At 39.0% G+C, this 72,089-nt stretch overlaps 2 protein-coding genes across 2 annotated transcripts; one reads left to right on the forward strand and one right to left on the reverse strand.

The window, feature by feature from the left end:
* Positions 1 to 26,834: 26,834 nt before the first annotated feature.
* LOC147633175 (uncharacterized) lies at positions 26,835 to 46,668 on the forward strand. Its single transcript, XM_086805698.1, has 4 exons — positions 26,835 to 26,937; positions 45,965 to 46,352; positions 46,438 to 46,610; positions 46,661 to 46,668. The coding sequence occupies exons 1-4, from the start codon at positions 26,835 to 26,837 to the stop codon at positions 46,666 to 46,668; spliced, it is 672 nt and encodes a 223-aa protein (XP_086661824.1).
* A 3,893-nt stretch (positions 46,669 to 50,561) lies between these two features.
* Positions 50,562 to 54,067, reverse strand: LOC147633176 (uncharacterized). Its single transcript, XM_086805699.1, has 3 exons — positions 53,711 to 54,067; positions 52,973 to 53,610; positions 50,562 to 50,585 (listed from the first exon to the last, which is right to left on the reverse strand). Exons 1-3 carry the CDS (start codon positions 54,024 to 54,026, stop codon positions 50,562 to 50,564), a joined length of 978 nt encoding a protein of 325 aa, XP_086661825.1. The 5' UTR covers positions 54,027 to 54,067.
* Between the last annotated feature and the right edge of the window lie 18,022 nt (positions 54,068 to 72,089).

The following is a 72,089-nucleotide window of genomic DNA, read 5'->3' on the forward strand; positions in this document are numbered from 1 at the left end:
CCCGGATCAAAAGGAAACTCGGGATTTTCTTCATCAAAACCATCATCATGAGAACCTCCACCCTCATGAGGATCTCCCCATCCTAAGGCATCATTGCATTCAAGGAATTCCTCCTCCTCATGATTAGCATTGTCCTCAGTGATAATGTAGCTTATGGAAATATCCTTGGATTTGCATACTTTGAAGTGATCCTTGTTCCATTTTTCTCCACATTTGAAACATAGACCTTTGAGCCTCATTTCATGCAAACGGTCCTCCTTGATAACCTTGCTTTTTGAACCCCCATTTGCTGGCTTGGACTCATTGTATGTAGCTTTGTTGGACATAAATGGTGGTTTAAATGGAAGTCTGTTAGACCCTCTACCATACACGGTAGGAAATCTTGGAAGATTAGGTCTTGTGTTTGCATGAGAACCCATTTCAGTCCTTGTGATCACTTCCCCTTTGATATTCCCTTTGCTAGCCCACTTTGTCAAGTACTTCTCTTCATGAATTTCTGCAAGCATCATTGCCTTCTTCAAAGTGGCGGGTTCATGAGACTTGACATCACCACCAATAGGAGCTTTCAAGCCCCTTATATACTTGACAACAAGATAATGCTCATCAAAGTCGTCCAAGTATAATAGAAGCTTTAGAAACTTGTGAGAATATTCCTTCACAGTAGTGATTTGCTCTAGCTTGTCCCATTCCACAATGTGATTGTCCCTTTGCATGCGAGAAGTAAACTCTTCTGCCATGTCATTCTTGAATTCTTCCCAAGTAGTGATGACATAACCATGAGATTGCTTCCTCCTCCACCAAGTGTGAGCAAAACCTTCAAGATGAAGTGAGGCGAAGTAGACTTTGGCAATCTCGCTCCTTGGGCTGATTTCGAAGTAGAGATCCATCTTGTTTGCCCACTCTTCAAAGTCTTCGATAGAATTTGATTCTCCTTTGAACTTATTAAATATGATTTTGTCCTTCACAGCATTGTCAAAATCGCCATGCATTCTTGAACCCCTCTGCCGTGCTCTTGGATCATCAAATCCTCTTCCTTCACCCAAGTGTCTATGCATTTGCTCATCTTCCAATTGCCAATCACCTGCATCTTTAAATCCCTTATGTTCATACCCTCTTCATGCATCTTGCATAAAGGATGAAGTTCTTGGAATACTGGCATTAGATCTCTCATAAGAAGCATCACCCATAGGTCTCTTGCCCTTGTCCATGTAAGAAGAATGTGGCATCATTTGAGGTGGCATCATTTGTCTTACTTTGTTCTCTTCTGGCATAGAAGGCTTTCCATCATGTTTGGCATCATAATGTACACCATCCATTGCATTCATATCGGCTTCTTGGTTGAGCTTGAGAGGAGCCAATTCACTAATGGCTTTCTCCAAGTCTTTTAACCCTCTTTGCATCACGTCATCCAGGTAGTGGTGTCGCTTGTCGAACCGTTCCATGAGGTGTTCACCAAATTGTTGTTGCCAATTTGTTTGGTTATTTTCAATCCTTTGAAACATACTCTCCATAGCCATTAACATCATGTCCACTGTTAGCGGAGTAGTTCGAGGCATTTCCACTGGCTGAGATTCATCTGGAGATGGTGCTTTTATGGTTGAACTTTCTTCATTCCTCGTTGATGAGCTCGTTGCCATCATTGCTTCCGGTTGTCTTTGATCATTTTCATTCCGGGCTCCCTTGTTTTGACCTCCTCTAGTCATTTCCATGCGCGCAATTGATCCCTCCTTGCAAAGACCACTTACTTGATTTTTTTTTCTCTATTCAAACGGTATCCGATTTGAGTGATCTTTATATCGATGCGAAGCTCTCGACGAGACGAATAAGAATCCCCAAAAACAGATCTGAAAAAGTCAACAGCCTTTGACCAGTCCACTATTCTAGTTGAAAGTCAACTCTTGACTTTGACCGCTCAATACTACTCCGATTTGAGTGATCTTTAGCTTGTTTGAAAGAGGTTTTCGGGTAGATTGAAGGGCTTTCAGGATAGATTTGAAAAGCTTTTGAAAAACCCTAGAAATTCAAGGATTTGTCTTGGCTGCAAGTAGGCAAATTTTGTAAAAATTTTGCCATAGTCTCCCCTCTTTTTGCACCAAATCTCAATCAAATCAAAGCATCTCAATCAAGTATTAAAATCCTTATGCATTTGACCACTGTAAGCAAATCAATCCTCAATCATTTTTCCATCTGAGCATGTGACCTTATGGCATCAATTTTGTCCTTTTGCATAAGAAGTCGATGTAAAGGATTTGCTTGTTTGCTCAAGTCGAATGAAGTGGTCGATGAAGCGCGTCGATGCTTGCCGATCTCCCGGCCAAGCACTTCTCACCCCTTCACCAAGGTGAAGGTTGAGGCCATTTCTTTACCACCAAGTACCTAATCCTCTTCCTTACCGCGTTACCCGGCACTAACGGCAAGGAAGATTCAAGACATTCTCCGCTTGGCCTCTCCTCCAAATGCCAAGGTACCCTTACTTCATTCTAGATTCTAGGAATAAAGTGGGGTATAATCGTGAGTGGAATGTGGTTACAAGCTCAAATGAATGAGTAGAGTTGACTTACAATTGATTTATAGCATGACTCATGCTCATTCATATCATAATACATGGTTCATAGTGCTTCCTTCATCACATCCACTCATGGAAATGTCAATACATTTCCACATACATCAACAACATCCAAGTGTCACGGAGCGGTGATCTCGGGTCGCGTTCTGGGCGCGAGTTCCTGCTCGGGACTAGAAAATCCAGTACAAAAGTGAAAACAGAGAGCACTTGCTGAATCCTGCACCTCAAGACCTATGGCTCGTCTCGAAGAGGACGATGAGCCGGTCGTTTTGAGTACTAGAACTCCAAAAGCGGAGTTCGTATGAGAGAGTTATGACCAAAAATGTGCAACCGGCAATGGAAAACGGTGTCACCAAAAAGCAGGCTTCCAACCCAAAACATTTTATTCAATTTCCCAAATGTGCCCAAAGCTATGCTCACTTATGCCAATATGCAAGGCATAGCATTGAATGGCTATGTGTAGCATTCAAGCATTCATAATGCATAAAGAAGAGCATGAATGGCCATGATTAAAGTCCAATTTCTGAAAATGAGGGTTTTGTGTAATAAAACCCTAATTCACTCCATAGCTTGAAAGAATGCTTCAAAATTGTAAGGAAGTGATGGAGCAACTCACCAATGTCACCCGGGAAGCCTTAATGCTTGAATTTGTTGAAGGAGATGAAGATTAGGGTCACTTTGGTGAAAAACGTGGGCAGCTTTGGTAGTGATTTTCAGCCACATTGGGAGCCCATTGCTCATGGAAAATAGGTGAAATACTTCATAAAACATTGCTAGATGCATGAGAGACTCAATGCCCTTTGCTCATGTTGAGATTCCATGGCTAGGGTTTGCAAGAAAGCTCCCAAACAGAAAAACGTTTTTGATTAACAACTGCTAATCAAGATTAGTGAACTTTCCCCAATTTGGTCCACTCATTCAAATAAAACTAGGTCCATGTGCTCAGATTTGAACCACAAACTCTACCTTAGCCATATCCCCTTCCCCCATGAATCAAATGAAGCAGAAATTTCACGAAATGAGAAGAAGAAAAGAAAATTAAAAATCATGGATCAAAAGCCATGCTCTGATACCAATGAAAGAAAGTAACAGGGGTGGGTTAGTCCCTCACCAAGGGAGTGGCTCATGAAGGAGTCACCACTTAGCATCTCACGGGAGAAGCTCACCATTGATTCTTGGAACAAATAACATTATCATGAATCAGCCATAATCCCATTTACATTGGTATTTATACTCCACCCAAGAGTTCACACCTACTTACTAGTTGTCCATGGCCTTGGGCCCATAATGCGCTTTCTTACAGCATTTATTTTTATTTCAAAAGAGTTGTTCTAATTGATTTTGATTTTATGCATAGAAAGATGCATAAAGGATTTTTTTTTATTTCAAAAGAGTTATTCTCATTGATTTTGATTTTATGCATAGAAAGATGCATAAAGGAATTTTTTTTAATTTCAAAAGAATTATTCTCATTGATTTTGATTTTATGCATAGAAAGATGCATAAAGGAATTTATTTTTATTCCAAAAGAGTTATTCTCATTGATTTTGATTTTATGTATAGAAAGATGCATAAAGGAGTTTATTTTCAAAAGAGTTATTTTCATTAAATTTTATTTTATGCATAAAGGAATTTATTTTTTATTTCAAAAGTGCTATTTCCTTAAAATTGAATCTATGCATAAATAGATGTATAAAAGGATTTTTATAAAAGTGTTATTCCCACAGAAGTTGAATTTTATAAAAGAATGAATGGATGGATAGGTGTGATGTGAATCAGATAAATGTGAATGAATGGATGGATAGATGTGATGTGAAGCAAATAAATGTGAATGAATGGATGGATAGATGTGATGTGAATCAAATAAATGTGAATGAATGGATGAATAGATGTGATGTGAATCAGATAAATGTGAATGAATGAATGGATGGATGTGATGTGAATAGATGTGATGAGATGTCATGTGAATTAGGATGTAAATGAGTGATATGGGATGGATGTGGATGTATGTGAAGGATGGATGTGGATGGATGTGAAGAATGGAAGTGGATGTATGTGGATGTATGTGAAGGATGGATGTGGATGTATGTGAAGAATGGATGTGGATGTATGTATGTGAAAGGATTGATGTGGATGTATATATGTGAAAGGATGGATGTGGATGTATGTAAAGGATGGAAGTGGATGTGTGTGAAAGGATGGATGTGGCTGTATGTGAAAGGATGAATGTGGATGTATGTGAAGGATGGATGTGGATGTATGTGAAGAATGGATATGGATGTATGTGAAGAATGGAAGTGTATGTATGTGAAAGAATGGATGTGGATGTGTTTATGTGAAAGAATGGATGTGGATGTATGTATGTGAAAGGATGGATGTGGATGTATGTGAAAAGATAGATGTGGATGTGTATGTGATAAGTACGAATGTGGATGTATGTGAAAGAATAGATGTGGATGTGTATATGATAAGTATGGATGTGGATGTATGTGGAAGAATATATGTGGATGTGAATGTGATGGATATATTTATGAGAATAGAGGCGATGAGATGTGATGTAAATTGGATAGATATGAATGATAAAGGATGTGAATGAATGATATGGGATGTGAATGAATGTCTTAGCATGTGAATCGGGATGTGAATGAATGATATAGGATGTGAATGAATGTGATAGCATGTGAACTGGGATGTGAATGAACGATAAGGGACATGAATGAATGTGTTAGCATGTGAATCGAAATGTGAATGAATGAGATGTGATGTGAAATGGATGTGATAAGATGCGATGTAAACTGGATAGATGTTAAAGTATGTGAAGTGATGAGATGTATGGGTAGATACAAGTGGATGAGATTTGATGAGGATAAATGAGGAAATAAGTGATGAGATAGAAAAAGATGTGGTTAGATGAGAATGGGAATACTTATGAAATGAATGTGGATTGATGTGTGGGTAATGTGGATTGAAGTGGATGGATGAGTGGATAATGTTGGATGATGTGGATGGATGTATGGATGATGTGGATTGATGTGTGGGTAATGTGGATTGACATATATGGATGAATGGATGATGTGGGTTGATGTGATAATGTGGATTGACATGATTGGATGATGTGGATTGATGTGGATGATGTGGATGGTCTATGGATGATGTGGATTGATGTGTGGATGATGTGATTGGATGTGATTTGATGTGAGAATGATGTGATGTAATAGGGATCGATGAAGAAAAAAAAATTGTGGGAAGATGATAAAAGATGGGGACTAATGTGAAAGGATGTGGAGGGATGAGAAAAGATGGAAATATTGTTGGAACTGTATTTGTATGTGAAATCTGTTTTTAAATGACTGTTTTATGTCAAGAATGCTGGGAAGCATTTTGACTGTCTTATGTATAAGGTCGTGGGTGGAGACCTATCTGTTAAAGTTGCAACTGCTGACGGAGAGTCAACGGAGGACGTCTCGTGTAGCAAGGTCAGTCGAGGTCTTGATTTAAATGGTGAGCTTTCGGTACAATGGATGAAGGACCAAGGAAGCGGCCTATGAGTGAAGCGCTAGGTGGCCTGCGAAGGATCCTAGAGGGTGCTCACCATACGGTGCTTGGGCTCTGGATCGCCGACGATACCCACATGTGCATCGTGGAAGATATTGAAACAAGGAGTAAGAGGTGTTGTCTGAATTTGGGCATGGATCTCGTTGATTGACCTTGCTAGTCCTCAACGGTTGAGTCCATGGCTCTTTTATATGGATCCATTGGTTGATCTTGCTGATCTTCAACGAAGATTCCATTTTGATATGCGAATATATTGCCGGTTACTATGAGCTAGGAACTATCGAAAAGGCCCCTGAGTGGACAGGTGGTGAGCGTTCTGGTTGCCAATGATGACACCGATGAAGGAATGATTGGAAATAAGGATTCAACCGGAGATTTTGACGATTATGATCAGTGACACAATGGTTTCATTAAAAGATTTTTTTTAGAAGATACTGATTCTGTGAAAAAGGCAATTTCATATTGGGTGTGTAAGAGGTGTGACTAGTTTTAAGTTTCCATGAATTTTTTGCTAGGGGGCCTAGGAACTCTTTTCCCTAGTACCCGGGACAAAACCTAACCAAATTTCTAATTGGATCCCATCACTACAGTGGTTGGGTGGCTGGCTAACCCATGGGACTACGCTGGACTGATGGATCCCTAAAATGAGACTAAATTTCTGTTGGTATGATAGATGAAGTAAATCCTAGATAAAAAATGTTCTATGGAAAAGAATCAAACGGCTGTGCCTCTCAATGAGGAAAAAAACGTTGGTCTCTATGATCCAAGTGCAATCTTTCCCTTGTCCTGACTATGGGACTTATGGGTTTGGTCAGAACAGTTCAGTTAGTTAAGGCTTTGGACTACGTTAGAGAAAAGTTATCCTGGAGGAATGGCCCATGCTTTCCAGGCAAGAAAAGTTTTTCTGAGTTTGGTTTTGAAAGAATCAATGGATTAGTCTCCTGTCTGGATATCCATGGGCGAGGCCTCGAGTGTGGGACCCTACCCCACACAAGAAGTGCTACTTCCACTGCTAGCACCCTAGAACTTGTTGCGCAGTGGGGTCAGGGATCTTACAAAGAGTAGAGAGAAGAAGAAGAGGAGGAAAGAGGAAGGAGAAGAACAAGAGAGACAAGAAGAGAAAGAAATGGAAAGAAGAAGTAAAAGAGGAGAGAGAACCATAAGAAGAAAATAAATAAAAATTAGAAGAGCGAGAATGAAAGAAATATAAAAAAGAGAGGTGGTTATTGTTATAAGATCCTTTGGATTTAATAGCCATAGATGTGCCAATACCTATGCATAGATTTGCAATCAAGGTAGACTTCTTAGATTATACACCTAGCTCAAGGCCATCAAATGTTATTCTATTATGTGTGATTATTTCTTATGAAGTTTATGAAGATAATAATTGTGAATTTGTACATGAGTGTAGGCATGTTGTTATGTAAGCATGATGTGCAAGTTATTTCGATGATTTCTATCATGGAGTTGCATTGAGCTTCCAATAATTATCAGCTTGACTTACGATAAGTCCTCGTCTTACCAAATAATTACGTTTTTAATTATTTATGAGTTGTTTAAAATTCTCTATTTCTCTTAACCTTTTCATTTTGTAGAGAGACTCGATATTTGTTATGTAAGTTTATTTCACTTGGACTTGATATGATCGACGATGAAGAAGAACAAAACTACCATGATGACCACTCCGACTCTTTGGGTAACATATTCATTTGAATTTCTCTACAACAAATTTTATTGAAGAATTTTTGTAAATTTCAAGGAGACTTCTTATGCATCAAAAGTAGAACTTCTTGGAGGAACTGGCCCTTCCATCTTGAACTATACTTTATGAAATTTTCACTATGAATTAGTGTTGTGGTATGGGTCATGATATTAATCTCATGTGAAGTATTCCGATACATAATTATCTCTAGATTTATGTGGGATATTTTCTGGTGATATGGGACACTAGAATTTATTACACATAGAAGTCCTTGATACAATGTCTTTTATTATAGATTAGAGAAGATACTTAAATTTATATAGTATAAAACAATTGATCTCCTTTGCCTTGCAATAAGCAAACATGCATATGAGGTCAGTTGCTTATCCATGCAGGAGGGATGTTACATAATGCCCACCCTTTAGTTGTACGGGGATGCCCAAACACTAGTGTGCCATCCTATTAAATTGGTATCATGGATGACACCACATTAAATACTGATTACCTAGCGGTATTGGCATTGAGACTATATGTTGTTAAGGTGTAACAAGTAGTACCATGCTAGACAACTGTATTGTGGTCAAAGTGAAACTTGTAAGTGGACTATGCTAAACAACTGCATACGATCAAAGTGTAACAAGTGGTTCATGCAACTGATGTGCCATGCTCATTGGAGTGTAACAAGTGGTAACTCACACCATGCTAGATGATGTGTATAATGATACTCTCATCATACTGAAACAAGTGGTGAATATATGTTGTGTTTTTGCCTATCAATGTTTCATATTGGAATTAATTATAGAGAAGGGAAATTAATCGAGATATGTTTCATACTGGAATTAATTATAGAGAAGGGAAATTAATCGGGATATATGTTTATAGTAATAGGTGATGAACAGCGTGTGTGTCACACATAAGGGACCTTGTCTATATCATATTATTAATTGTGATTTGATGATGAGTGCAAGGGTCACCGAATCAGGTGTCACACAAGTTTTATTCTTACAGTCCATGTTCACCTGAGCCTCTCAGCTATTCCTTGATGCCTCTGAGCCTTTCTTGGTCAATGAATCTCTCAGTTTGTTTATGGTAGTCCATGTCTATAAGAACCTTTGAGCCATGTTCAAACCTCTAAGTTTACCTTGTAGTTTAAGACATCAATAGCAATGAGCCTAATGTTGTTGTTGTAGCATTTTCTCTTACACAACTGAGGACAGTTGTTTTCTCAAAATGGGAGGACTATTACAGGTATATATTTTATCATATTTTTGTTGCTTAATAATCATAAAAAAATATGCTTGATTTAATGTGTGCAGAAATCAGCTTATAATTGTAATGTATAAATGGACACAAGGTTATTTTATGAGTTTTTTTTGTTCGCCATGTAAATGTTTGTACAAATTATTTATGCACACTTATGCTTGGCATTCCTAGCACATATGCTAGAAGAGTTGTAATTATTTACACTGTGTGTGAACAAGCTCTAGTGTTTGAGCTATTTTTGTAAAAATAAAGCTTGTAGAGCACGCTTGGGCTAAAATAGCGATGTAACCTATTTTTCATGAGATTAATGTATCCCATGCATCCTTTTGCGTGTTCCTTAGAGTCAACATGATGAGAATAAGACTAGGGCCTAGATGTAAACCAATAAGTGAGAATGATTGCTTATCTTTTTCACCCCACCCTTCACATTCGTCCCGCACATTTTTGTTAATGATTCTCTACATTTTCTTATTCTTAGAAGCTACTTCATCTGTGTAGCCCATGTGTGGAACCCTTCCCATTGAACTTCTCTACATGCAGAGTGATGCTTCTGAATTTTTCCATGAGGAGGTCGTCTTACCAATGAGCTTATGATGCTTCAATTGGTAGTGCCTATTCTCCTAAAGATGAAATGAAAGTAGTGCATGTGCTTCTAATTTTTAATTTTTTGCTTCTAGAGATTCCTGAGGATATCCCCAATGCAAAGTTAGTACTTCTAATGTGTAAACACACTAAATTCAATCCTACTTTCTCAATTGTATCCCCAATTTCACCTAATATTTACTCCTAATTTATTGTTATTACATGATAAGTACTTAATATAGTGATTAGTACCAACTAATTTTGGAGGATTAAATTGAGCATGGGAGAGACCACATTGATGGGGTTTTTTTACAGGAGGATGTTTCCCTTAATGAGTAGGAAACACACACTTAAAGATTCTAGTTCAAACCATGCAAAAATGTGCAAATCGTCAATAAATAAGCAACTGGTTTTTTTCTTCCTATGCTTCACCCAATTGATGAAATGCTACCAAATTCAAGCTATAGGTAGCTTGTGGCATGTATAGTATATGGCTTAGAGAAATTAGCCCAATTTGGAGCAAGCAACAAGAATGAAGCAAAATACTAGGCTGTAGAGGGCAATGCCAATTTGAGATAGTAGGAAGCGTTTTTGGTTAATTTCTTTACTGGGATTTTGTAGCTATGTGAGGCAAATGTGTAGGTGAAACATCTCACGCAATGGTGCCTTGAGTGAGGAGAGTAAGTAGCTCTCATTGTTTGGCCACAAACAACGAAGAGTAGATATACTGGGATTAGTGATTAATTAACTGAGATTTACTTAATTATGGACTCATACATGCATAAGGCTGAATGTGATATGGCTCTTGAGGAGAGGGGTGGCTTTGATACCATGTTAAAATCCAAGGCACCTTCACTAATGCAAGTGTATTAATCTAATCACATGCTAATGATGAATGATTACACTAAGCTAAGGTGGATGGTGTGTAATTACACCCATGCTGATGTGTATGTGCAATAGACTCAAATCAATCAGGTTCCATGATAGATTAGCTTAGAATCATAGAGAGACTTCTTGAGATGTGTGTAAGTGATTGTACTTTCATTTCTTGAAAATGACCCATTTTATATGGATAGAGTACATCTTTTCTTGTTCCATGCATGTGGGCTAATCCATTTTCCCATATGGCTTCATGCTCACATACTCACTCCCTGTCTCTACATGTAATCTATGGGACCACACTTCTCAATATTATTATGCTGCTCTTTGTGGATCTTTGATCAATCGAGCTAGCTCTTCTATGTGTGCCCAGAGTGCATGTTCTTTTTTTTTCCTTCTTCCAATTACACATGTTTTTGAAGCTCAGTCTTGAGTATTGTGTCCATTGGTGTGCTTGCCTTAAGCACCAAATCCTTTATAGAGGGCTTCTCCTATTGTGTGTAGATGCCTTTTACCTCCTTCTACATTTAAGATTTAAAATTTATCTTTCCATTCTTCTACTTCTCTTTCTAGTTGGTTGTTCTATTTCTTGAGATAATATAGGCAACTTGGCTCGAATATGCACGAGTTTTCATTCTTCTCCTTGGTTGCTTTCTTTTCTTTAGAAATTGTTCGTGATGGTCTTGGTGAATTGTCCTTCACTTTCTTTTTCAGCTCCTTGATGGTATCCTTATCCTTATTGTGTTTCTCTTGGTGGATATTTGACCAATCGGTTTAGCTCTTCTATATGTACTCGGAGTGCATGTTCTTTATTTATTTTTTCCAATTGCTTGAGAGTGGCCATGCCATGCTCCCAACTCTCATCCCCCGAGTATTGTGTCCATTGGCATGCTTGTCTTAAGCACCAACTCCTTTTTTGATGGTTTCTCCTATTGTGTGTAACTACCTTTTTGCCTTCTTCTAGATTTAAGCTCTATAATTTCTCTTTCCGTTCTTCTACTTCTCTTTGTAGTTGCCTATTCTAATTCTTAAGATTATATGGGTTTTTGGTGGCAAATACTCCTTGGAAGTTAGATGCCTATTTTTCTTTAGTGCATTCTCTTGCCTCCTATAGATTCATGGGTTATGGCATGTCATGCTGACCTTTGTCCTTGTCCAGGGATTCCTATTGACCTTTTCCCTCATCTCGGGATTCGTGTTGACCTTTTCCCTCATTCGGAGATTCATGTCATCCTTCTTGAATATCACTAGTTCTCTTTAAGTGGGGATGGGTGCTTCTATCATAAGTTAGCCCCTAGATTTTATGGCCCATTTAAGATTCTATAAAATCAATGATAGTGCTTATCATCTTGATATTCCATCACACTAGCATATTGATAACTCTTTTCATGTTAGTCTACTAAAACCATTTGGAGGCCCTCTTCCAGCCTATCTAGTATATAATGATCCTCCAATATTAGACGAAGATTCTCAAATCATAGAACTATAAATTATTTTAGATCATGAGCGTACAATAACAAGAAAAGGTAATGTTTACCATCAATATTTGGTTTAGTATAAAGGACACCCCATCAAAGATTCTCAATGGCTACATATTTATTCCCTTGCTACATATCCATTCTTGATTTCATCTTAGAGGGATACTAGCCCATGAAGATTATTTATGATTTTGTGAAACCCAAGGGAAGTTGCTTGTCACCACCGAGACATGTTACGAGGAGTTAGTTCATGGAACATATATTTCAACATTTTTATTATTTATGGATTGGTATTAATCCATGAAATATAGATTCCCATATTTTTCACTTTTATGAATTGGTATTAATCCATGAAATATAGATTCCCATATTTTTCACTTTTATGAATTCTCCTAGATGGGTTTAAATTGGAATGCCTTTCTAAATTCGAGCGATTGTAGCTTACTTTACGTGTATGTACGTGAATCCGTACATGTGTGGGAGTATTGGTTATATCATCTTGATGATATGAAGTTTCATGTGGTTGTTTATATTTTTTAGGAAATTAATTCATTAATTGATTGGCTTAGCTGATGCAAGTGCATATTATAATTTTGGATTGGATAATGGAGACGAGATGGTGGTGGTCAGGAAATATTTTGAGATGATCGATTTGGAATTTTGAGAATTAATATTTGATTTTGTATAACAATAAGAGAAAATAATTTATTTTGGGAATCATTCATATTTATGAGCCATTTATGTATTATTTGGAAATATGAATTCTCCTTTATGTATATTTGATTTTTCAAGATATGTATACTTTATATGGTTTTAGAATCGCATCGCTTTTTGAAGTAGTTTAGCTTGCATGCTCAAGAAAACTATTTTTAAAGCAAGCTACTTTTGAAGTAGGCTATTCTTTAAGTTGACATATTTGTAAAGTACACTATTTTGAGCCCCAAAAGCTATCCCAAGAAATATATTGAAGTACACTAAGAGGACATGTGGGCTCACTTGTGTGGGGGAAAATTAGACCCAATCTTAATCTATTTGTTCTTGATATTTAATATTGTTAAAATCATTAATTTAGATTTATCCCACAATAATATAGGAGATAACCAACAAAGACAAGGTCAAGATGGCCAAAGTGGAGGCTAGATTGGTAGTAGTATATGATGTTGAGACTGTTGGAGCTCTATATATGGCTCACTCTACCTAACTCGGTCTCACCTATATATATGTATCTTGTCCTCAATATGAACCAGTCTTTGGGAGCGTACATGATGTGTCTCTTGTCTCGTCTCTTTCTCTCTACATTTCAACATGGTATCAGAGCATCTATAAGGGAAGCATCTATGTCTTCTTGTTAAATTCATGATTATAATTTCATGTCTTACAAGGTTGCTCTTTGATTATGTGTTGTCTACATGATTTTATAGCTTAACTTGTTGTAATTAGAGTTGTTTCTTAATCGCGTCCTTAAAACCAAAACCAAGTGCAGGTACGTAGATTGTACTGTGCTGGTGAATCCTATCAAAAAAGTTTGTCAAACGGAGTTGTGAGTCAAAAGTTATGACAGTTCAGGCAAACTGCATCTGTAACAGCAAAACAGGTTCTTTGAATAAGCAAACATGTTCTTTGTGTGAGCACACAGGTTTCGTCTTCGTTGAGCCTCTTTAGAAAACCGCCAAATCTAGCTTCTTCATCAAGCATCTTTAGCAAACCGCTAAATCTAGCTTTTTCGTCAAGCGTCTCTTATTATTTTGCTATTTTTAGCAAAACGACCAATCTAGCTTTTTCATGAAGCATCTATCAATGAATCTTGTGTCCCACGTCTTGCTATTTTGAGGACTCTTTTCTTATTGACGTCTCTTATCTCTTGCGGTCGTCTTTGTCTATGGTGTGCAGATTTTGTGATTTTATCTTATACGTGTTCTCGCACATAGATATGGCTATGACTGTTCTCGTCAATGGTTTTCCTTCTGGCCAATGTTCTATTCCTTCTTTTCAAGGCCAAGGGTTTCCCGGTTGGAAAGCAAAACCACAATGAGAATGAATGGGACGAGTCCTTGTGATGATGTTCGTATAGCTGGAATGACGTTAATGACTTCAGAAAATCACTATGAGATTAGTGGATTGTGCTGGCAGATTGCTGCTATTAACACTTGACCCAGTGGATCAAGTTAAGGGATGTCAAATTAAAAATCTATATAATTGAAAATTTCCATAAAGGACTGTTCAGATAGAAAAATCAGTCTAATGGGCCATTATTGTTGTGATAAGGATTTGAATGATACGATCTGAGTGAATTATTATTTGATGATGAGTTTTATATAAGGGATATTTATCCCAAGATTCTATTGGGTTCACCAGACTATAAGGAACCACAGAATTATTTGGATCTTAAGGAAAAGAGTTCTCCTCTAATTTTGCAAGATGAGGATATCTCGCGTTTTTTACGTGGGGTAGGATGTAAGATTCCTCCCTCTGGCTTTTGAGGTGTGCAGGTGTAAAAACCTCCCCTTCTGGTCTTATAAATATTCCCCTCTCTAAAATAAAAGAAAGATCTTGTTTTGGCCTAGTAAGAGAGAGTAAATGTCTAGAGGGAGGTAATTCAAAATTGAGATATTTTTGGATATAGAAATCCTCCTAGTGTCTAAAATGGTTTTCCCTGAAAGAGATATTTAAAAAGAAATTTCCAATGTGCAATTGGAATAAATTGAAATAAGGTAAAAAGGACCTTAGCCTAAGGGTCGAGATTTTTTGAAATTTTTGAATTAAGGTTCTTATGTACCAATTAGATTAATCCAAATGTAGGGAGGTAGGGAGGAGATAAATTGAAGAATAAAAGGAAATCCCCCCAAAAATGAGTAAATACTCACATAAGATGAAGAGTTGATTAAGGACAAGGTTATTAGTTAAAAAAGAAAAGATATTTAGAAGAAATGATGCATTTTTGACACCTCAGTATGGGGGAATTCCCCTCATGAAGGAGGCGTCTATTTCATATGTGTGGTTGAGTTTTAAACTCACAAATAATTAGATATTTTCATCTCTCCTCTCTCTTGCTTCAACTAGATCCAAAAAGTAGGCTAAACTGACTTAAACATAGTCAAAAATTGACCAAACTGATCTAGAAAATTCTACACACAGTTTGCTTGTTTAGAGGCTCACTTTTTCCTATAAATGAAGCCTCTCCCTTTGTAAATGGTTAATAGTGTTTTATGAACTGTTACTCTACTCGTCCCCAGAGCCAAAAACAGTGAATTTATTGATAATTCATTAGTTTTTGACCATTTCCTCTTCAAAAGAATTGATGGCCACTCTTGTTGCAAACAAGAATAGATCCCTCAAACCATCAAGCCAAAGGGAAGCTCACAAAAATTCATGTAACCTAGAAATCCTACTTTTTCTTTATTCCATTTAATGGTTTTCTAATTTTTGTTTTCTTTAAAATGATGTGGATGGATGTATGGAAGATGTGGATGATGTGGATGGATGTATGGATAATGCAGATTGATGTGTGGATGATGCGATTGGATGTGATTTGATGTGGGAATGATATGCTGTGATAGGGATCGATGAAGAAAAAAAATTGTGGGAAGATGAGAAAAGATGGGGACTAATGTGAAAGGATGTGGAGTGATGAGAAAAAATGAAAATATTGTTGGAACTATATATGTCAGTAAAGAATCACACTATTATCAATGCTATACGATGTATGTTGATTCATTCTAGGTTATGTGGAGTGAAGCTCTCTTGACAGTAGTCTTTGTTCAGAATCATCTTCCTACTACTGCTCCTTCTGGTAAGATACCCATCACAGCATGGACAGGTGAAATTCCTTCCGTATCTCATTTTCGAACCTTTGGATGTATTGCTTATATTCATGTTCCTAAAGAAACACGAGCAAAGCTTGATGCTCCTGGGCTTAAAGTTATTTTTATTGGGTATTCTGACACTTCCAAAGGCTACAAATTCTATGACCCGTCCTCCAAGAAAGTGCTTGTGAATCGTGATGCTATTTTCAATGAACAGCTTATGGGCGGTACATGGTCCATGGATGATTCTGATGATACTAAATCTTTGCTTCAAGCTTTTCCATTCTTGTGTGATGATGAATCTTCTTCTATAGAGCAACTTTCCTCTTCACAACCATCTAAAGAGAAACTTTCCTCTTCACAACCATTGATTCCGAATGCTATCATTGATGATGTTGACATTTTTATTGATCTGCCTATTGATTTTGAGCATGGTTCTTGTCATGTTTATGATGAAGATTTTGATGCTGATGTTTTCTCTACTTCTGAAGATCCTACCACGTACAGTGATGCTATATGTTCTCCACAAAAGGATCAATGGCAAGAGGCTATGGAAGCAGAGTACGATTCTCTTATCTCTAAAGGTACATGGATACTCACTGAGCTGCCTCCTGGCCGTACTGCTGTAAGATTCCTCCCCCAACCCCTTTTTGATGTCTAGTATCTTCCCCTGTAATCAATCCCTCTTCAGAAATATAAAGACCTTGTTTCTAACTGTTTTAACCTAGAGAGAGAAAATATTCTAGAGAGAGAATATTCAGATTTTGAATATTTTTGGATAGAAAAATATCTCTTATAATTCAGATGAGTTCCCCTGAAACAGAAATTTAAAAAGAATTTTCCAATGTGCAATTAGAATTAATTGGAAATAGGTATAAAGAACCTTAGCCTAAGGGTCTAGATTTTCAGAAATCTTTAGACTATGGTCCAATTAAGGTTTCTATAGGCCAATAGCATCAATCCATGTGTAGGGAGGAGATAAATCCAAATTGTAAAAAGAAAATACCCAAAAATGAGTAAATGCTCACATGAGGTGAAGAGTTGAAAATGTACAAGGTTTATTAGTAAAAAACTATGAGCAATATTAAAAATATGAGATATTTTGGGAATAATGATTTTATTATGACACATATGTAAGGAAGGGGAGTCCCTTAAATGCTCACATAAGATGAAGAGTTGAAAATGTACAAGGTTTATTAGTAAAAAAACTATGAGCAATATTAAAAATATGAGATATTTTGGGAATAACGATTTTATTATGACACATATGTAAGGAAGGGGAGTCCCTTAAATGCTCACATAAGATGAAGAGTTAAAAATGTACAAGGTTTATTAGTAAAAAAAAAACTATGAGCAATATTAAAATGATTCCATTATGACACATATGTAAGGAAGGGGAGTTCTTTAAAGGAGGTGCATATTTCACATAAGATGAAGAGTTGAAAATGTACAAGGTTTATTAATAAAAAACTATGAGCAATATTAAAATGATTCCATTATGACACATATGTAAGGAAGGGGAGTTTTTTTAAAGGAGGTGCATATTTCACATGCTTGAATGAGTTTTAAACTCACAAAAATGGAGATATTTCATCTGTCCTCTCTCCTCATTCAAGTCTAGTTCCAAAAAGTTAGCTTAACTGACCAAAAAATGGTCAAATATTGACCAAACTGATTTAGAAAACTCTAGAATCAGTTTGTTTGGTTAGGAGCTCAATTTTTCCTATAAATAGAAGCCTCCCCCTTGTTGCAAAACATATAGTGTCTTATGCCTTGTTGCTCTATTCCACCTAAGCCAAAACATATAGTGTCTTATGCCTTGTTATTCTACTCCACCTAAGCCAAAACATATAGTGTCTTATGCCTTGTTACTCTACTCCACCTAAGCCAAAATATAGAGTGTCTTATGCATTGTTACTCTACTCTACCTAAGCCAAGAACTGTGAATTCTTTAATAATTCACTAGTTTCTGATACTTCTCTGTTTTTTCAATCCCCATTGGTGGCTCCATCAACATACTAAACCAATTGATTGGTTGGGGGCCTCTACCGTGAATAAAGAATCAAGCAAATCATAAGGTAAGTATATTGAATTTTGCTCTTTTCTATAATTTCTCAATGATTCTCTCTTCTCAACCCCTCTCAAGCTTGAGAAGCTTAATTGGTATGGTTTTTTTTAAATGCTGTTGAAGTTAATTGGTGAATAGTAGTGGAGAGTTACATAAGTTAATAAATGCTATTGAAGTTAATTTCCATTTATGTTTAAATTCTAATGGTTTTTATGTAAATTCTCTCTCTCACTCAAGAAATGGTCATACTCATGACCCATTCTCAATCCAAATGAAGCTTTTCATAAAGCTTTTCCTTAATCCAAGATTAAGCTATGCTTGAGGCCAAATTAATGGCTTTTTTCTATACTTTTAGTTTATGCACATTGATGATTCAATCCCTTATGGATTGATGACCCAATTAGAGACCATTCTAATTATATCCTTAATGATAAGCTTTATCCCTTAGAAAAAAAATTGAGATTTATCAGTCATAGTAGCGGAGCTATGGCAAAATTTTTATAGAAATTACACATAAAATAAATTCATTCAAAGCATAAAAAGAGGACTTCCTACCATATTCTAGGAACTATCATCCTAGATTAATTAAAAGAATTTTATTATGCATGGAGATGTGGATGTTGCATGTAGATGTAGATGTATGGATGTGAGTGTGAATGTGGAGGTGGATGTATGCATGGAGATGTGGATGTATGCATGTAGAAGTAGATGTATAGATGAAGATGTAAATAGAGATGTGGATGGATGCATATAGATGTAGATGTATAGATGTGGATGTGAATGGAGATGTAGATGTATGCATGTAGATGTAGATGTATAGATGTGGATGTGGATGTGGATGTATATGTAGATGTAGATGTATAGATGTGGATGTAGATGTGGAGGTGGATGTATGCATGTAGATGTAGATGTGGATGTGGATGTGGAGGTGGATGTATGCATGTAGATGTAGATGTATAGATGTGGATGTGAATGTGGAGGTGGATGTATGCATGTAGATATAGATGTATGAGGAGAATGTGAATGTGGATGTGGATGTGGATGTATGCATAGAGATGTGGATGTATGCATGTAGATGAGAATGTACGCATATAGATGTGGATGTATGGATGTGAATGTGCATATAGATGTGGATGTATGGATGTGGATGCATGAATGTGCATGTAGATGTGGATGTGAAATTAGATGTATGGATGTAGATGTGGTTGTGTGGATGTGAATGTGGATGTGGATGTGGATGTGGATATATTTATGGATGTGAATATACGATATGTGATGTGAAGGAATATGAAGTGTTGAGATGGAAAATGATGTGATGGGATGAGTATACATATAAATGGAATATGGAATAAGTAATGTGGATTGATGAGGGATAATGTGGAAAAATGAAAGTAAAAATAGAAACTGTATTGTAAACTGTTTGTAAATGACTGTTTTATGTCAAGATTGCTGGGGGAGCATTGTGACTATCTTGTGATTAAGGTCGTGAGACCTAACTGATAATGTTGCAACTGCTGACGGAGAGTCAATGAAGGACGTCTCGCGTAGCAAGGTCGGCTGAGGTCTTGACCAGCCTCGGTGCGATTAAAATGGTGAGCTTCCGGTACGGTGGATGAGGGGCCAAGGAAGCGGCCTATGAGTGAAGCGCTAGGTCTCCTCTGCGAAGGATCCTAGAGGGTGCTGACCATACAGTGCTCGGGCTCTGGGTCGCCTAGGATACCCACGCGTGCGTCGAGGAAGATATTGGAACAGAGTTGGAGTTGTTTTCTGAAATCGAGCATGGATCTGGTTGATTGACCTTGCTGGTCTTCAATGGATGAGTCCATGGCTCCTTATATGGATCCGTTGGTTGATCTTGCTGATCTTCAACGAGAGTCCATCTTGATAAGTGATTATATTGCCGAGTATTAAGGGCTAGGAACTAAGAAACGGCCCCTGAGAGTGGACAGGTGGTGAGCGTCCTAGTTGCCAATGATGCCATAGATACTCTGATGAAGGAATGATGGAAAAATTAAGAATCAATTGGATAAATTGGAAGATGGTGATCAGTGATACTATGGTTTTATTAAAGGAATGTTTTAAACTGGTTGAATCTGTGAAAAGGCAATTTCATATTGGGTGTGTGAGTGGTGTGACTAGTTTTATTTTGCATGAACATCCGGCTAGGGGGCCTTGGAACTCTTTTCCTTGGTACCCGGGACAAAACCTAACCAAATTCTTAATTGGATCCCATCACTACAGTGGTTGGGCGGTTGGCTAATCCATGGGACTGGATGGGGTTAGGCTGGACTGGATGGGGTTAGGCTGGACTGATGGATCCGTAAATCGAGACTCAAACTTTTGTTTTTACGATAGATAAAATAAATCCCGGACAGTAACTGTTCTATGGATAGGAATCAACGGCTGTGCCTCTTGAATGGGGAAAAAAGCGTTGATCCCAATGATCCAAGTGCAAGTTTCTCCCTTGATCTGACCAAGTATCTTATAGATGTAATTGGATCAGCTCGATCAGAAATGATCTTGACTACGTTAGAGTAAAAAGTTATCCTGGTGGAATCGCCCGTGCTTTTCCATAAAGGAAGTTTTTTCGGGTTCGGTTTTGGAACAACCGACGGATTAGTCTCTTATCCGGATATCCGTGGGTGAGGCCCCGAATGTGGGACCCCTGTCTCGCGCGAGAAGTGCTACTTCCGCTGCTAGTATCCCGAATTTGTTGCTCGGTGGGAACAGGGATCTTACAACTGCCATTAAGTGTAAATGGGTATATAAGACAAAATTTAAAGCAGATGGATCCTTTGACAAATTCAAGGCACGTTTAGTTGCCAAAGGTTATTCTCAAGCTGCTGGTGTTGATTATCATGAAACCTTTTCACCAGTTGTTCGCATTACTAGTATTCAGGTTTTATTAGCATTTGCTGTTCAATTCGACTTAGAAATTCATCAGATGGACGTGTGCACAGCTTTCTTGAATGGAGATTTGAATGAAGAAATTTACATGGAGTAGCCAGAAGGATTTGTTATTGCAGGTAAGGAAGATCTTGTTGCTCGTCTTCATAGGGCCTTATATGGTCTTAAACAAGCTTCACGGGCCTGGTACATCAAGTTTGATCTTTTTCTTACCTCCCATGGTTTCTCTCTTGCTCTTCTGATCCCAACTTATTTACCAAACACCAAAATGGTAGTTTTGTAATCCTTGCCCTTTATGTGGATGATACAATCCTTGTTTCCAATGATTTGGGATTTTTACACCAAAATAAGCAGTTGTTATCTTGGACATTTGATATGGTGGATCTTGGAGAGCTTCACTCGTGTCTTGGCATTGAGATTCAAAGGGATCGCAGAAAAGGTATTTTATTACTTCGATAGTCAAAGTTTATTGAAAATACTATTAAGAAGTTTGGTTTGGAATCTGCACATTCAGCAACTACTCCTTCTCTTGCGAGTTCCATGAAAAACACTTCTGATTGGTGGTGGCCAGCTTGTTACAAATCAACCATATGCTAATTTGGTTGGATGTCTTCAAGTTGTTGGTTTGAACACTCGTCCTGACATTTTGTTTATTGCTAACTATCTCGGGCAACATCTTGCATGTCCTTCTCTTAAGCATTGGTCTTCAGCAAAGCGCGTGTTGAAATACTTGAAAGGCACTGCAGATTATGGTTTGGTTTATCAACGACAATTCACATCCGACTCCATTCCATCTCTTTCTCTTTTGGGTTACACAGATGCAGATTGGGCCAGCTCACATTTATCTATGCGATCTACTAGTGGCAATTGTTTCTTCATTAATGGTTGTCTTATTTCTTGGACCAGCAAGAAACAACGTTGTGTTGCAGTTTCTACAACCGAATCTGAATATGTTGCGGCATCGCTTGCAGCTCGTGAACTCATTTGTCTTCGACAAGTGTTGACAGATATTGGCCATTCTCCTCTTTCTAGTACACCCTTGCGGTGTGATAATCAGAGTGCTATTAGTCTTGCAAAAGACTATGTCCAACATAACAAGTCAAAACATATTGCTATACATTACCATTATGCTCGATACGAAGTACGCAAAGGCACTATCATGATTGAACATTGTCCAAGTGACCAGATGATTGCAGATATTCTTACCAAAGGTCTCAATGAGTCACGCTTCATTCTCTTGCGCTCAGAGCTTGGAGTTGCCTCGGGCTCACTCTTTCTAGATTAGGCTCTTTACTCTTATGGTAGCTTTGTACATATATCGTTGTAATCTTCTAGACACCATGCACTTTGCACATTTCACAATTGCACACTATGACCTCTTGGTCCTTTTGTATATTTGTACATAGATGCACAATGCACTTTCACATCATTACTTCTGGTTCATATTTTCACATTTGTATAGGGGCTTGGGTTTTTCCCTTGTACTTCCCAAGGGTTTTTTCATCCATAGCTAGAGACCCTTGTTTGAGTGGGGGTGCTGGAGCTCTATATATGGCTCACTCTACCTAACTCGGTCTCACCTATATATATGTATCTTGTCCTCAATATGAATCAGTCTTTGGGAGCGTACATGATGTGTCTCTTGTCTCATCTCTTTCTCTCTACATTTCAATAGAGACCACCCTAGAAATTTACTAGCTCGATGCAACCAATATGGAAGAGTAAGAAGAACATGCAATATGAGAACTTAAGGTAGTGTGGAAGGAATATTTAGACAAGGTAAAAGCCATTTTTTTTCTACGAGAACCCAAACATGATCGCCTTGTTTAAAAGAAATTTTCTTACGTTTCTTATTTTCTTGATTGGTATATTTTGTTTAGGATTTAGCTATAGCTTTATGCACTTGTTGTAGTATACAGGTATGGTCTCTAGTGAAACCATCGACTACAGGAACTGTGTGTGAAACTCGAGAAACAGGTGTTGGTAATTTATTACCATGCACAGCTTCAAATGATATTTTTCTATAGCTAAGTGTGGTGTATTATTGTAAGAAAATTGTAGTAAATAAAGATGTTACTCCCCATTAGGTAGTGTGAAGATTATGTAGGATCTTAATAAATCTAAAATGGTAATATTAGCTACTTTGGTTTGGCCATTTATTTTAGGATGGAAAGAAGATTTGAAATAAATTTTAGATCCTAGATTTGAAAATAAAGCAATCCAAAAACTATTACAGGACTTTTTTGGAACCTACTCTAATACCTTTAGCTAAGACAATGTGACCTAAATATTCAATTTCCTTTTAAAAGAAATATTTTTTCTCTGGAGTTGGTGATGCATGGATAGGTGGTACAGAAAGCAGTGTCTTTGACACTACTTTTAATACTACTTTTTTATTTTTTCAGAGAGTTTTAGGTAAATTTAGAAATACGAGTAGTACTTTTTAAGATTCTTGTCCATAAAAGTACCTTGAAGAATATTATTTATAATTTGCAACCATAATAGGAACCCTAAAATCACTCATCTTTTTTCTAGTCTAAAGCAAAAAAGTGGTACCACCTAACCATGCTTTAACTCGATTAGCATATAATTAATTTTCTTTCAAAAGTTTGAAGATAAATGTAAAATGTTTTCATGCTCTTCATTTTGACTGAAAATAAGATTTTCATCAAAGAAATTAATGACGAAGTGCTGGTGTTTCAAGAAGATATTGTTCATCATTGTACTAAATGTTGTGCATTAGTAAGACCAAAAGGCATAGCAAGAAATTCATAGTGTCTGGATAGAGTGTGCAAAAAGAAGTCTTGTATATGTTAGATGTATGCATACAAACTTGATGATATCGAGATTTCAAATCTATCTTACTAATATAGATGCACCCCCAAGTTTATTTACCAAGTCATTAATACGAGGAATATGATATATGTTTTTAACAGTTGTCTTATTCAAAGTTTTATAATCAATTCACATGTGGTAGGTTTTGTTCTTTTTCTAAACTAAGAGTACTGGGGAACCAAAAGGAGAACTACTAGGTTGTATGAGTCCACGGTCTGAAAGTTCTTCTATTTGTTGTTGGATTTCTTTTATTTCATTTTGTGTATAAGGTACCATATGAGGTGGTTGACTACTAGTAGTATGGAGAAGCTAAATTGTGTGGTCTTTTGGATGAGATGAAGGTAGTTTTAGGGTAGGTCATCAGCAAAAGAGTCTTTGAATTGATCTAAAAGCAGTTGTTGACTAGGTGAAAAACTATGGTTAGTCATTTCAATTTCATTCACATATATCATGTAAGCTTTGTCTCATTCCTTAAAGAAAGTTTGGCTTGAGTGTGTTGATAGTAGTGGAAAAAGTTCATGTGTGGCATCATTGTGAGGAGTTAAAATTTGGTTTTGATGTGTGATCCATATCATTTGTATGTCATAATCAATTTGAGGATTAAATTGATGAAAAAAGTGCATGCCTAACATGATATCATCGGTGTGTAGTGGTGTAATTAAGAAATCTCTTTTATCTTTATAAGGTCTAATAACAATCTCTTTTATCTTTATAAGGTCTAATAACAATCTCTAGTTACATAATTTTCTTAGTACCATTGTAATGTTGATAGGGTTTTTTATGTTAAGTCCAAGAAGCCCAATGGAGGTTCTTGCCCACACCCCATGAAAATAATAAGGTTGGTAGACTATGTATGAAACCTTAGGAACAAGGGATGTTGCATGGCCACCAACCTCAAGTGTATAATTGTTGCGAGTTGCTGCAATGAAATGTATTATGGAACTCTTGCATGTGCAGATGATGGTGGGAGTGGTTGTTGACAAAAAAATATGCGATAGCTGCGAGGCACAATGTGGGAAATGGGGGTCTTGGGGGGTTCACCTAGAAATATGTAAGTAAAGCACATGAGTTCAAATGAAGGGATTTTTTAATAATAAATTTAAAGGTAAATTTACAAAAATACATTTACATAAGGGTTTTTTAAAATTGATTTTGAAAAAAAATCTCGTAAGTCCATAATGAAAAATGGATCATTTTATTCATGACTGGTAAGGGATTTTTTTATATCCCTTGAATGCATGTGATACATAGGGTTTCTAAGTGGTGCACCCCCTGAGACGCGAGTATTGAAGATTAGAAAAAATTAAAAGGAACATTGAGAAGGGGTGGAAACACCCAAGATTTTGATTTGTATAGCTGATATTGTGCAGCTTGCTGGTTTTATGTGGTTTGTCTGGAATGACATAGAATAGATTTGGAAACGTTAGCTTGTTCAGAGCAGAAAGTGCAAAGGAGATACAGGATCTTGTAGGATGATGGGTTTCCTAGGATTTATGTGGTGCTATAGCTCTATTGGAACTTGAACCTGCCCAAGTCCAACCAACTCAATTCTTTCTGTGCTATGTTTGTTCGTAGTGGCCTATAGGTGTGGTTCGAGAGCTTTTTTTGAGTCTGGTTTTGTGAAATTGAAGAGTTGGGAAAATCTTGTTGTGGATCCCCCCTTTCTCTTGTTGCTTCTTTTACTGTTCATACCCAATATCTTACATACCCAATATCTAGTTGATTAAATATGAGAGTTTGGCTTGTCTCAACTATGAGTGGATACAAGTGTTTGTATTTGATATTTTAGTTATAGTATGTGTGTTATTTCAATGAGCTGATGGAGATAAACCACTGGAGTGTGTTGGCTTGATGTTTGGGGTGTTGATTTTGGGTTATTTCTAACTCAGTTAGCATCAAATGAGTGAGTACAAGGTTAGTTCAGGTCAGTTGAACATCACACATAATCAATTCATGGTGTAGGGATCTTGTTTTTTCTTGTTTGAGTTAAGGGGAAGTGTTTGTGAGTCCCAATTGATTGTTGGAGGTCTGTAAAAGTTCAACTGTTAGAGTAGTTAGAAGGCTTTATGGTCTGAAGGGGTTCTGTGTTAGCTGTGAGCGATTGTTGTTAGCTAAGTGATTATAAGGTTCAGTTCTATTTTTGTTTAAGTGTTTTGAGGATCTAGAATCGTTATCTGATGCAGAGGAGAGGATACATGCATCAACTATATCACTTTAGTTAGTTGGTTAGGGACAATCAATTCAGAGGAAGTTGGGTGCCAACTATAGTCAGCAATGAGTTAATTGTGTGATATCGTTTCAAGTTGAGAGACACTTGAGGGTTTGTGGATGTTTGAGAACATTTGGAGAAGATTTTGATTCACTGTAGGCTTCTAAGTCAGACAATTTTGTATCAGATTTTTAAGAAAGAATTTAGTAAGTGAAGGTCAAAGAAAGGTTTGAGGAAGGCTGGCACGTTATCTAGGAAGGTCTAGGGATTATCGCTATTAGGTCAACATATACTGGAGGATTGTAGAGGATGTTGGAGGACCCATTTTCGACTAGGGTAAGCCATCAAAATTCAAAAGAAAGTAGAAAGTTAGTATCTGATTTGTTTGTGGTAGCCAAGAGAACTTGTTGTCGGTAGAGCTAGTGGTAAACTAGCATAGCTTCCTGATATAGAGAGGTTCTAATACAAGGTTTTGAGGCTAGCTGACTCTGGAGGACATTTTGGGAGTCTCGAGGAAAGATTTGTAAGTCTAGAGGATGGATTTCTGACTAGGACATGTAGAGGACTTTGGAGGTAGTTTATAGGCAATTATGTAGTAGCTGAAAGCCATTTTGGTTAGTTGGGAGGCTAGGAGGGGCTTTAGTTGGAAAATCTGAGGTGCTAGAGTTGAGAGCTGATCTGAGAGGATAGTTTGAGTAGATAGGTGGATTGAATAGGGAGGTTGGGAGGGTGCTGAAGTGTTCAATTGTGTCAGCTAAGGATTAAGGGACGTTAACTTGGTGTAGTGGTGTCCTCTTTTGGTGTTTGTGTTGGGTTGTGGTGGTGGTGATAGTTTCCTCCTCATGGTGGTGTGTTTTGGACGCGGCTATAAAGGCCAGTTCTCCAAAAAACATCCTTGTTTGGTGCCTCCATAGAGGAGGGCTTTGAAGCAACCTTCAGGTTGTTTTGCAGGTTTGAGAATTGTCAAAAGAGTAGATGACAGCCGTGATGCTGTACCCGGTGTTCCATGGTCTTGTAGGAGAGGATCTAGAGGAAGTTTTGGGTGGGATAGAGTTGGTAACATTCACTTATGGGAAGGACATAGATGACGGTAAGCTAACATTGTTGTCAATGTTGTTTGGAGATGCCCAAAGGTGGTTTCAAACAAGGAGAGATCAGCTAAATCAAGGTCAGGCATATGAAGACATCAAAGTGGCCTTGGTAACGATTCTTTGGCAAGAAATTTAGAAGCTAAGGCATAATTGGATAGATGTGTTTGATAGATTTATGGAACATTTTGAGGACTTGTGGGGCAGATGGGATGTTTTGTTGGGAACAAAGCATCCACCAGCTTTTTACATAAGAAAGATATGTTTATCTAGTCCTTACATACAAATCTGAAGGAGAAGGTGGAGCTGAAGAAACCTAGAAGCTTTAAAGAGGCCCTGAGGATAGCCAAAGAGGAGGAGTGGAAGTTACATAGGTTGGCTTTGAAGCAGAGGGCAATATAGATTGAAGAATGGTCAGCTATGCCTAGGGAGAGGAGAGCAAGAGGGAGGAATTCTCAAATAGTCTCATTGATGTAGGGTATACCTACTAAGAGGATGGGTTGTTATAGCTTTCTAGTGCTATTTAGAAGTGAAGACATACAAGATGTCAAGAGAGAAGAAGAGATGTGAACTCAAGAGTCTGAAAGAGAGGCAACCTAGGCCCAAGCACTAGGTGAAGTAGGTACATTTGATTTGTTTAATATGTGTTCTGCTAGGAGCAGTGTACATGTTATAGATCCCAGTATAAGTGCTGTAACAGAAGATGCAAAGGCTGTGGAACCATGTGTTTGTGTGGTTGAAGTGGAGGAGGAATGCCTAGATGATAAATCTATTATAGAGGGGCAAGAGGTCCCTAATATGCAAGAGATTCTATAGGAATCTGATATGACTACTTCATTTAGGGATGCCCGTGTGGAGCCTGCACGTTTGTTTGATTCTATGGAAGAGTGTGAGGTAAAGAGCCTATGAGAGTTTCCTTTTTTTGATGACAGAAGTGATGGTGAACCTAGTGTGGATAAGTAGGCATATATGAATGAAAATTTGGATAGTGGCAAGGATAATGATGTGGATGCTTTATTGGAAGACACCTTGGAGAGGGTTCTTACTTTGTTTGAAGGATTTGTGGAACTAAGTGATGCTGAGAAGGCTGATGCCTGTCTTAATGCTAGATTGTGTGTTGATGATGAGGAAGTTTTTGATGTTGTGAGGAGGTTATGTGATGAAGAGGCTATGTGCTTTTTGACTTGGATTTTTTGAAAGGTGGTGTTAAGGTTTCTATTGGGACTTTTGTTTGTCATAATGAGGATGAATTGGGGGAATGTAAAGAATGTTTGATGGGGGAACAAAGAGTTGAAAACTCTTCTCAGATGTGTGGTCTCGTAGTTGATAAGGATGGAAGAGTAGGGAGGAGGCTACACAATAGGTTTACATGGGTGATGCAGCCATGTGCTAAGAGAAAGGCTAAGCGGGTATTGGTAGATTGTTTGTAATTTTTTGATCTAGGTGGGTGGATCAATTCCGTTAGAAGAGTATGGAGGATGATGATGTACCCATTTGATCCAGGTGGAGAATCACATCGAGGGAGCTGATAGTATAAATCAATTAGTAGGAGCTGGAGCTGTAGAGACTAAAAAAATGTTTGCCAAATAAGTGTTGAACATCAATGTTCTAAGCAAGGGGGTTATGTAAATCATGTTAGGTTTTTTTATGCTAAGTCCAAGAATCCTAATGGAGGTTCATGCCCACACCCCATGAAGGTAATAAGTCTTGTGGAGTATTTATGAAACCTTAGGAACAAGGGATGTTGCATGGCCACCAACCTCAGGTGGACAATTGTTGCTAGTTGTTTTGCAGTGAAGTGAAGTGTGGGATTTTTGCATGTGTAGATGGCGGCATGTGCAGATGGTGAGAGCGGCTGACAAAAAAAATATGCAATAGCTGTGAGGTGTGTGAGGTCCCTATCCCCACCGTGCAACAAATTCAGGGGTTAAAGTAGTACTTTTTGCGTAGGGCAGGGTCTCACACTCAGGACCTCACCCACGGATATCTGGACAAGAGACTAATCCATCGGTTCTTCCAAAACCGATCCCGAAAAAAATTCCCTTGCCTGGAAAGCACGGGCGATTCCTCCAGGATAACTTTTCTCTAACGTAGTCAAAAGCCTTAACTAGCTGAATTGATCTGACCGAACTCGTAAGTCCCAAGTCAGAGATCAGGGAAAGGATTGCACTTGGATCATAGAGACCAACACTTTTTTCCTCATTGAGAGGCACAGCCGTTGATTCTTTTCCATAGAATAATTTTTGTCCTGGATTTACCTCATCTATCGTACGATAACAAAATTGAGTCTTAATTTAAGGATCCATCAGTCCAGCCATCCAGTCCTGTGGGTTAGCCAACCTCCCAACCACTGTAGTGATGGGATCCAATTAAGAATTTGGATAGCTTTTTTTTCGGGTACTAGGGAAAAGAGTTCCCAGGCCCCCTAGCCGGATATTCATGCAAACTTAAAACTAGTCACACCACTTACACACCCAATATGAAATTGCCTTTTTCTCAGCATCAACTATCTTTAAAACAATCATTTAATGAAGCCATTGTGTCACTGATCACAATCCTCAAAATCTTCGGTTAGATCCTTATTTCCAATCATTTCTTCATCGACGTACCTATGGCATCATTGCCAACCAGAACACTCACCACCTGTTCACTCAGGGGCCTTTTCGATAGTTCCTAGCTCATAGTAATTGACAATATATTCACATATCAAAATGAAATCTTTGTTGAGGATCAGCAAGATCAACCAACAGATCCATATAAAAGAGCCATGGACTCATCCGTTGTTGAGGACCAGCAAGATCAACCAACGAGATCCATGCCCGAATTCAGAAAACAACTCTTACTCCTTGTTCCAATATCTTCCCCGACGTACATGTGGGTATCTTTGACGACCCAGAGCCTGAGCACCATATGGTCCAGTACCCTCTAGGATCCTTTCTATGTTACCTAGCACTTCACTCATAGGCCGCTTCCTTGGTCCCTCATCCACTGTACACCGGCGGAAGCTCACCATTTAAATCAAACTGAGGCTGGTGAAGTCCTCTGTTGACCTTGCTATGCGAGACGTCCTCCGTTGACTCTCCGTGCAGTTGCAACCTTAACAGATAGGTCTCCATGATATCATTCACAAGACAGTCAAAATGCTTCCCTAGCATTCTTGACATAAAACAATCATTTAAAAACATATTTCACATACAAATATAGTTCCAACAATATTTTCATTTTTTCTCATCACTCCACATCCTTTCACATTAGTCCCCATCTTTTCTCATCTTCCCACAAATTTTTTTCTTCATCGATCCCTATCACAACATATCATTCCCACATCAAATCACATCCAATCGCATCATCCACACATCAATCTGCATCATCCATACATCCATCCACATCATCCACATCTTCCATACATCCATCCACATCATTTTAAAGAAAACAAAAATTAGAAAACCATTAAATGGAATAAAGAAAAAGTAGGATTTCTAGGTTACATGATTTTTTGTGAGCTTTCCTTTGGCTTGATGGTTTGAGGGATCTATTCTTGTTTGCAACAAGAGTGGCCATCAATTCTTTTGAAGAGGAAATGGTCAAAAACTAATGAATTATCAATACATTCACTGTTTTTGGCTCTGGGGACGAGTAGAGTAACAGTGCATAAAACACTATTAACCATTTACAAAGGGAGAGGCTTCATTTATAGGAAAAAGGGAGCCTCTAAACAAGCAAACTGTGTGTAGAATTTTCTAGATCAGTTTGGTCAATTTTTGACTATGTTTAAGTCAGTTTAGCCTACTTTTTGGATCTTGTTGAAGCAGGAGAGAGGAGAGATGAAAATATCTAATTATTTGTGAGTTTAAAACTCAACCACACATATGAAATAGGCGCCTCCTTCATGAGGGGAATTCCTCCATACTGAGGTGTCAAAAATGCATCATTTCTTCTAAATATCTTTTCTTTTTTAACTAATAACCTTGTCCTTAATCAACTCTTCATCTTATGTGAGTATTTACTCATTTTTGGGGGGATTTTCTTTTATTCTTCAATTTATCTCCTCCCTACCTCCCTACATCTGGATTAATCTAATTGGTACATAAGAACCTTAATTCAAAAATTTCAAAAAATCTCGACCCTTAGGCTAAGGTCCTTTTTACCTTATTTCAATTTATTCAAATTGTACATTGGAAATTTCTTTTTAAATATCTCTTTCAGGGAAAACCATTTTAGACACTAGGAGGATTTCTATATCCAAAAATATCTCAATTTTGAATTACCTCCCTCTAGACATTTACTCTCTCTTACTAGGCCAAAACAGGATCTTTCTTTTATTTTAGAGAGGGGAATATTTATAAGACCAGAAGGGGAGGTTTTTACACCTGCACACCTCAAAAGCCGGAGGGAGGAATCTTACATCCTACCCCACGTAAAAAACGCGAGATATCCTCATCTTGCAAAATTAGAGGAGAACTCTTTTCCTTAAGATCCAAATAATTCTGTGGTTCCTTATAGTCTGGTGAACCCAATAGAATCCTGGGATAAATATCCCTTATATAAAACTCATCATCAAATAATAATTCACTCAGATCGTATCATTCAAATCCTTATCACAACAATAATGGCCCATTAGACTGAATTTTCTATCTGAACAGTCCTTCATGGAAATTTTCAATTATATAGATTTTTAATTTGACATCCCTTAACTTGATCCACTGGGTCAAGTGTTAATAGCAGCAATCTGCCAGCACAATCCACTAATCTCATAGTGATTTGCTGAAGTCATTAACGTCATTCCAGCTATACGAATATCATCACAAGGACTCGTCCCATTCATTCTCATTGTGGTTTTGCTTAGTTTATTACATTTCAACCGAAATTCAGGAATCTTCATTTTTCAATCAGAATCCAAATCAACTCATCAGTTCTCAACCAGAATTTAAAATCATATCAACCACATTCGAATTCATCATCAGGATAGTATTAATGCTTATAATTTCAAGTCTTAGATTACTCGTATATACTGCCAGTAAAGAGCTGCAGTTATACCCTCGGTATATACGAGTAGTCATGGTCCTTGGAGCTATAAGGTAAATACCATCATGTTGAAGCAAGTTAGGGACTCCATACAATTGCGGTACTTCCATCTGAAGACCCAATTACCAATTTATGAATTTGAGTTTGAATATCAATTTGTATGAATTTTTTCACACAATTACAACCTTTTATTGCTTCTTCATAAATTTTTGACATTTTTTGTTTCTCGGATGATCCTCATCATTAGCCAATTTGCTCTGATACCAGCTGTGAGGTCCCTATCACCAACGCGCAACAAATTCAGGGGTTGTAGCAGCGAAAGTACTACTTTTTGCGCAGGGCAGGGTCTCACACTCGGGGCCTCGCCCACAGATATCTGGACAAGAGACTAATCCATCGGTTCTTTAAAAACCGGTCCCGGAAAAACTTCCCTTGCCCGAAAAGCACGGGCGATTCCTCTAAGTTAACTTTTCTCTAACGTAGTCAAAAGCCTTAACTAGCTAAACTGATCTAACCAAACTCATAAGTCCCAAGTAAAATCAAGGAAAAGATGGCACTTGGATCATAGAGACCAACACTTTTTTTCTCTTTGAGAGGCACAGCCATTGATTCTTTTTCATAGAACATTTTTTGTCCGGGATTTACTTCATCTATCGTACGATAACAGAATTGAGTCTCAATTTAAGGATCCATCAGTCCAGCCTACCCGTGGGTCAGCCAACCGTTGTAGTGATGGGATCCAATTAAGAATTTGGTTAGGTTTTGTCCCGCGTACCAGGGAAAAGAGTTCCCAGGTCCCCTACCTAGATATTCATGCAAACATAAAACTACTCACACCACTTACGCACCCAATATGAAATTGCCTTTTTCTCAGCATCAACTATCTTTAAAACAATCATTTAATGAAACCATTGTGTCACTGATCACAATCCTCAAAATCTCCGGTTGAATCCTTATTTTCCAATCATTCCTTCATCGGTGTACCTATGGAATCATTGGCCACCAGAACGCTCACCACTTGTTCACTCACACGCCTTTTCGATAGTTCCGAGCTCACAGTGACCGGCAATATATTTACATATCAAAATGGAATCTCCATTGAAGATCAACAAGATCAACCAAGGGATCCATATAAAAGAGCCATGGACTCATTTGTTGAGGACCAGAAGGTCAACCAACCAGATCCATGCCCGAATTCAGAAAACAACTCTTACTCCTTGTTCCAATATCTTTCTCGATGTACGTGTGGGTATCTTTGACGACCCAGAGCCCGAGCACCGTATGGTTAGCACCTTGTAGGATCCTACGTAGGTCACCTAGCGCTTCACTCATATTCATCGATCCCTATCACATCACATCATTCCCACATCAAATCACATCCAATTGCATCATCCACACATCAATCCACATCATCCATACATCCATCCACATCATCCACACCAATCCACATCATCCATACATCCATCCACGTCAATCCACATTATCCACACATCCATCCACATCTTCCATACATCCATCCACATCAATCCACATCATCCACTCATCCATCCACATCAATCCACATTACCCATACATCAATCCACATCATCCATACATCCATCCACATCATCCACATCACTCCACATCAATCCACATCATCCATACATCCATTCACGTCATCTATATCAATCCACATTATCCACTCATCCATCCACATCAATCCACATGTCAATCCACATTACCCACACATCAATCCACAGCATCCATACATCCATTCACGTCATCCACATCAATCCACATTATCCACTCATCCATCCACATCAATCCACATGTCAATCCCCCACATTATCGCCACATAACCATCATAGGTAAATCTCTGCACAGGATTTTTCACTCTCCCAGATCTTCGCAGCTTTTCATTCATGGCTTCCATAGCCTTCTTTACACCAGGTGTTCTCATAGCTGGGATCCCACGCTCCTCATCAAGGCTCATATCTGAGCCACTAGACTCTCCATCAAAGAATGCCCTGCAGAAATGTCAGGCATACCAAGGGGCTCAACCACTTTCTCGTTTCCTTTACGTGATGTACTAATCACATTTGCAGGACTGGTATTATGATGCAGCCTGCCACTCCATGGTCTATCAATAGACCCACTAGATGAGGACTCTCCTGGTCCACTCAAAGACTGTGATTGCTGACCTGCATTCTGTGCAACCACACTTCCACTCACATCAGCCCCAACAGCTTCTTTTTCAGCAGTATACCAGCTGCTCATCTCATCAAAGACAACATCCCTGCTTATCCTCAACTCATGTGTAGCAGGGTTATAACACCTGTATCCCTTTTGCTCAAGGGAATATCCAATAAACACACATTTTTCAGCTTTTGGATCGAGCTTAGTTCTCAGCTCATCTGGCACATGCACATATGCAATGCATCCAAAGACTTTCAGATGAGACAAATCTGGTTTTCTGCCAGTAAACCTCTCCTTTGGAGTTATATCATGTATGGCTGTAGTTGGAGTCCTGTTCATGATGTATAGTGCTGTAGAAACAGCCTCAGCCCAATAGCTATGCGGCATATTTTTCTCTTTCATGAATGCTCGTGCAATCTCAGCAATGTGCCTATTTTTTCACTCAATAACTCCATTTTGTTGCGGAGTGTATCTGCATGTAAACTGTCTTCGAATACCATTCTTCTTCAAAAATTCAGAGAACTCATTGGAGAAGTACTCTCCCCTCCATTTGACCTTAGGCACTTTACATATTTCCCTATTTGCTTTTCAACCAAAACTCTGAAATTCTAAAAGTGAGTGAACACCTCACTCTTCTCCTTCATGAAATATACCCACACTTTCCTTGTGTGGTCATCAATGAAAGTCACATAATACCTGCAGCCTCCCATAGATATGGTCTTCGTAGGACCCCATACATCTGAATGCACAACATCTAGTGCATTTCTGCTCACATATATGTTACGTGGAAACACATGCTTTGTTTGCTTCCCAAATTGGCATGCTTCACATATTTTCTGCATACCTTCCACTTTAAATTTTGGCAGCCCTGTCACAATTCCTTTAGTCTGCATAGACTTCAATCTTTGAACATTCACATGTCCAATCCTTTTATGCCAAATGTCTGTGTCTGCAACAATTCTTGATCCATTTGCAAACATCGTAGCACTCATCTCAGGCATGTCTACATTCAACGTAAACATTCTGCCCACTCTGTTGCCTTTTGCAACCAACCTGCACTTATCTTTAAAGTCTTCAACATAACAACCATCAGGGTTAAACCTAACCTACAAACCCTGCTCAATCATCTGGCCAACTGAAACCAGATTCTTTGTTATGTTTGAAATGTGAAGTACATCTGCAAGGTACTTCACTTTGCCATGCTGTATAGACAATGGCACATCTCCAACATGGGCAATTGGATGAGCAGTGTCATCCCCTGTTTCCACAAAACCTGGTCTTTCTTGGTTTTTCATCTCCTTGAACCACTCCCCATGACTTGTCATGTGGTTTGAAGCACCTGAATCCACATACCATACATCATCTTTTTGTGCTGCTTCAGCATTATCAGACATGGCATTCACGACATACTGCATAACAAACAACCTTTCATTATCCTCATTGTTTCTGCTTGAGGATGCATAGTTATTCTATTGCACTTTTCCATTTTGCATGTCAGCCTGCTTCTTATAACATTCTGCCTGCACATGTCCAGGCTTACCACAATAATAGCATTCACGTGCATCATTATACTGCCTTTGCCAATTTCCATGGCATCTTTGACTCCCCCTGCCTCTGAATTTGCCTCTTCCACCTGCGTGTTGTTGTTGTTGTTGTGTATTCTGGGACTGTTGTTGTTGCTGCTGCTGGCCAAAATTCTGATTACCTATTCGGCCACCTCCTTGACCGCGTCCACGGCCTCCTCTTCCTCGTCCTCTTCCTGACCTCGTATAGAAGGCCTGTTGCTCCGAACTATTTTTGGTTTGTGAAGACTGTTGGTCTTCACCCAAGCTCTTCTCTTCTATAATAAGCATAGACACCAAATTTGTAAAGTTGGGAATGTTTTCCCGAGTCTGAATAGACGTCTTGAACGCCTTGTATTGTGGCCCGAGACCACGTAGACAGACGTCCACCTTGTCATCATCATCTACTGACACACCAATAGATGCAAGAGATTCCACAATACCCTTTATCTTCAGCGCATAGTCATTCACAGACATGCTCTTTTTCTCCACAGTATGAAGTTCATTCTTCAACTGTATCTTACGTGCCTTGGTGTTTGTTTCATAGAGCTTTACCAAGGTGTCCCACGCATCCTTGGGGGACTTGGCATCCTGAATGTGCCCAATCATGGTGTCCTGTATACTAATGGAAAGCCAATACATAACTTTCCTGGCTCCTTGGTTCCAGTCTTTAAACTCTTTCACATCTGCAGCAGCAGTCGGATTTATGTCCGGTATCTCCGTTGCCTCTTCATGTTCACCTTCTATGTAGTCCCAATAGCCCTTTCCCATCAAGAAATTTGTCAACCTGAACCTCCAAGCATGGAAGTTATTCTTATCAAGCTTCTCAGCCACAATCTGGGTTATCCCATCATTTGACATCTTGCCAAACACACAATTTTACCAGAAACAGCACTCTGGTTTTTTTGCACAAACTGCTATATTTTTTACAGCGGTACTGTAGTACTCTCAAATGTCACAACCAGTGACTTCAATGTGCATACATACACCCAATGGCAACTGTTGACCTCTTTGCAGCACCCACAGTGTCTGCACAGTCAATCTGTCTTCCTGCAGTACTTAAAATAGAGTTTTGCAGAGAATCAATGACTTACCCGCAGTGTCTGCACAGTCAATCTGTCTTCCTGCAGTTCTTAAAATAGAGTTCTGCAGAGAATCAATGACTTACCCGCAGTGCTCGAAATCGTCTTCTTTTTGAAAAACAGATGTCCAGACGCGCCCGAAATGTGTTTTCGGCCCTGAAAACTACGTCCGATACGATAGTATAGTTGCCCTATAGCTTTACTCTCACGAAGAAAGCTCCTCTATCAGAGATCGTTTGCCGGTGCCTCCCGTCGAGCTCCTGACAAGGGTGTAGTCACCAACACAAATAGGGAAGAGTAGTTGAAGCTCTTACCCTCGTACCGCTTCCTGTGGTTCTCTTGCTTGCACCTCAGCCCTTAGCACGAACCAGGCTCTGATACCATGAAAAGATGCAGGGGGAGGAGAGCTTGAGCTCTTACAAGCACACACACACTCACAAAACCCTAATAGAGAACACACAAGGTGAGAGGCTGAATATATTCTTCTCTTCACTCAACACTCAACACACCATATATAAGATAAGAGTACACATAATATGAAACACCATATTGGGGAATATGGGAATTTCCCACAAGTTTGGGACACGTGGTCAAAAGTTTGGATTAACCATAACTTGAACACCACTAATCCAAAATGAGCGCTTTATAGCTCTTTAGATTCCATTTTTCAAGCGCTTTCCAATGATAGGTCATATGATAGGGTTTTGAGAAACTTACAAACATGTTATCCATGTCCCCTTTTTAAGTATTCAAAAATGAGAATTAGGAAATTCCCAAATTCACTAATATGGTGTTATGAAAGGTACTCAACCAATACATACACGGGTTCTCTATAGTGTGAACCCAACTAAATGAGCTGGCGCTATAACTATGCCAGTCTCTAGAATGGCTGTCACACAGCCTGTCATCCCACTGGCCGCATATCACCCAAGATCTCACCAACCATGCCAGTGGTGTAAGTGTGGGGCCTATCTCCCAGGCGGGTCATCAGTGTCCATCGCCTCACTAGACGAGCTCGATATCTCAACAGTATCTACTCGAGCGAAGCCTGGGTGAAGATCGTCAATGCCCAAAACTATGTATGTCTCTAGGTTGACACGTGCACGGCAAGAGGGACATGTTGAGAAGCGTATTAGCTCCTGGTGGGTGATGCAAGACAAATGGAAAAAATGTCCACATCCCAGAGCATACCCACCAGTATTGCCAATGTTCTCGAGACAGGGAGCACATCAAGCATCACGAAGGAATGGTGGTGCATCCTGAGGGAGAGGTCATCGAAAAACCTCTCTAGTAACAAGCCGTGGATATAGAGGCAAGTAAGGCATTGTCACATCTTAAGATCTGCGAAACTTCCGAACATGCAGCATCAACTGCTCTACCCTATGCTGTGCAATCTGCTCCATAATCATGTGCTGCTCTACATTACTTCAAGAAATTTATAACTTAGGATCTTATTTATAACTCTTTTATGTACAAGAGAAACCTACCTGTTGGATGTTAGAATCTCTCGCATGTCGTGCCTCTGCACTAGCTACCTCTACCATCCACAATGCAGCTCTCTAAGGTAGTCAATCTCCACTCTCGCCTCTACCAACTCCTGAGATGAGTGAGTCTCTCAGTGTGGTAGATGTGGGACCCTACGTGACACAATCAACCATGGCGCTCATTTCAAAAATAAAGAAAAGTACATATAAACATGTAAATAAATTATTATGAAAAAACTTAAGAAGTAATAAATGTGTAAATACCTCGACATCTATCATTGGTATCGATCGTTGAGAACAAGCGCACCACGTGCTAGATGCTCTCTGTGGTACTCTGTACGTCGATGCCAACCTAGGTATGCCAAGAGCCTCTCGACCATCGACATAGCACAAATGCCAGATTTGTAGGAGCTACATGAAGGGTTGGTGGAGGTGGCCTGCCCTGGTCCTAGAGACGGCCTCTGCCAGCACCGACCAGGATGATGGGTAGTGTAATCCACCTCCTCCCCTAAGACAAACTCTGCATATAATTGCTTTGCAAGGTATATGGGAATCTTACGGTTGTTCAGCATCCTCCCATATACGACAACATATCAAGACTGTAGATATGTGCCGCCATCATACGAGGATGCAAAGACTGCAAAATAGTAAGGGGATTTCCCGCCCTAGGCCTCAACCCACAGCTATCGAGGAAAAGATCTAAGTAGGTTCCATCCCTAATCAGAGATCATAGACCTAACGATATGTCAGGCCATGTGACACATGAGTAGTGCGATGCTGGGCTATCCACTTATCTACATAAACAATATCGTGAAGGCTACGAAGGGATGATAGCATCGCCTCCAATTCTACCACGATATGTAATGCAAATGGTGTGTCTCTAGCAGTCCTACGGATAGCCCCTAACTCGCAGTCTATCTCTGCGATGAGGTCCACAATAGATGAGCGTCGCTCCTCCCGTGACTCCATGCTAAATCTTAAGCCTAACACAAACGGGCAAGTCAATGTGAAAGGCCAATGTGAGAGGTCCAATGCTTAGTGCTAAGTAGCACTAATAAAGCTATAAAACAATGCTAATGAGCCCACTAATGCTAATCCAAATCAAGAGAGCATGGAGAGTGAAAATGACGTGACAATGAGGCGAAAAAAAAACTTTCTGATTTTATAACCTCGATCTAGGTTCGGTGGCATGCACTTTAGGGTTTGCAAGATGTACGCTTCAGATGTACGTGCGATTTTAGGGTTAAGAATTAAGTATCTAGTTCAAGGCACACATGGACGGCTTAGATTTTGGGTCATTATCACGATCGAGGTATGTTTGATGGTTGAGATTCACTTCATACCTCGAGGTATGTTTGATGGTTGAGATTCACTTCTGAGATTCACTTCATACCTCAATCAAGATATTTAAATGATTGGGATCGCATCTTCAAATGTGCATGAATGGATGGGTCAGATTGTGTAGATGTATCTCGTTCTAGGTCTTTGAATGGCTTAGATTTCATCTTGTTATATGCACTTGCATCAACTAAGCCAATCAATTACTGAATTAATTTCTTAAAAAAATATGAAACTTCATATCATCAAGACGATACAACCAATACTCCCACACATGTACGGATTCACCTACATACACGTAAAGTAAGCTACAATCGCTCGAATTTAGAAAAGCATTCCAATTTAAACCCATCTAGGAGAATTCATAAAAGTGAAAAATATGGGAATCTATATTTCATGGATTAATACCAATCCATAAATAATTAAAATGTTGAAATATATGTTCCATGAACTAACTCCTCATAACATGTCCCGATGGTGACAAGCAACTTCCCTCGGGTTTCACAAAATCATAAATAATCTTCATGGGCTAGTATCCCTCTAAGATGAAATCAAGAATGGATATGTAGTGAGGGAATAAATATGTAGCCATTGAGAATCTTCGATGGGGTGTCCTTTATACTAAACCAAATATTGATGGTAAACATTACCTTCTCTTGTTATTGTACGCTCACGATCTAAAATAATTTATAGTTCTATGATTTGAGAATCTTCGTCTAATATTGGAGGATCATTATATATCAGATAGGCTAGAAGAGGGCCTCCAAATGGTTTTAGTAGACTAACATGAAAAGAGTTATGAATATGCTAGTGTGATGGAATATCAAGATGATAAGCACTATCATTGATTTTATAGAATCTTAAATGGGCCATAAAATCTAGGGGCTAATTTATTTGTGGGGTTTCTATATACACTTTTTAGTCTTTTTTTTTCCTACAAGAACCCAAACATGATCTCCTTGTTTAAAAGAAATTTTCTTACGTTTCTTATTTTCTTGATTGGTATATTTTGTTTAGGATTTAGCTATAGCTTTTTTTACTTGTTGTAGTATACAGGTATGGTCTCTAGTGAAACCATCGACTATAGGAACTGTGTGTGAAACTCGAGAAACAGGTGTTGGTAATTTATTACCATGCACGGCTTCAAATGATATTTTTCTATAGCTAAGTGTGGTGTATTATTGTAAGAAAATTGTAGTAAATAAAGATGTTACTCCCAATTAGGTAGTGTGAAGATTGTGTAGGATCTTAATATTAAATCTAAAATGGTACTATTAGCTACTTTGGTTTGGCCATTTATTTTAGGATGGAAAGAAGATTTGAATTAAATTTTAGATCCTAGATTTGAAAATAAAGCAATCCAAAAACTATTACAAAACCTAGAGTCACGATTAGATATAATAACTTTAGGTAGACTAGGATGTGTGAAGACATGTATAATGAAAAGACGTGTAGCTGCAAAGTAGAGAATGTCTTTTGCATGTAATAAAATATGGTTGCTTATTAAATATGTTAACAATAGCCCAAAGCATGTCATTTTGTGTAGAAGTAAAATCCATAGATATTTCTTCTCCCAAAGGACCTTAAGGAACATGCAAAGACATTAGTTAGCCATGCTATTTTCCATGATGTTACTTGAATAGTTGGCAAACAAGACATTCAGAAACAAAGTTGGAAACATCATTCTTTATGTTAGGCCATCAAAAATCATCTATTATTGTTTTGAGAGTAGTAATGATGCCTCTATGACCAATGTCAGGGGGATTGTGCAAGTATTCTAGAAGTAGTTGTATAAATGGAAGAGTTATGCATAAGCACTTTCCAAGAGTTATGCATAATCACTTTCCAAAGAAAAGGAATCCATCATGTTATGAATAAGTATTAATAAGTAAATAATTGTTAGAATGTAGTTTTAGCCATAGGTTATGAAAGTCACGATAGTTCTCATATGTATCTCCCATAGCATAAAAAGAATGCATGTCAAGAACATAAATATTTATAAAAGAAGGACGTCTACTTAGTGCATAAACTATAACATTTTCTTTTCTTGGTTGATATTCAATGAGAGGATGAAAACTTTGAATAAATGATGTCTATGTAATGTGACTGTCAGATATCAACGATTTGGTAAGTAGATGTCGTATACTTTGTTGGATTGCTTCAACACTAGTTTGGTAACCTAGTAGGCATTAGGACCTCAATGGAGTTTTCTTGGGCCCTTTTATTTGGCAGTTTAAGGGAGCCAAACCTTTTCTCTTAAGAAGAAACGTTTTCTAATTTGAAGCTTCAAAACGGCTACTTTATTCGAATTTGAATTTTGGGGGAAAAATGGAATTTAAAATCTAGCGGATAAAACCATATCATGTAACATATCTATGGAAAGCTCTTGATGTGTAGATCACGGATCTGTGATCTCCGCTCAAATCGGAGCTTGTATGTAGAAGTTATGGAGGTCTAAAATTTGTAAAATTGTCCCCCCCCTTTTTTGGGGAAAAAGTGCACCCTTTGACCACTCTTACATCTCTCTTAATCACCAATGGTTTTTGCTTACATGGCGGGCTCCTATTTGTCAAAAAGTTAAACGTTTCCATAACCTCATGGAAAATAAAGGGCCCAAAAAGACTCCATTGAGTTCTTAATGACATAAATGTCTTTTAAGGGGTTCGCTAAAAAAAATCATATCTAATAAATATGAGAAGTATTTTACCATTTATCTTCTAAGGCATGTCTTCATGAATGTGAAAACCTTAGAAAATTATTAAAATGAAAAAAATAACCTTAAATATAATTGATAAATCACCATAAGTAGAGGTATATCTAGCGTTTTAATCCAAATACGAATTTACAAAGTAGCTTCCTACATGTAAAGAAAAAATAATATCAACTCATTATTAATTTCTCTTAAACCTTATATAATATTCAGTAGATGAGAGAGAGATTTTTCATGACAAAAAAATTTACCACATTCATAATGAACTCAATTAAATTTCCTTCTTTGAATCTCATTTTAGTCCTTGAGTCTTTGATACCAAAAATACGATAATAGTGTGAGCTTATATGGTGATTAATAATAAATAAATGTCTCCACTAAAGTAATCAATCAAGAATTATATCTAAACATGTCAATTTAGTTAAAAAACAAGGTGATGATTTCAGCTTTGAAAACTACATTGATGACAAAAGAATGTATATGAACTCTTACATATATTTGGATCATCTAGTGAAGAAACTTATAAAAATAGTGTTTATTATTATATAAAATGACTAGATATTCCACTTAAATTATTATGAGATGCCTAAAAATGCACAAAGTAGTCTCTTATTCTATATTAATGAATATGGTTCAAAATTTATAAATTTTCATCCAAAACAAAGTTCCTAAAAGGATAGGTATACATATGATTAGCTCTCATAAAATGTATCAATAAAGCATAGCATTTTATAGAACTTGTGTGCAAGATTTGGTTCTAGTATATTATTGTTTGATTAGCTATGAAAATCCTCCAAAAAAAATTTTTGAGACAACTAAATTTTTTAGATTTTTCATTAAGACCTAAATCTTGGAATTCTAATTGATTTTTGAGCCTAAGATGGATTTTATTATACCATAGATTTGTTTGTGAAGTAATGCACATCCAACAACTTTGGAAAGCAATGAGAAATTTGGATAATTAAATATTTTGATACAAATATAGTCCAAATAGCTGTGCATTATGACTATAATTTGGCCTATGAATTTATCTGGAATTGAAAAGCCTAAAGGTAAGCAATGTCATCCCAAAAAATCCCACTTTTCCTTCACTATGTACCTCATGATATGAAAGAAGGAAACCTTTGATTTTGAGTATCCACGTGTTCCAAATAATTCCATAAAGTTGGTTAGTAAATGAGGACATAAATATGTCCATGGACACATTTTTTTCCTATCTCCAAACTAGTGTTAATGAGAAATCGAGAGCTCATTAAATAATGTTTTCACATACAAATTGCGTGTACAATAGCAAGAAGTCCTTTATCATAAGTGTTGTATTTAGTTTCAGAGGGTTTAAATTATGACTTTATTATGCAAGAGGATTACCATCCTACATAAAGACTACACCAATACTAGATCCACTACAAGGAAGAAAGTTCTTTAAAAATCAGGTAATTGAAGGATAGGTGTATGTGTCAAAATATTCTTAAGCATGTCGAAGGATTTTTGTTGGTATTCACTCCAATGGAAGACAATATGCTTACGAAGAAGACAATCTACTTATGAAGAAGACAATCTGCTTACGAAGAAGCATGGTCGAGGGTAATGCAATCAAAGAAAATTTAGCTACAAATTTTATGTAATAACTACATATACCTAAAAAAGAACGAACCTGAGTATCATTCTTTGGAGTAGGCCAAGTATTAATAGTGTGGACTTTTTTGGAACCTACTCTAATACCTTTAGCTAAGACAATGTGACCTAAATATTCAATTTCCTTTTAAACGAAATATTTTTTCTCTGGATTTGGTGATGCATGGATAGGTGGTACAGAAAACAGTGTCTTTGACACTACTTTTAATACTACTTTTTTATTTTTTTCAGAGAGTTTTAGGTAAATTTAGAAATACGAGTGGTACTTTTTAAGATTCTTGTCCCCATAAAAGTACCTTGAAGAATATTATTTATAATTTGCAACCATAATAGGAACCCTAAAATCACTCATCTTTTTTCTAGTCTAAAGCAAAAAAGTGGTACCAACTAACCATGCTTTAACTCGATTAGCATATAATTAATTTTCTTTCAAAAGTTTGAAGATAAATGTAAAATGTTTTCATGCTCTTCATTTTGACTGAAAATAAGATTTTCATCAAAGAAAACAATGACGAAGTGCTGGTGTTTCAAGAAAATATTGTTCATCATTGTACTAAATGTTGTGCATTAGTAAGACCAAAAGGCATAGTAAGAAATTCATAGTGTCCGGATAGAGTGTGCAAAAAGAAGTCTTGTATATGTTAGATGTATGCATACAAACTTGATGATATCTAGATTTCAAATCTATCTTACTAATATAGATGCACCCCCAAGTTTATTTACCAAGTCATTAATACGAGGAATATGATATATGTTTTTAACAATTGTCTTATTCAAAGTTTTATAATCAATTCATATGTGGTAGGTTTTGTTCTTTTTCTAAACTAAGAGTACTGGGGAACCAAAAGGAGAACTATTAGGTTGTATGAGTCCACGGTCTAAAAGTTCTTCTATTTGTTGTTGGATTTCTTTTATTTGATTTTGTGTATAAGGTGTCGTATGAGGTGGTTGCATTAGGGGAAGGTTGAGGTCTATGGGGGCCCTTTAAGCTGCCATATTATGTTTTTAAGTACTTTTGCTTAAGGACTCTAAGCATACTTTGACTAGGCCTGACAAGGGGATCTTTATGCATTCATTATTTGAATTTCTATTTTTTCAAATATATATTTGCTTGAGCTAAAATGGGGGTAACTTTTTGGTTTCCCCAAATTCAAAATGGCTGGAAAGCCTTCCCTCCTCTCTTCCCTCCACGTTTAGCTCCCCCCCACTTTCTCTCTCTACATTCTCTCTCTAAGATGCCCTCGTTTCTCTACCACTCTCTCTCTTCCCCTTTCTCACATTTGGGTGTGCCATGGCTCTGCATCTCTGATTAGTAAGCTTACATAACCTCTGAACTTCCAAATGCAGATATCTCACACTCTCTCATCCTCCATGCCTCATCTTTTTATCATTTTCTGCTCTCTCTCTCTCTCTCTCTCATGTCTTTCCCCCATTGAAGTGCAGAAAATCCCTCTGTCAACCTCCATAGCTTCAAAGCTTACCATTTTCCATTCTTGCATTGTTTACCATACATATCCCCTACTTCTGTCTGCAATCTACATCTCTCTCTCTCTCTCTCTCTCTACTGCATTATGCTGCAAAACCTCAATCTACCATTTTCTATGCCTCTTGCCATCTTCCTTGTCCTTTCTCCTATTACCTAATCAGAAGATCTATGACCTTCTAATATTTTTTACAGCAAAACTTCATTGCACTCTCCTCAGAATACCCTATCCTCACTCTTGCATTGTGTTCTACTAGAAGGTCTTTTCAGCATTGCCTAACCCTAAAGAAAATGCCACTTGAAGATATATCTAACAGAGCCCCAAAGTTCAGGTTACATGTAGATTTGGCTGCTGAGTATGCTACAATCCGCAGCACAAAATCAAGTGGTGTGACCGATGTGCCATTGGGTACTCTTCGATCACAAGGGCGAAAATGTATTAACCTCTGGACGAATGGATTCATATACCCTATTGACCCGCTCACCAATGCTCCACCTCATTTTGTTAATATCACTACATTTCTTAGTTATGTAGGTGATGGAGCTAATGGTCTATTTGGCTACTGTAGGAGGCTTTCTTTTGTTGCAGCTCAGGAATCGCATTCAAGACTGCATTTCCGAGGCTTATGGCTTGAGTTGCAGAAGCAACACAAGAAGGACATTGATAGGCTTGAAGAAGTGGTGAACAACTTGAAAACTCAGAATCAGGAGCTCCAGCAGAACAACTTTTTGCTTAAGCAGGCCTTTGATAATGAACGGGACAAGGTGAATGCAGCCAAACAGGATGCACGAAACAAGCAACGACATCTTGCAAGCCTGAAGAAGCTTCCAGTAGGCTTTCGACAACGGAAAAGAAAGCGTCAGTCCCTAGAAACCTTGGCAATCCTAAGTGGAGCAAGAAAACGACGTGTACGAGCAACAAGGTAACTTCTATTCTTGCCATTATTTTGCAGGCCTTTCTGTTTTGTGAAACATATTGATGTTATTTTGTATTTATGTTCCATGTAGAGATATTGCTGGGGATATGATGGGATATGAAGGTGGTGCTGAGGAATGTAGAGCAGGCATATTGAAACATGTTGTTAAGTTATCAGACATATATAAGCTGCTAGAAGATCCCACATGCAAAATATCTAAGCAAATCCGAAACAGAATTTCTGGAGAGCTGCAAAATATGGTAAGCCCCATACAGATTATGGATGCATGTGATAGTGCTGGTGTCAGTAGGAAGGGATATGAAGCCATCTACAGGGTGTTTACACTAGGTCATCATGCTAAAGGTTTTCTTCGACCCATGCTACCAACTCCATACAGTGTAACCATGGCAAGAAAAAGTGCAAACTCAGAAATTGCGACCATGTTAGGTGGCTACCGTCATGTGGAGGATGCTCTGCCTGTATGTACTACAAAGGTATTTGAATACAACAAGTACAACAATGTCTTTATTGATTTAAGGACCCTTCAAAGAGCTATGATTTCTTATTATGGTCTAAGCATTGAGGAGTGCCAAGGTCAGGCTGTGTTTGTGTTAAAGCTTGATGAGTGTCAAATTGTAAAAGGACGAAAATTAGAAAGAGTCAGCCTAACACTTATGAACAGGGCTATGAAAGGAAATCTGGAACAGGATGATAATCTTCTTGACTGTAGTGCACAAGCCTCAAATTCCAACAAGGGAAGTCAATCTCAGGGAAAAGATTACTATGGAGTGCAATCAGAAAAGAATATATGGTGGTTGGCAGCATTTGAGCTTCCACAGGAGACGAATGATACATTGCGATGGTACCTTACCCGAACAGGCATCCCAAATGTCATATCATTGCAATCAAAAGGAGAAACTTTGCATGTGGAAGATGTAGGAACATTTACAGTTGAGTGGCACATGGCAGGTGATTTAAAGACATTGAAGTGTATGCTGGGATGCAAGCTAGGAGCAAATACTTTTTTTCCATGTATTTATTGCTGCCATTCAAAATCAGAGTATATTGATCACGGCAAAGCTTCAGGCAAGGTTGCAGCCACCAAGACGACCAAATCTCATGCAAAGGGCAAGAAAAATGTACAACCAACTTCAATGAGTGCAACGCAAAACAAAGATCCAAAGAAACCTATGCAATGGGTTAATGGCATCATGAATTGTAATACCAATTGTCCGCCTAATCGTGATCAAGAAGATATCTCATGGAGCCCTATATTAGAGATTCCACTTTCCCGTGTTCATATTTGCACGCTTCATGCTAGGTTATGCATAATGGACAAATTACTGAAGTTACATATCAATTATGCATGGAATATGGAGCCTGAGCATCTTCGCAACGAATGCATCAGTAAGCTGGAAGATGTCCTTTCAAGTGTGGGGCTTCATGGTGGTGCTGTAAAGCTGACTAAGGATACTAAAAAGTCAGGACTGGGTCAGGATAATCCAAACAAAATATGCATGGGTGGGTCCAAAGCAAGACACCTTCTCTCAAATTACGAGGGGTACAATAGTCACACAAAATATGAATTATGGAAGGCCATTTGTGAATGCACCACTTATCGTGGGAATAATGCAGAGCTTGGTCTCAAGCGGGCAAGGCTGTGGGAGTCACTTGACAAAATGATTCAATTGCTAGAAAAGGCTCCACTTGTTGCCGAGGAGATTGCAAACTTGAAGACTGCAATACATACATTTACTCAGCAAATGGTTGATGCATGGGGAGAAACACATATCACCCACTATATGGTATTTACCTTTCTATCTATTTACTGATATTAATCGCCAAATAGTAAAATTCTGATATGATCTTTGTTGTAGCACATTATATTTGCCCACGCACAGTTTTTTCTCGACGAATATGGTCCAATGGCAATTTGGAGCACCCAAGGAATGGAGCGCTCTCATTATCAAGCTAAGGCAGCATACTTTAAGAACACGCGACATGGTGGAGGTGGTAAGGAAAAAAGTAATGCCTTGCATGAGATGTTTAATTGGTTTTATCGCAGTTTGGGAGGTCGACGACGACAGAAACCAAAAGGGCAGGTGTCATTACTACGAAGGGTTGTAAAAAATGTCAATCTGCAACGAGCAATTGCATGGCGAGCATCAAGTGCCGTGCATGGGATGCGTGAGTGGTTCGCTGTGCGGAGGCGTATGGGTCGAAAATGGGTTCCATATTAGAAAATTGTAACCTTTTTTAAGTTAGAGCTTTTTTTATTAATGTCGAGATTTTTTTTATTAATAAGTTATTTTTCAAAAACTATATAAACCTGTGAAAGTGAGTTTTAAAATTACATTTTCACGTTCATTCACTCGTGTAAGTCAATGGATGGCTAGAACTAAGCACACTGCACGCAAAACTGAGAACCCAAACGTACCGTCTGGTGCACACAACTTAATACACGCAGTAGCCGCGGCACAGGCATTTCAACAAGTGCAAAAACGTATCAAAAAGAAGCATACAAGCATGGACAGAGAGGTAGAGACCAGACAGGAAGATGTACAGCCGGATGTGTTCTCAGGACTGGACAATATTGAGGATGTCTCCAAGCAGCCTGGAGACACCGGCTCATTTAGAGCCACGCGTACACCATTCCCCCGACCTCTCTCAGAGGCTGAGCAGCAGGAGCGTGTGCTGGAAGAGCAACAACGCCAGATTGATGAGGAGGAGCATAGAAGAAGAGAGCAACAGCAAGCCCTATTCCCTCAGCAGCTACAAGAGGAGCTAAGGGTCGCATTTGAGGAAGACCAGGAAGCACTTCTGTGTATTGAGCAAGAGCAGTTTCAACAGGCTGCTGACTTCTATGAAGCAGAGGAAATAAGCCATCGTGAAGAGCAGGATAGGCTCTTAGCACAAACACTACATGAGGAACTTGAGAGGCGTCACCCCCCGTCTCCACCTAAAAAACAAAGAATAAAGATTCGTGTCAAGAGAAAGAAGGAACGTGCAAACAGGCAGCAGGAGGTGGAGATGGAAGATGAGGATCGACGACAAGTAGAGGAGCAAAGGGAGAGGGAAAGACTGGAGCAGGAGGAGCAAAGGGAGAGGGAAAGACTGGAGCAGGAGGTGCAAAGGGAGAGGGAAAGACGGGAACAAAGAATTCAAGAAGCACGCAGATTAAAACAAGAACAAGAAAAGAAGAAGGCAGAAGCAAGTAAGAGAAGACTAAATCTAGATCCAGCCGAGCAAGAAAGGCGAAAAAAATTTAGAAATGATAGACAACCATGGGAAGAGAGGTCGCATCCACCACCACCCCCCGTAGCCAACAAGAAGAGAAGATGGAAACCAGGGACCGTGGCTCTGTGAGAAATTAGAAAGTACCAAAAGAGCACAGACCCCATCATGGCGAAGGCCCCCTTTGCAAGAGTTGTAAAAGAAGTCATCGACAAGTACAGTGACAGGGTCACTCGGGTACAGAGTACGGCACTGGAGGCCCTCCAAGAGGCGTCAGAAACAATTTTGGTCTCTCTGTTTCAAGATTCGGTGCTGTGCCATGCTCACGCCAAAAGGGTGACCCTAAAGCCTGTTGACATGGCACTTGCATTACGTTTACGTCAGGATAAAGCGCTCCATAAGGAAGGCTTTATAGGATAGGATTAAGCTTTTAGGCGGCGGCCTTTGTGCCTTTTGTAATCTCGACATTGTAATACATTTTTTTGAATCTATAAGATATTGTCAATGACTCGTTAACCAACGTATTCATTTGTTTCAACTGTTATAAAAGCAGACATTTCATTTCTTGTACTGTTGTTTGAATGAGAGAAACTGTTGATCATGTATTAAGAGCCTTAGTTAAACAGGAACAAAATTTATATTACTGATAAGGTGATTGTGAAACATTATCTTCTTATACGTGGCATTGTTGTTGGCACTGAAGAGAGGATCCTTACATAGTGCAGAAACAAAATTATATTGAATTTATTTTCGGTCCGAAAAAAAGGCTTAAAGCTCAATAAGGCCTTAGAAAAGCTCAGGGACAAAAAAAAAAGTTATTTGGTGCTCAAAATCACCTGGTGAAGTCTGGCATTAGATAGAACATTTTTTATAAAAGCAACAGTTTTCTTTTTTTTTATGGTTCTAGGCAGAGTAATCATCAAAATAAAGTGCACACAATGTATTTTTTTGTGAAAAAATGATCAAAAAAAGGGCTGTGCGCTACGGCGCGAATTTAAGCCTGCCCTGCATTTTGAAAGGCTGAAATTCGCGCCGTAGCGCACATCCATTTTTTTTTAATTTTTTGACTCTATCCAGGAGTATGTGCACTTTTTTGATGAAAAATATGCTTACAAATATCAAAAAACATAAAAAATTCTGATTTTTTAAAAATTGTTCAGATTTTGTACTGCCAGATTTCGGCTGGATGTTAAGTGACATTCAAAGAACAAATATTTGATCATTATCAATGAAATTTCCTACACATTCACATGCCTGCCAAAAGTTTAGAGGGCACAGTGCTGACACATCAAATAAACAAGAGAAATGGTTCAGACTTCTTAGAAACATTACAATTAAAAAAGTATACATTTTGTATTGATTTCGTAGAAAGAAAATTACAAGTTCCTGAGAAGATTTCTGAGAGCTTCTTTAGCTTCGTCACTCTGTGTGGTTTTCTCACCTAGGCTATTAGCTATAATAATAGGATTGGTTACACCTTTGGAGATTGAAGTGGCACAGTGGCTTAGCACGTGGCCGGTGTAGTTGCCTGCAAATGTGTACATGGCTGCCTCCCTGCTAATAAGTATACATTTGTTTGCATTATTTGCTAGCCCATCTTCGGTGAGAACCCCACTTAGAGCTTTACACTTGATGATCTCTGCTTGTGCCTCCTCAGAGTACTCTAAATGGATTACTCGAATAAATGATGGAGAGAGGCTAGGAAGGTAATGAATCAGGGAGGTGTCTCGTCCATCGGATTGCACACGAACTCCACCTCCACGTGCAGCAAACTTGTCAAAAATATAAGCTTTCTACAAGAGAAAAAAATCAGGTGTTAGTAATAACTCACTTATAAATATGAAGGCACAACTTTGATTTAAACCCACCTCAATGTCATCATCACATTGGCTAATGCGTGGGTTGCATATGTCTATACTGCTTCCACGCTGCTCAACTGATGTATCTACATGCAAGCGCTTATGTGGTTGAAATGCTTCTTGAGGGACACTTTCATACTCTGCTGCTACATTTTCTATAGCAACAAGAGCATTGGAAATAGTTTCCTCAATTGTACGTTCTGTATCATAACCTTGGAATGCTAGCGCTTTGGTAAGATCATGGTCATCAAAATCAATCTGTACACTTGTAGGCTGTTGCTCAAGTGTGTCTTCTTTGCAGAAACCAGACCCAATTGCTAATATGCTTAAGGCCTCATCCTCCCTTAACCCCAAGGATTTACAAATGTCATCAAGGAAAAGAAATTCCTTGTTATCCATGATGATGGGATTCAAAGTGGTTACATCCAACTCAGGGATCTCTTCCACAATTTCATCCCCTTCGAGGTCACGATGAGGCTCTTCATCCTCAGTTGACCCTTGTTGGAGAAGCACCAAGGCCATGGACGCTTCAGCTTCTTCTGAGAAAACCTCTTCCACCTCGCCTTTGGATTCCTTCACAAGAGCTACTTCCTTTTTCACTGCCTTTCCCTTCTTTTTTTCTGTATCCCTGGCTTCTTGCAAAAACAGTGCTAACGTCATATCCCATGAAAGGAAGGTGGTGCCTACATTACCAACCTGCAATTCATAAACGGTGTCATCATCTTCGACCCTATAATTGCTAGATGTAAGCCCTTTCAAAAATCGGTTGAGCCTGAATCGGAACGACTTGTCACCATGGTACAGATGCCTGATTAAGTCCATTGGAACCCATTTAGTGGTGGATTCAGGCAATTGCACGACATATTGTGCCACTACATCATTCATGCACTGGACCTGCTCTTGAAAAGCCTCTGCATGAAGGTCTATAGTTTTTTGCATATCGATCACCCCCTCAAAAATGGCGATGTTCTCACCTGCACCTGCTGAGAGCCCAATTTTCTCAAGTTTTGCGCGTAGCGAGTTAGAGCTTGAAGCCATGGCGGGATATTGAAGGGAAATAGAAACTGCAAGATCTTAAGAATGAAATGAGCTTTATAGAGCAAAACCTATTCTTATAAAGCATTCCACTATAAAGTTTAATAAATTTATAGAACATACTTAAAAATTTTAAATTTAATAAAATTAAAATCCAAGTTGCAGTGAAATACAGAGGACATTGGGACTATGGTGCAATCAATAATTTTGTATTCAGAAGTACACCGCTACAAATTATCGCCCAAAATCACTCAAAATGTTACCTAAGTCTGCAACTTAACAGTCTTTCAAGCTAAGGACCCTAGGGGGCTCCAATGACACACAGAGTGTATGTTTCTCTGACCTTTGACGCATGGGTCGATTAGAAACAACAAACTTGAATTGGTTCCTTACATTAAAGGACATGACAATACGATCTCTCAACTGAGCAAAATTCCAATCATCATTAACTACCACTGTATGCTCCTCTCCTGGGTGAACTTCAATATGAAGTTCTACCTCCTCCCTAGCATAGAGATCAGAGTCCAAAGCCTCCCATTCACCATACGAGCATTTCCACCTTCTAATAGGGTACACCATAGTTAGATTTTGCTTGCCTATCTGATACCTGCATCTTACCATTGACATTACCGCTGAGCACTTTATTACATCGCCCTTATGTTCTGCCACCTTGGTGGTCCAGTCGCCTTTTAGAAATGTATCTAGAGCTTCAAAGGCCCCATCTTTGCTTATCCACATTGTTGGGGTGCGATGGAACTTGCCTGCTTTGAAAATAGCAATAAACACATGTAAAGGCATGAAAAGAGATACACTTATCCTGTGGGATCCATATGCAGCCTTTAGGCTTGACTGAATGTCATGGAAAATCCTGCGCTGAAAGCTCTCCATTGTAGTGGGGTCTGGAATGGGCCATTCCGGGCTATTTAGTGCAGGAGGAGAAATTGGCTCAAGTGCTCCAAACCTTCCCCTCTGTGGCACAACATATGTTGCAGCAATGAAAAATACTCCTCTATTTGCAAGTTCGGAACTTGTTTCCCCAGCATACATAAGCCTACCTAGATCAACATGACATGCTTCGAAGGTCCCTGTAAAACATTCTAGAGGCTGCCATTCCACACATGTTGAAGGGAAAACATCTGCATACAATAGAATACATTGGAGTTCTTGATATTCACATAGTCTTCATGCAAGCATTTCTCCAAAGCAAAGAAACATTAAACAAGGACTGAAACTTACAGTTAGTTGGGAACCGTGGTGAGTTCTCATCTTCAAGATGTATTTGGCTTGAGGTGTAAACATGTTGCACCTTTGCAAGCCGCTTTCCATCCTTGTTGCAAACTTTGAATTCTAAGATCCTTCCTTTCCAGTGATGGCTTGTGGAAGCCATGTGCCTTCGAGGAACCTTGTGTGCACCCCTCAAACTGGGCTGCATTGTTATCCACATGAACCGCTTAAAAACGGTAGGAATCCAATAACCTTCATCATCCTGTACTGTGGAAATAGCCATGGACTCGATAGTGGATGATGGCCTGCGTACACACTGAAGAGCCATAGATGGCCCAAATGAAAAGAAAGTGAATGTTAAGAATATGGCAAAAAAGCAAATACCTGCTCAGAGACAGAGAGAGAGAGAGAGCTAGCTAAAGCTTCAAAGAAGTTTGCTGCAAATCCATACACACACACACAATACACACACACACACACACACATGCACACACACACAGAAAGCTAAACCTTCAAAAGAAAGCAAATGAGAGATTGCATTAGGTGCCTGCATGCAGAGAGAGAGAGAGAGAGAGAGAGAGAGAGAGAGTCTGATAACAGAGCTTCCTCTAGAGAGAGAGAGAAGGGCTGATAACAGAGCTTCCTCTGAGTAGCTGGTAGCAAAGAGCTTTCCTCAAAAGAAAGCTAATGAGAGATTGCATTAGGTGCCTGCTTGCACAGAGAGAGAGAGAGACCTAGAGATAGAGTCTGATAACAGAGCTTCCTCTAGAGAGAGAAAGAGGCTGATAACAGAGCTTTCTCTGAGTAGGTGGTAGCAAAGAGCTTTCCTCAAGTTGGGGATGAAGATAGGGCTGCAAGTGAGGGTGTAGTGAGTGGTAGATGGGGAAAGTGGGTTAGTCTAAAAGGGAGGAGAGAGAAACACACCCCTACTTTTGGAGGGAAGAGGGAAGTGAGGGGGGGTAACTTTTTAAAACTTTTTCTTTAAAAAAATATTTAAAAAAAAGATATTGAAGATTTTCTTTGCTGGCAGATCTGAAAAAGGCAAGATTCCACCTTTGACCACAAGATTTAGGGTCTTAATCAACCCAACGTTTTTGTACACATGTATTTTTCCTATTGGCCTTCACACTAATCATCTCCTTAATCTCATGGCAGCTTAAAGGGCCCCCATAGACCTCAACCTTCCCCTAATGACTACTAGTAGTAGGGAGAATCTAAATTGTGTGGTCTTTTGGATGAGATGAAGGTAGTATTAGGGTAGGTCATCAGCAAAAGAGTCTTTGAATTGATCTAAAAGCAGTTGTTGACTAGGTGATAAACTATGGTTAGTCATTTCAATTTCATTCACATATATCATGTAAGCTTTGTCTCATTCCTTAAAGAAAGTTTGGCCTATAGGTGTGGTTCGAGAGCTTTTTTTGAGTCTGGTTTTGTGAAATTGAAGAGTTGGGAAAATCTTGTTGTGGATCCCCCCTTTCTCTTGTTGCTTCTTTTACTGTTCATACCCAATATCTAGTTGATTAAATCTAAGGGGTTGGCTTGTCTCAACTACAAGTGTTTGTATTTGATAGTTTAGTTATAGTATGTGTGTTATTTCAATGAGATGAACCACTGGATCCCCCCTTTCTCTTGTTGCTTCTTTTACTGTTCATACCCAATATCTAGTTGATTAAATCTAAGGGGTTGGCTTGTCTCAACTACAAGTGTTTGTATTTGATAGTTTAGTTATAGTATGTGTGTTATTTCAATGAGATGATGGAGATGAACCACTGGAGTGTGTTGGCTTGATGTTTGGGGTGTTGATTTTGGGTTATTTCTAACTAAGTTAACATCAGATGAGTGAGTAAAAGGTTAGTTGAGGTTAGTTGAACATCACACATAATCAATTCATGGTGTAGGGATCTTGTTTTTTCTTGTTTGAGTTAAGGGGAAGTGCTTGTGAGTCCCAATTCATTGTTGGAGGTCTGTAAAAGTTCAGCTGTTAGAGTAGTTAGAAGGCTTTATGGTCTGAAGGGGTTCTGTGTTAACTATGAGCGACTGTTGTTAGCTAAGTGATTATAAGGTTCAGTTCTATTTTTGTTTAAGTGTTTTGAGGATCTAGAATCGTTATCTGATGCAGAGGAGAGGATACATGCATCAACTATATCAGTTTAGTTAGTTGGTTAGGGACAATCAATTCAGAGGAAGTTGGGTGCCAACTATAGTCAACAATGAGTTAATTGTGTGATATCTCTTCAAGTTGAGAGATACTTGAGGGTCTGTGGATGTTTGAGAACATTTGGAGAAGATTTTGATTCACTGTAGGCTTCTGAGTCAGACAATTTTGTGTCAGATTTTTGAGAAAGAATTTAGTAAGTGAAGGTCAAAGAAAGGTCAGAGGAAGGCCGACACGTTATCTAGGAAGGTCTAGGGATTATCGCTATTAGGTCAACATATGCTGGAGGATTGTAGAGGATGTTGGAGGACCCATTTTCGACTAGGGTGAGCCATCAAAATTCAAAAGAAAGATGAAGTTAGTATCTGATTTGTTTGTGGTAGCCAAGAGAACTTGTTGTCGGCAGAGCTAGTGGTAAGCTAACGTAGCTTCCTGATATAGAGAGGTTCTAATACAAGGTTTTGAGGCTAGCTGACTCTGGAGGACATTTTGGGAGTCTCGAGGAAAGATTTCTAAGTCTGGAGGATGGATTTCTGACCGGGACTTGTAGACCAAAAAACACCTTCCTTCAATCTCTCACTCTGGGGCATACACCCTCGTAAGAGAAATCCCTGAGCTATCCTCTGTCAACTGAGCCACTCCTCAGTCACACAATGCCTGAGCAACTCCTCAGTCACACAATCCTTGAGAAATCCTCAGTGGGGGCACCAGAAGGATGTGAGGTGAAAAAAAGAAGAAAGAACCTGCCTCTATAGCCCTTCCACCTCCCAAACTTGGAAAAACTACCACGAACGGGGCACCACCAGCCACCGGCTGGAACACTCTCTCAACATTCGCCACCCACCCACACCATAAGACAGCTCAAAACCATGAAGGACAGATGATCATTCAACAAAAAAAACATATACAGCATCAACCATGTACAAACTCAGCAAAATACACCAAAGACCAGGACTCTGGCTGGGATTTACTGCCAAGGAAATACACCCTTGCGTCTGACGACCAAGCCTCTATCTCCCGGTCCCTGTAATCTCGAGAGGGTGCCCACACCAGCAACCCTTCTTCTCTTCCTCTGTAGCCTGGCTACTCTCTGTCCGCTGCTATCTGCCAATTGTCCTAGGCGAGCCCCACTGTCTCCAGCCCACACATCAGCACCACTTCTGCATCCAACACACACAAAAAACCAAGGCTCCCTCTCTGGTCAGCATCCACGCACTGCCTGCAATCATCGCCCACACAAGACCAGCTACTCTCTCCAGAAGGTGCCCACACCAGCTAACCTTCACTCAGCAGCTCCCACTCTCTGTATGTCGTGACCAGCAGCTTCACCAACCACCAGAGCCTTGCACAATCTCTTCACCACGAACCACTGCTCAATGCAGCATCACAGATATCTAACCCAAGCCACATCATACGTACCCTTCCTCACAGCAGCCCTCCCTGCTGCTTCAATCATCAACCCATACTAGACCATCACCCAAGAGACCTGCAGCCTCTTCTTTACCTGCATCCAGCTTTCTTCTAAATCCCCAGAGCCGCCTCAGCACTTCTACTGCAAGGCGGGAACACTCTTAATCTCTATCTGCAGCCTTCAACTCAGTCAGCCGTCGCCTTTGCTGTGCCTCTCTCCACGTTGCCCAGCTCCAAAGGCGGCCACTTTTTCACTTCTCCATGCGTTTCACTTCGTTGCTATGACCAAGGTGTTTCACTCGTCCAGGAAGCGGCTGCTCCCAGTCGTTGCTAATGCCCAGAGCTTCATACCAGGCGGCCTCCAGCTAGCGCCAACCCTTTGCAAGCGGTCTCTCCAGCTGCTCTCGTACACCAGGCGGCCCCTTCACTTTCCGCAGCTGCAGTCTTTCGCAACTTTCACAAGGTGGCCTTCTTCTCTTTTCTGCAGCGCTTCGGCCAGTGCTACCCGCTACTGGACCCCTCGCTCCCCTGTCTGCTCTGCTGTGGAGAGTCCTTGTTGCGCCTCACCAGGCTCTTCTTGTCGCCAAGACCAGCAGCTTCACCACACGGCTTTCCTTCCTTTTAACACCAGTCGGCTGCGCCCAGTCGACCAAGGCAGCCTCTGTCTCCCTACCTTCTGCAGCTTTCAATCTCTGAGCCCAGGCGACGCCAGCCTGTCTCCTCTCCTTTTCGGCCTTTCTCTTTCCTTCTGCGACTCTTTCCACCACCTTCTCGAAATGCTGCTGGCCGCATATAAGAACTCCACATGGTCATAAAAAATCATTGGCCACTTAATATATTTTTTATTTGTTTCTTTAAAACTTTATAATGGTCACCATATTGCTAAAAGACCCCTCCTTCGCCTTTCTTCAAATCATCACGCCGCGCCAATGACTTTGTCATCAGGAACATCATCAGCTTTCCAAACAATGCTGCCAACTGTCATCATCCACATCATCAACATTATGAATTTCCAAATACGACCACAGTCGGTGCCATCTTTTTAGTAACCACCGGTACACCATACTGATGCAATAAAACTCCCAGATCACCAGCATCTGCTCTGAAAAAAACACGTGCATATTCCAGCTCACAACAAAATCACTCGGCCTGTACACTTGCCAGGGCATTCAGGGCAAAATTTATTCGCACACCACACGCACCATATGCACACTGACCAAAAAACCCTCTCAGATTTTAGCCTGACAACGTGAAGGCATATATGATTATATGAATGGGAAATGTGGATGTGGATGTATGTATGTGGATGGGTAGGTATGGATGTGAATGTGGATGTGTATGTGTGGATGTAAGAATGTAGATGTGGATGCATGAATGTGGATGTATGAATGTGAATGTGGATGTGGATGTGTATGTATGGATGTATGCATGTAGATGTGGATGTATGAATGTGGATGTGGATGTATGGATATATGTGAATGTGGATGTAGATGTGGATGTATAGATGTGAATGTGGAATGTGGATGTGGATGTATGTATGTATGTGGATGTAGATGTGGATGTATAGATGTGAATGGAAATGTGGATGTGGATGTATGTGAATGTGGATGTAGATGTGGATGTATAGATGTGAATGTGGAATGTGGATGTGGATGTATGTATGTATGTGGATGTAGATGTGGATGTATAGATGTGAATGGGAATGTGGATGTGGATGTACTTTGAGGTAGTTTTGGAGGTAGTTTATAGGCAATTATGTAGTAGCTGAAAGCCATTTTGGTTAGTCGGGAGTTAGCTGAGGTTAGGAGGGGCTTTAGTTGGAAGATATGAGGTGCTAGTGTTGAGAGCTGATCTGAGAGGATAGTTTGAGTAGATAGGTGGATTGGAATAGGGAGGTTGGGAGGGTGCTGAAGTGTTCAATTGTGTCAGCTAAGGATTAAGGGACGTTAACTTGGTGTAGTGGTGTCCTCTTTTGGTGTTTGTGTTGGGTTGTGGTGGTGGTGATAGTTTCCTCCTCATGGTGGTGTGTTTTGGACGGGGCTATAAAGGCCAGTTCTCCAAAAAACATCATTGTTTGGTGCCTCCATAGAGGAGGGCTTTGAAGCAACCTTCAGGTTGTTTTGCAGGTTTGAGAATTATCAAAAGAGTAGATGACAGCCATGATGTTGTACCTGGTGTTCCATGGTCTTGTAGGAGAGGATCTAGAGGAAGTTTTGGGTGGGATACATAGATGACGGTAAGCTAACATTGTTGTTAATGTTGTTTGGAGATGCCCAAAGGTGGTTTCAAACAAGGAGAGTTCAGCTAAATCAAGGTCAGGCATATGAAGACATCAAAGTGGCCTTGGTAACTGTTCTTTGGCAAGAAATTCAGAAGGTAAGGCATAATTGGCTAGATGTGTTTGATAGATTTATGGAACATTTTGAGGACTTGTGGGGCAGATGGGATGTTTTGTTGGGAACAAAGCATCCACCAGCTTTTTACATAAGAAAGATATGTTTATCTAGTCCTTACATACAAATCTGAAGGAGAAGGTGGAGCTGAAGAAACCTAGAAGCTTTGAAGAGGCCCTAAGGATAGCCAAAGAGGAGGAGTGGAAGTTACATAGGTTGGCTTTGAAGCAGAGGGTAGTTCAGATTGAAGAAAGGTCAGCTATGCCTACGGAGAGGAGAGCAAGAGGGAGGAATTCTCAAATAGTCTCATTGATGTAGGGTATACCTACTAAGAGGATGGGTTGTTATAGATTTCTAGTGCTATTTAGAAGTGAAGACATACAAGATGTCAAGAGAGAAGAAGAGATGTCAACTTAGGAGTTTGAAAGAGAGGCAACCTAGGCCCAAGCACTAGGTGAAGTAGGTACATTTGATTTGTTTAATATGTGTCCTGCTAGGAGCAGTGTACATGTTATAGATCCCTATATAAGTGCTGTAATAAAAGATGCAAAGGCTGTGGAACCGTGTTTGTGTGGTTAAAGTGGAGGAGGAATGCCTAGATGATAAATCTATTATAGAGGGGCAAGAGGTCCCTAATATGCAAGAGATTCTATAGGAATCTGATATGAGGACTACTTCATTTAGGGATGCCCGTGCGGAGCCTGCACGTTTGTTTGATTCTATGGAAGAGTGTGAGGTAAAGAGCCTATCAAAGTTTCCTTTTTCTGATGACACAAGTGATGGTGAACCTAGTGTGGATCAGTAGGCATATATGAATGAAGATTTGGATGGTGGCAAGGATAATGATGTGGACGCTTTATTGGAAGACACCTTGGAGAGGGTGCTTACTTTGTTTGAAGGATCTGTGGAACTAAGTGATGCTAAGAAGGCTGATGCCTGTCTTAATGCTAGATTGTGTGCTGATGATGAGGAAGTTTTTGATGTTGTGAGGAGGTTATGAGGAGTTGCAAACGGATTTTTGACTTGGATTTTTTGAAAGGTGGTGTTAAGGTTGCTATTGGGACTTTTGTTTGTCATAATGAGGATGAATTGGGGGAATGTAAAGAATGTTTGATGGGGGAACAAAGAGTTGAAAACTCTTCTCAGATGTGTGGTCTCAGAGTTGATAAGGATGGAAGAGTAGGGAGGACGCTAGACAATAGGTTTTCATGGGTGATGCAGCCATGTGCTAAGAGAAAGGCTAAGCTGGTATTGGTAGATTGTTTGTAATTTTTTGATCTAGGTGGGTGGATCAATTCCGTTAGAAGAGTATGGAGAATGATGATGTACCCATTTGATCCAGGTGGAGAATCACATCGAGGGAGATGATAGTATAAATCAATAGGAGTTGGAGCTGTAGAGTCTGAAAAAGTGTTTGCCAAATAAGTGTTGAACATCAATGCTCTAAGCAAGGGGGTTCTATAAATCATGTTAGGTTTTTTTATGCTAAGCCCAAGAATCCTAATGGAGTTTCATGCCCACACCCCATGAAGGTAATAAGTCTTGTGGAGTATTTATGAAACCTTAGGAACAAGGGATGTTACATGGCCACCAACCTCAGGTGTACAATTGTTGCCAGTTGTTTTGCAATGAAGTGAATTGTGGGATTTTTGCATGTGTAGATGGCGGCATGTGCAGATGGTGAGAGCGGTTGAAAAAACAATATGCAATAGCTGTAAGGTGTGTGAGGTCTCTATCCCCATCGCGCAACGAATTTAGGGGTTGTAGCAGTGGAAGCAGTACTTTTTGCGCAGGGCAGGGTCTCACACTTGGGGACTCGCCCACGGATATCTGGACAAGAGACTAATCCATCGGTTCTTCCAAAACCAATCCCAAAAAAACTTCCCTTGCCCGAAAAGCACGGGCGATTCCTCCAGGATAACTTTTCTCTAACGTAGTCAAAAGCCTTAACTAGATGAACTGATCTGACCGAACCCATAAGTCGCAAGTCAGAGATCAGGGAAAAGATTGCACTTGGATCATAGAGACCACCACTTTTTTCCTCATTGAGAGGCACAGCCGTTGATTCTTTTCCATAGAACAATTTTTGTCCGGGATTTACCTCATCTATCGTACGATAACAGAATTGAGTCTTAATTTAAGGATCCATCAGTCCAGCCATCCAGTCCTGTGGGTTAGTAGCCAACCGCCCAACCACTGTAGTGATGGGATCCAATTAAGAATTTGGTTAGCTTTTTTTCCGGGTACCAAGGAAAAGAGTTCCCAGGCCCCCTAGCCGGATATTCATGCAAACTTAAAACTAGTCACACCACTTACATACCCAATATGAAATTGCCTTTTTCTCAACATCAACTATCTTTAAAAAAATCATTTAGTGAAGCCATTGTGTCACTGATCACAAACCTCAAAATCTTCGATTAAATCCTTATTTCCAATCATTTCTTCATCGGCGTACCTATGGCATCATTGGTAACCAGAACGCTCACCACCTATTCACTCAGGGGCCTTTTCGATAGTTCCTAGCTCATAGTAACTGACACTATATTCACATATCAAAATGGAATCTCTGTTGAAGATCAACAAGATCAACCAACGAATCCATATAAAAGAGCCATGGACTCATCCGTTGAGGACCAGCATAATCAACCAACCAGATCCATGCCCGAATTCAGAAAACAACTCTTACTCCTTGTTCCAATATCTTCCCTGACATATGTGTGGGTATCTTTGACGACCCAGAGACCGAGCACCATGTGGTCCAGTACCCTTTAGGATCCTTCCCATGTCACCTAGCACTTCACTCATAGGCTGCTTCCTTGGCCCCTCATCCTCTGTACACCAGAACCTCACCATTTAAATCAAACCGAGGCTGGTGAAGAGCTCGGCCGACCTTGCTACGCGAGACGTCCTCCGTTGACTCTCCATTCCGCAGTTGCAACTTTAACAGATAGGTCTCCACGATCTCATTCACAAGATAGTCAAAATGCTTCCCTAGCATTCTTGACATAAAACAGTCATTTAAAAACATATTTCACATACAAATATAGTTCCAACAATATTTCCATTTTTTCTCATCACTCCACATCCTTTCACATTAGTCCCCATCTTTTCTCATCTTCCAACAATTTTTTTTTTCTTCGTCGATCCCTATCACAACATATCATTCCCACATCAAATCACATCTAATCGCGTCATCCACACATCAATCTGCATCATCCATACATCCATCCACATCATCCACACCAATCCACATCATCCATACATCTATCCACATCCATCCACATCCATCCACATTATCCACACATCCATCCACATCTTCCATACATCCATCCACATCAATCCACACGTCAATCCACATCATCCACTCATCCATCCACATCTCATTGATTCCCACTTCTATTCTCATCACATCCATCCATCCATTGATTCCCACTTATTTGATTCGCATCCCATCTCATCACATCTATTTATCTCTCATTCTCATCACTTCTATTCTCATCACATCCATTGATTCCCACTTCTATTCTCATCACATCCATTTATCTCTCATTCTCATCACTTCTATTCTCATCACATCCATTGATTCCCACTTCTATTCTCATCACATCCATCCATCCATTGATTCCCACTTATCTGATTCGCATCCCATCTCATCACATCTATTTACCTCTCATTCTCATCACTTCTATTCTCATCATATCCATCCATCCATTCTTTCCCATCTATCTGATTTGCATCCCATCTCATCACATCTATTTACCTCTCATTCTCATCACATCCATCCATCCATCCATTCCCATCTATCTGATTCGCATCCCATCTCATCACATCTATTTACCTCTTATTCTCATCACTTCTATTCTCATCACATCCATCCATCCATTCATTCCCATCTATCTGATTCGCATCACATATCATCACATCTATTTACCTTTCATTCTCATGACTTCTATTCTCATCACATCCATCCTCTATTCATTCTCATCACTTCTATTCTCATCACATCACATCCATCCTCTATTCATTCTCATCTATCTGATTCATATCACATCTTATCACATCTATTTAAAGAATGTAAGAGAATTCTTGTTTTGATATAAAGATTCTTTACGCATCTATTTATGCATAAGAACAACTTCAGTGGGAAATAACACTTTTATAAAAATCCATTTATGCATCTATTTATGCATAAATTCAATTTTAAGGAGAATAACACTTTTGAAATAAAAATAAATCTTTTATGCATCTTTCTATGCATAAATTCAATTTTAATGAGAATAACTCTTTTGAAATAAAAATAAATTTCTTTATGCATCTTTCTATGCATGAAATCAAAATTGATGAGAATAACTCTTTTGAAATAAAAATAAATTTCTTTATGCATCTTTCTATGCATAAAATCAAAATTGATGAGAGTAATTCTTTTGAAATAAAAATAAATTCTTTTATGCATCTATTTATGCATAAATTCAGTTTTAATGAAAGCAACACTTTTATAATAAAAAAAATCTTTTATGCATCTATTTATGCATAAAAAACAATTTTGATGAAAGTAACACTTTTATAATCAAATTATTCCCAATATGCATCTTTCTATGCACAGAAATTAATTCTAATGAAAATAACACGTTTATTATAAAAATATTTATAATATGCATTTTTCTATGCATAAAATAAAAATAACACTTTTAGAATACACAAGCAGTGGGGATTACTCTTTTTGAATAATAAAAGATAAAACTTATTTCACAAAATTTAGGAAAATTTTGGCATAACCTCCTTTGTATGGCTGACCATTTTTTAAATTTTTTCATTCTCAAGTTACTTAGAAATTATCCCAAATGGTTTAAAGCATTCTAAACTAATCAATTTTCACTTTTTAAAGAGAAACAATATAAAAAGTTTAATTCTAACAATTTGATTACATATCTAGGATAAAGAAAGGCTGAATTCAAGAATGAAGAGAGGGGGGAAGCCTTTCCAACAAGGCATAGCATCATTTTTCATTTTAAAGAGAACAAAAATTAGAAAACCATTAAATGGAATAAAGAAAAAGTAGGATTTCTAGGTTACATGAATTTTTGTGAGCTTTCGTTTGGCTTGATGGTTTGAGGGATCTACTCTTGTTTGCAACAAGAGTGGCCACCAATTCTTTTGAAGAGGAAATGGTCAAAAACTAATGAATTATCAATAAATTCACTATTTTGGCTCTGGGACGACGAGTAGAGTAACAGTGCATAAAACACAATTAACCATTTACGAAGGAAGAGGCTGCATTTATAGGAAAAAGTGAGCCTCTAAACAAGCAAACTGATTGTAGAATTTTCTAGATCAGTTTGGTCAATTTTTGACTATGTTTAGGTCAAATTAGCTTACTTTTTGGATCTAGTTGAAGCAAGAGAGAGGAGAGATGAAAATATCTCATTATTTGTGAGTTTAAAACTCAACCACACATATGAAATAGGTGCCTCCTTCATGAGAGGAATTCCCCCATACTAAGGTGTCAAAAATGCATCATTTCTTCTAAATATCTTTTCTTTTTTAACTAATAACCTTGTCCTTAGTCAACTCTTCATCTTATGTGAGTATTTACTCATTTTTGGGAGGATTTCCTTTTATTCTTCAATTTATCTCCTCCCTACATTTGGATTAATCTAATTGGTACATAAGAACCTTAATTCAAAAATTTCAAAAATTCTGGACCCTTAGGCTAAGGTCCTTTTTACCTTTTTTTAATTTATTCCAATTGCACATTGGAAATTTCTTTTTAAATATCTGTTTCAGGGAAAACCATTTTAGACACTAGGAGGATTTCTATATCCAAAAATATCTCAATTTTGAATTACCTCCCTCTAGACATTTACTCTCTCTTACTAGGCCAAAACAGGATCTTTCTTTTATTTTAAAGAGGGGAATATTTATAAGACCAGAAGGGGAGGTTTTTACACCTGCACACCTCAAAAGCCGGAGGGAGGAATCTTACATCCTACCCCACTTTAAAAATGCGAGATGTCCTCATCTCGCAAAATTAGAGGAGAACTCTTTTCCTTAAGATCCAACTAATTCTGGGGTTCCTTATAGTCTGGTGAACCCAATAGAATCCTGGGATAAAGATCCCTTATATAAAACTCATCATCAGATAATAATTCACTCAGATTGTATCATTCAAATCTGTGAGATTCCTTATAGTCTGGTGAACCCAATAGAATCCTGGGATAAAGATCCCTTATATAAAACTCATCATCAGATAATAATTCACTCAGATTGTATCATTCAAATCTGTGAGATTCCTCTATCCCCTCATGCGTAGGGCAGGGTTTCTCACTCGAGCCCTCGCCCTTGAATGTCCGGGCACGAGACTAGGCTGGTGATCACTCCAAAAACCGAAATCGGAAAAAGTTCCCATGCCCGGAAAGCGGGGACAATTCCACCTTTATGATTTTTTTTTGAAACGAATTTTTCTAATGTGATCAATTCTAAGCTATCCTTCAACTGAATAAACCAGATAGAAGGAAACTATCACTGATATAATTTGATCATTTTATTAATTTCAACTTTTTTTTCCTGATCCAAGTCAGGCACAGCCGTTGATCCACTTATTGAAAATTTTATGAGGGAATTGTCTAACTACTCGAATCTTAGCGTAATCCTAAGATTTTGCAGTTTGATTATTAAAACTCCACTGATTCCAGCCTAACCCCATCTGGCCCATGGATTAGCCACCACCCTACCACTGGAATCGGTGGAACCAAACAAGTACTCACCCACCCGTAATTGAATTGCCTTTCTTAACTTTAGCTTTAGAAAACAGATATGCACACACTCCTCTTTATTAAAACTTTAAAAAAAACAACTCTTGATAAACAATTTACGGGTTATACATGTCATACTTCAAAATTTTCATTGAGTCTTTGTTTCTCAACAAAACAGTATCACTCTGGACTCTCCGTTGAGACCAGCAAGTCAACAACGAGATCCAGTGATAGATTATAAAAACATAGGTCCATCATACAATATCTTCCTCGACATATGCATGGATGTCCTCGGCACTGTGAGCCCGTGCATCACCTAGTCAGAACCCTCCAGGATCCTCCTTAGGTGTCCTGGCACTTCACTCAGGGACCGCTTCATCGACCCTCGTCCATCGTACCGGAATCGCACCATTTTAACCATACCGAGGCTGGTCAAGACCTCGGCAGGTTTTGCCGTGTGAGCTGTCCCTTGAACACTCCCCGTCAGCTGTTGCAACTGAACTTCCCTTAGATAAACATATATGCCAAATGCTCCCTCCAGCATTGTGGCATAAGACAGTCTTTTAAGAAGGCAGGGTTTCTATGCAAGTTTACAGTTTTGATTTTTATTTGAATACCATGAGTATATCGTAAATCACTATCTCAATACTTCTAGATCCAATTTTCAATTCCAAACAGAATTCTTCAAATTCTGTTAACTTGATCCTTAGATCAAAGTCACAAGTCTTAACTTAGTTTCAGATTCGGTGGGTGATTGAATACATTTTCCCTGAACTGGGCACATCGTCATTGATTGAAACTGATGAAGGAATTAGATCTTGGTCAATAGTCTGAATCAGAGTTTAGGTCTGAAAGGTTCTTTCTAAAATTATCTTCTCGAAAGGTACTATTTCAGTTTCTCTTTCTGAAAGAAAGTAACAGGGGTGGTTTAGTCCCTCACCAAGGGAGTGGCTCATGAAGGAGTCACCACTTAGCATCTCACAGGAGAAGCTCACCATTGATTCTTGGAACAGATAACATTATCTCATGAATGAGCCATAATCCCATTTACATTGGTATTTATACTCCACCCAAGAGTTCACACCTACTTACTAGTTATCCATGGCCTTGAGCCCATAATGCTTTCTTACAAACCATCCCTTCCCCAATGGTTTCGTCCTCGAAACCTCAAATGAATACCCCAAATTCGGAGAAGAATGTTTCATGTGGCTGAATTTACACCAACCCATATTGCTCTATCAATGCTTCATATCCCTCCAATGCTGAAATAGGTTGCCATGAAGCTTCTTCCTTAGGTAAACCTTTCCATTGAACAAGATACTCCACCAAGGTACAAGTGCGAAGTACCTTTTTCCTTGTACCCAAGATAGCTTTTGGAATGTATTCAATCATTCCCTCTTCATTCATTGGAGGTAACTCATCAACCATTTGATCGATCATACCCACATATCCTTTCAAGTGAGAGACATGAAACACATCATGAATCTTTGTTGTAGATGGAAGTAAGAGTTGATATGTAACCTCCCCAACTCTTCGTATCACTTGATAAGGACCATAATAGCGATGAGCTAGCTTGGTGTTGGTGCTTCCCTTCAAAGACGCATATCTTGACTTTGGTATTCTCAAAAGAATCCAATCTCCCACTTTGAATTCCAATGGTCTTCGATGAACATTGGCATATTGTCTCATTTTCTCTTGTGCAACCTTCAAATTACTTTTGCATTGTTGTAACAAAGCTTGCATCCTTTCAGCTTCCTCCTTGGCATTATGGTTAGAAGTCTCATATGTACCCACCAACATAGGCAAATTGACCTTGTAACCATATAAAGCCTCAAAGGGTGACATGCCAATGCTCACATGATATGTTGAGTTGTAAGCAAACTCAGCCAAAGGTAACCAATCATCCCATGTGCTTAGAGTATCATGACAATGCTCACATGATATGTTGATATGTTGAGTTGTAAGCAAACTCAGCCAAAGGTAACCAATCATCCCATGTGCTTTGAGTATCATGACAATAGTGGCGTAGATATGTTTCCACCCATTTGTTTACTCTTTCTGTTTGACCATGGGTTTCGGGATGATAAGCGGTGCTTGGAGTAAGCTTGGTTCCCATATATTCAAACAATGTTCTCCAAAAAGTGCTCATGAATTTGACATCACGATCACTCACAATTTGTGATGGCAACTTGAAAATCCCATCAACAAATTGCTTGGCAACATTTTGGGCTGAATATGTGACCTTGGAAGGAATGAAATGGGCCACTTTGGTCAATCTATCCACCACAACATACAAGCTGTCCCACCCTTTCTTTGTGCACGGAAGGTTAGTAATGAAATCCATTGATATATGACTCCATTTGCCTTCGGGAATGGGCAATGGCTGAAGCAAACCTCCTGGTTTATGTGTAGGATCCTTATTCAATTGACATGACCGGCACCCAGTTACATAAGCATGAATGCTCTTCCACATCCCCTTCCAAAAGAAACTTTTCCTTATTGCATCAAAGGTTTTGTAGACACCCAAATGACCAGCCATAGGAGTACAATGCATCTCTTCCATGATCTTCTTGATAAATGATGAAGTAGGAACCAAGTAGACTTTTCCTTTGTAGTAGAGGAGACCATTTTTTAGCTCATAATGGGGTAACTCTTCACATACACCTTGCTGTAATTTTTTCACTATTTGTGAGGTTTCTTCATCAAACAAGTACTCTTCTTGTATCTCCATGATCCAATCTTTATGCACCTCAGAAATAGCATACAATGAGCAGGCCCACATACGAGACAAGGAATCGGCAACCACATTTTCTTTGCCCTTTGTATATGTGATTTCAAAATCATAGTTTTGTAGTGTTGCTACCCACCTTCTTTGCTTAGGAGACAAATTGGGTTGTGTGAGGAAATACTTCAGCACCCTATGATCACTTCTCACATAAAAATGACTCCCATAGAAGTAATGGTGCCATTTCTCGATAGCATGGAGTATAGCAATCATCTCTTGCTCATACACATGGAGTTCTCTTTCTTTGTCATTCAGCTTTCTACTTTCATAAGCAATGACTCCATGGTCTTGGTAAAGTACTGCACCAATCCCTCTTCCACTTGCATCCGCCCTTATTGTGAAAGCTTTGAAGTCTGGACATACCAAAAGAGGTGCTGAGGTGAGCATCTTCTTCATATCTTCAAAGCTTTTGTTGGCAATGGCATCCCAAAAGAAGGTTTCCTTCTTCAATTTGTCCGTCATTGGGGCTGTAATTTCTGCATAGTGGGCAATAAAGCGCCTATAGAATGAAAATAACCCCAAAAATCCCCTCAATTGAGTAGTGTTTGAAGGAACCGGCCAATTCCTAATACATTCCACTTTCTTTGGATCCACACAAATGCCATCCTTGCTCACAATGTGACCCAAATATTCCACCTCATGTGCCATGAAGGTACATTTTGTCTCCTTAACATACAACTTGTTTTGCCTCAAGACCTCCAAAACCTCTTTCACGTTCTTCAAATGCACTTCCTCATCTTTGCTATAGATAAGTATGTCGTCGAAAAAGACCAATACAAACTTGTAGAGGAAAGGTTGAAGCACTTTGTTCATCAATGCTTGAAAAGTTGCCGGTGCATTGCATAATCCAAACGGCATAACCATGAATTGGTAAAGACCCCTTTCTGTACAAAATGCTGTTTTGAACTCATCACCACTTTTCATCCTTATTTGATGGTATCCGAAACGCAAATCAATCTTTGAAAAGCATGTGGCACCCTTCAACTCATCCAAAAGATCATCCACCCTTCGTATTGGAAATCGATTTTTGATGGTGATCTTATTCAAATCACGGTAATCAATGCACATGTGGAAAGTACCATCCTTTTTCTTCACAAGTAGCACCGGAGAAGCAAAAGGAGATTGACTTGGTTCAACCCATCCCATGTCAATGAGTTCTTTGACTTGCTTTGCCACCTCTTCCTTTTCAACCTTTGACAAACGATAGGGAGGCTTGTTGATTAGTTTGGCATTTGGTTCCAAATCAATAGCGTGATCAACACTATTGATTTTGGCATGGTAAACACATCTTCATAATCCTTGAGTAGCTTAACCATAATCCACTCCTCTTTGGCGGCATTGATTTTGGCATGGTAAACACATCTTCATAATCCTTGAGTAGCTTAACCATGTCCACATTTTCGATGCAATCCTTTTTGCTATTATCTTCCTCTTTGCAAAGCTGTAGTACATAAACATAGCCCTCTTTCTTGAACTCTTTCTTCATTTGAGTAGCATTGATCATGAAGAGCTTGGACCCTTGCATTCCATTCAATGTAATAACCCCTCCATGATGCACAAAAATCATGAAACTTTTCTGTAAGTTCATGGTAAAAGAGTTCAAAGTTGACAGCCAATCACATCCAAGTACTATGTCAATTGGTCCCAACTCAATCACCAAAAGATCAACTTTGCAAGAGTAGTTCTTGGACAACTCCAATTCTGTACTTTGACACTTCATATTGCAACCCATTGAATCACCATTGGCCACTTGCACCATGTGCTTGTTTGGTAAAGAAGTTGGTTGCATTTTGAGAGTGTTCAAAGACCTTTTATTGACAAAACTATGCGTGCTTCCAGTATGAATGAGTGCATATGCTGTTCTTCCATTCACCTTGATCTTCAATCTCAATGTGTTGGCACCCTTACTTTCCGCATAAGCATCATGAGAGATTGTACACAAGGTAGTATGTGCACTATTGTTTTCATTCCACACGCATAAAGGCATCCCATCATCCATTTTGTCATGAGCAAACTTTAGTTTCCCACCCGGATCAAAAGGAAACTCGGGATTTTCTTCATCAAAACCATCATCATGAGAACCTCCACCCTCATGAGGATCTCCCCATCCTAAGGCATCATTGCATTCAAGGAATTCCTCCTCCTCATGATTAGCATTATCCTCAGTGATAATGTAGCTTATGGAAATATCCTTGGATTTGCATACTTTGAAGTGATCCTTGTTCCATTTTTCTCCACATTTGAAACATAGACCTTTGAGCCTCATTTCATGCAAACGGTCCTCCTTGATAACCTTGCTTTTTGAACCCCCATTTGCTGGCTTGGACTCATTGTATGTAGCTTTGTTGGACATAAATGGTGGTTTAAATGGAAGTTTATTAGACCCTCTACCATACACGGTAGGAAATCTTGGAAGATTAGGTCTTGTGTTTGCATGAGAACCCATTTCAGTCCTTGTAAGCACTTCCCCTTTGATATTCCCTTTGTTAGCCCACTTTGTCAAGTACTTCTCTTCATGGATTTCTGCAAGCATCATTGCCTTCTTCAAAGTGGCGAGTTCATGAGACTTGACATCACCACCAATAGGAGCTTTCAAGCCCCTTATATACTTGACAACAAGATAATGCTCATCAAAGTCGTCCAAGTATAATAGAAGCTTTAGAAACTTGTGAGAATATTCCTTCACGGTAGTGATTTGCTCTAGCTTGTCCCATTCCACAATGTGATTGTCCCTTTGCATGCGAGAAGTAAACTCTTCTGCCATGTCATTCTTGAATTCTTCCCAAGTAGTGATGACATAACCATGAGATTGCTTCCTCCTCCACCAAGTGTGAGCAAAACCTTCAAGATGAAGTGAGGTGAAGTAGACTTTGGCAATCTCGCTCCTTGGGTTGAT

This window comes from Cibotium barometz, chromosome 12, assembly GCF_041138505.1.
Source record: "Cibotium barometz isolate CiBa-2024 chromosome 12, ASM4113850v1, whole genome shotgun sequence".
Lineage (NCBI taxonomy): Eukaryota > Viridiplantae > Streptophyta > Polypodiopsida > Cyatheales > Cibotiaceae > Cibotium > Cibotium barometz.

Bases quoted from the DNA above. Each gene is read 5' to 3' on its own strand.
- LOC147633175 (XM_086805698.1), top strand. From the start codon at position 26,835: ATGCTGTACCCGGTGTTCCATGGTCTTGTAGGAGAGGATCTAGAGGAA. The intron at 26,938-45,964 runs GTAAGCTAACAT...TTAGTTATGTAG, and splicing joins TGGGAAGGACATAGATGACG to GTGATGGAGCTAATGGTCTA. The intron at 46,353-46,437 runs GTAACTTCTATT...TGTTCCATGTAG, and splicing joins CGACGTGTACGAGCAACAAG to AGATATTGCTGGGGATATGA.
- LOC147633176 (XM_086805699.1), bottom strand. From the start codon at position 54,026: ATGGCTCTTCAGTGTGTACGCAGGCCATCATCCACTATCGAGTCCATG. The intron at 53,611-53,710 runs GTAAGTTTCAGT...TATTGTATGCAG, and splicing joins ACCACGGTTCCCAACTAACT to ATGTTTTCCCTTCAACATGT. The intron at 50,586-52,972 runs GTAGAACTTCAT...TTCAAAATGCAG, and splicing joins ATCTCTATGCTAGGGAGGAG to GGCAGGCTTAAATTCGCGCC.